Source organism: Trichosurus vulpecula, chromosome 3 (assembly GCF_011100635.1).
Source record: "Trichosurus vulpecula isolate mTriVul1 chromosome 3, mTriVul1.pri, whole genome shotgun sequence".
NCBI lineage: Eukaryota > Metazoa > Chordata > Mammalia > Diprotodontia > Phalangeridae > Trichosurus > Trichosurus vulpecula.
The window spans coordinates 168719125-168791213 of record NC_050575.1 but is presented as its reverse complement, the minus strand read 5'-3'; the positions used below and the strand labels follow the sequence as shown (position 1 = coordinate 168791213).

Below are 72089 nucleotides of genomic sequence, written 5' to 3'. Positions count from 1 at the left end.
CCTTTGTTTGGTGTGGGCCTAGATGAGAAAAATTCACCTTAGTTCCTAAGGCTCATAGTCCATTTGTGCTGGTGATGGGGCTGGCTCAGTGAGTTGAACTGAAGGAAGGTTTTTGGAAGTACACCAGTGTTCAACTGAGGGCAACCTGCTGTTTTTCAGTAGTCTAGGGGAAAGGTCACTGGATGGGGGAAAAAAGGATCCTTAGGCTGGGCTCTGTTCTAACTAGTTGGATAACATGAAAAAGTCCTTAACCCTCCTCTTGTGGCTTCAGTTTCCTCATGCATAAAAGGGGTATTAGATTGGAAGATGGTCTGTAGTCCAGTTCTGTCTGGAGAGGAATAATGGTGGTATTATGGAAAGAAAACAAGGCATGGAGTCAAGAGACACCTGAATTCATAGCTGCACTTCTACCTTCATTAGCTATGGGACCATGGGAAACCCATTTAACCTCTTTGAAACTCAGTTTCCACAGTAAAATGAGGATAATGACCCCTGCCTACCCCTACCAACACCAATACTACTGTCATCACCACTATCATCGCCACTGTCATCATCATCAGTACCATTTATATAGCACCTCCTATGTGCCAGGCACTGTGCTAAGCACTCTACAAATATTACTTCATCTGATCCTTACAAAATCAATTTTTGGAATTCAATGGCTCCCAATTAATTTTCACAAATCATCCTGGAGGACCTACTACAGTCAGGAAGGGAAGGAAACAAGCATTTATTAGTGCCTACCAGATGCCAGGCATTATGCTAACGGTTATACAAACATGATCTCATTTGATCCTCACAACAATTGCTATCCTCCCTTTTCAGTGGAGTAAACTGAAGCAAACAGGAGTTAAGCAACTTGCCCAGGGAAACATAGCTAGTAAGTGTCTGAGGCTGGTTTTGAATTCAAATCTTCCTGCCTCTAGACCCACATCTCTAACTACTGTGTCCCTTAGGTAGGACAACAACCTCACCAGGTTGATGTTAAAATGCTATGGAATGTGAGTGACGATAATAATAGCGAGCATTTACGCACCACTTTAAGGTTTGCCAAGCACTTTATATATGTTATTTCATATGATCTTCACAATGATCCTAGGAGATTGATGCTCTTATTATCCCCCTTTGACAGATGGGGAAACTGAGGCTGAGAATGTTAAGTGACTTGCCCAGAGTCACACAGCTAATAAATGTCTATGGCAGGATTAGAACCCAGGTCTTTCAGATTCCAAGTCCAGCACTCTGTCCATTATACCACCTAGTCATGTTACTAGTTATTTATCTTTGAGGTCCTTTATAACTCTAAAGTTCAATAATATTGAAGACTACTTGCCTTCATTTTAGATTCCCTCTTATTTCCATGTGGCTGTATGATCTAAGTTCCTGCTGTAGGTTTTTGATGTGTTCTACTTTGAAGTCTGGTTACAGTAAGGGGTTTTTAGCCAGTTGTTGAGCCTGTTTTTTCCACATATGGTTCAGACTCCTTGGCCAAAGGTCCTTGGCATATGTCCTCTCTCCCTAGCATAAGGGTAAGCCCTGAGTCCCTTTATTCCAGCATTTACAGAATCTGCTCGATTGGGATTTCTGCACATTTTAAGACTAATAGTTCTGTTCAATGTTTAAGAAAGCGGCCCTATTGGTGTGTGTAATGAATGGAATGATTGATTCATTAGCTGTGTTCTTGCTGCCAAGGTACTTTCTCAGGATTTAGATGGTGGTTTTGCTTTTATTCCATGATCCAAAGTGGGAAGTTTGTGCCTGGTAGGCACCAACAAAGGCAGGCCCATCAATTGGGGAATAGCTGAACAAACTGCATATGGTAAATTACTATAAATGAAATGGATAGCTAGGTGGTGTGGTGAGTAGAGCACTGGGCCTAGAATCAGGAAGACCTAAGTTCAAATCTGACCTTAGACACTAACTAACTAGATGTGTGACCCTGGGCAAGTCACCTAACCCTATTTGCCTCATTTTCCTCATCTGTAAAATGAGCTGGAGAAGGAAATGGCAAACCACTCCAGTATCTTTGACAATAAAACTCCAAATAGGGTCACACATAGGGTCAAACATTGCTAAAATGACTGAACAATGACAAATTGTATTATAGGAAAGGATGAATTTGGAGAATTCAGAAAAATAAGGGAAGATTTGTACGAATTAAATGAAGATTTGTATGAATCTCATTCAGAGATGAAAAAAGTGCTTTTCCTCTTTCTTTGGAGAGGTAGGAGAATGCATTATCAAAACAGAAATATTGTATACACTATCAGATGTGGTCATTTTGGGAGCTGGTTTTGCTTAACTGTTTTTCTTTTTAGCTATATGAGGGAGCAGGGTATGTATATGTTGAAGTAACTGTGCTAATTATTTATTAAAATGAATCTTTTTAAGAGAAATCAAATGAACCAAGTTGTTCCTACCTAGTTTGGTACTTTCAAATATCTTTCTCAGAACTGTAAGGTTGCAAAGGACCTCAGGGATGATGCAGTCCAACTGATACTTTAAAAAGCATCCCCTCTACTGCTACCTAACAACTACTCAGTCATTCAACCTTTGCTTGGAGACTTCCCTCAGGGGGAACACACCCCATCCCATGGCAGTCCACTCCACTTCGAGAGCTCTGGTTATCAAGAAGTTCCTAAGCCTCAACTTGTCTGTTTGCAATGTCCACACGGTGTTCCTAGGTTTGTCCTTTCAGACCAAGCAGCACAAATTAATTTCTCTTCTACAAAACAGCTCTTTGCATCATTTGGAAAAGAATTATCGTGTTCCTCTTAGTCTTCTCTTCTCCAGGCTAAACATCTATAATTCCTCCAGCTGATCTTCATATGCATAAACTTGAGGCCCTTCACCATCCTGGTTGGCTTCTTCCAGAGACTCTCCTACTTCTCAGCATCCTTCCTAAAATGCAGCACTCAGAAGTAAACCCGGTATTCTACATGTGGTCTGCCTAGGGTAGAGTGCAGCATGTTTTTTTTAATGCTCCCATATCACATTATTAACTCATTATTAAGCTTGCAAACCATAGAAATCCTCAGATTTTTTTCAAGCAAACTACTAACCATGCCTGTCTCATCTTTAACTTGTGAATCATATATTTTGAAACCAACTGTAAGATTTATTAAGTTTTTTTTAAAAAAAGAACCCATTTAACCATTTCTGCTTTTCTTCCTCCCTGCCCCCTGCCCCTACCGAAGTTTTATACAATGTGGAAATGACTAAATCCACACCTGGTACTTGATGGGTCTAGCGTCCCATCACTTTTTTTTTCTTGGAAATGAGAAATTTCATTTTCCTGGAGTAAGGAATGTCAAAAATGCCAAAAGGCTCACATTTGATTTGAAGCTCTGAACTAATACATTTGGCATAGTTTCTATACTTGGCAAAAATACTCCCTCTCTTTTTGTCATAAACACTCTTTAGTCTTCTCATCACCAACAGGAAAGGATGTTGACTCTGTTGGGAGTATTTCAAATTCCTAATCAATTTCACCCTTGCATCTACTTCCTGGCCTACTTTCCTAAGCCTTCAACTATACATGCCCCGCCCCCCCAACTCCCCTTAGGTTGCTATGGTCTCTAAAACTCCTTTCATCCCATGTGTTCTCACAGGTCTTCATAGAGATGGGTTCACTCATGACAACAGAGATCTGCTTACTCAGCGTTGAACAGGATATTATTAGTTAAGAAGAGGCAGTGTGCTATGATGGGAAGAATATTGGTTCTGAGCTTAGAGAACCTGGGTTCAAATCCTACCTCTACCTGTGGCCTTGGGCAAGTCACTTAGCTTCCTGGGGCTTTATTTTCTTCATCTTGAAAATGAGGGGGTTGGAATCTATGGCCTCTGAGGTCCTTTCTGGATCTACATCTATGATTATAAGACCTGAAGGTCCTCTTTCTCAGTCTATATTGTGCAAGAGTAGAAAAAACAAGACTTAAAAATTTTAAATCTAAATGCTTCCTATCTCTTAAAGATCTCTGAGTATCCTATATCAACCCAAGTATCCTAGAAAAATACCAAAAAGGAGAAATGATTCATGTCTCCAGTGGAACGCCACTGAAGGAACTGCCACTGAAATTATTCCCTCCCCCTTCAGATTTCGGTGACGTAGAGGCTGAAAGGAGCCAGGAAGGCTTAACATAGAAATTATCATATAAGAATGTCACTCCCCACTTAATATAAGCAATACAAACTCAAGAAGGGACAAACTAGAACATGGTGAGACATCTGAGAAGAAAGAAAAAAATATCCTATTTGGAATGATTGAAGTACAACTAGGGATATTTCCCATGGAGAAGAGAAGCATTGGGGGAGGGAGAAAGGAGAAAAGGGAACACAAAATGGCTATTTGTCATGTGGACAATTTGTTAATTAGACAAATTTGAAATAAATATCTACAATTAAATGTGTGCAATGTACTGAGGTGGAATCAAGGACAAATAAAATGTAGTCCCTGCCTCCAATGAGCTTACAGTCTAGTAGGAAGAAAAGGGATATGAACAGATAAATAGAATAGAAAACAAAATATTAGGTCACTAGAGATACACAAAATCCTATGACAGTTTAGAGGAGGGGAAAATGGAAGTAGGAATCAGAAAAGGTTTTACAAAAGAAGTGGTATTGGAGCTGGGCTTTGAAGCATGAGAGGGATAGCAATATTTAAACAGGTGAGGGAAGGCTATTCCTACCCAGGGCTTCTTAAACTTTTTCCACTTGTGATACCTTCAGCATTTCTTAAACTGTGGGTCATGACCAGTCCAGACAAGGTAAGGAGGTAGAAAAAATGCAAGATGTTCAGGTAAAAGCAAGGAATCTGATTTGGTTGAAGCATCATACGTTCTTTGGGAAGAAGGGACAGACCTTCTATGTGGGCCAAGAGGACATCACCAGGACCAGTGGGATGTAATTTCCAGAGAAGCAGATTCTAGCTCAGTATAAGGAGGGAATTCCTAATAGTGAGAGCTGTCCAACAATGAAATAAGATGTCTCAGGGGTATTATCCCTACCACTCACCAGAAATGTTCCAGCACTGGCTGGATTGCTACCTGTCAGGGAGGTTAGTGAAGGTTAGTGAAAATCTCCCTCAGAAGGGAGATTTATAAGAAGATTTCTAAGGTACCATCTAGGTCTAAAAATAAACAATTCTACAACTAATCACTCCTCTGATTTTTTCCATTCTAGAAATGGCCTACTGTCATAAATTAGGCTCTCTGAAATGAACATATGTGTCAAAAATGAATAATTTATGCATATATGACAAATGTACTACATACATAGATGGCATGTATGTATACATGTATACATACAGACACATATACATAATACACATGTGTATGTGTACACACACACCCAATGCTGAGGATGAAAATATATAAGAAAAATGAGAGGCATATGAAGACCAAACTTACAACTAAGTGTTCACTGTGTATTTGTACATGATCTATTCCCACTCTTTTTTTTTTGTCAACTGGTATACCAACACTTTGTAATAATTTAAGACAACATGGAGAATTGCTCTTCTCCCTAACCAAAATTACAGAGGGCTGTAGCAGAGTGAGAAATTCTGAGGCCCTAGGCAATAATTTCCAGAAAGAGGCCCCTTCTCCTTTTCTAACTGGAAAATAAATGGCTACCAACCCCCCTACAATGCACAGGCTATTTTGGCCCATTTTACATCCATGAGGGCAGGAAAAGGAGGTAGTGGGCAGATGTTGTATGTCTGATCCTAGTACTTGCTTACACGTTATTGCCTTTGGTCCCTTAGTCATTCAGACTAGAGCCAAATGTGGAATAAAGTTTCAGCAATCTACAGAATCTGTTTTCATCAAGAAGTTCCCTTCTATAAGCTCATCAAAATTAGTGGGTAATGAATCCTATAGGTTAATTGCAGTATTTTCTGGAAACTTGCAATCTCTTGGATCCATTGGGAAGGAAAGATAGATATCTTTACACATGTATAAGTATGTGTATCTATACATACATACATGCATACACACACACCACACACACATACACACACACACACACACACAAGTATTCATAAAGATAAATACTGGACCTGTAATTTCACTGGTATCAAAAACTTTCAGATGAGGAAATTTGCTCTACTAATGCGATATGTGCTATTTATGTGCTATTTAAGTAGTCTTGGAGAGTTGTCAAGAGCACTGAGAAATGACTTGCCCAGGGTCACACAGCCAGTATGTACCAGAGGTAGGACTCTGAACCCAGCTCTGTCTCTCTTTGCTCTGCCATGCTGCCTCTCATAGAATCATAGGCTACAGGGAAAGCTGGAATACATAGGAGAGACATCTCACGAAGTGATTAGTAATAGAATGCATAAAAGGTTAGAGCTAGAAGGGACCTTAGAAATCATCACAACCTCCTTGAATTTATAGATGGGGAAACTCAAGTAACAGAAAAGTTAAGTGACTTCCCTAAGGTCACACAGTTATTCCCATTACAAAAGATTCACCACAGATTTCCTATCCTCTTTGAGCTCCCTTAGCGCATTTAAAATGTGATTTGATTTGCAAAAACTCATTTGCATTGATTCCTTCTCATTATGCCAATTAGGAAAAGGAGCATTCTGCTTGCTATTATACCCAATATGCCCACACACTTTTAATTCCAAGTCAAATTCCATTAAAAAGAAAATCATTGTAGAACAGAGAATTTCCAAGTTCTACCCAATGATTCCTTTATTTCAAATGAAAATCAATGCAACAAAATTCTAATTTAACAAAAGAACTTGAAAAACTATCTTGGAATTATAGAATTCGGAGATAGAATAGACTCAGGGAGTCTAACCATCCCCCCCCCCCATTTTTACACATTAAAAGCCTGAGAATGTAAGTGACTTACCAAAGTAATGTAGCTAGGATTTGGTAGGACCAGAATTCAAACCCAAAGTTTCTGACACTGAATTCATTGCTCTTCCATTAGGCCATGCTTGTCTGGCCTAGGATGCTCCAAATATCGTAGAAAACAGCATAGATGTGTAAGGATGCTCAATGTATCCCTGTACAAGTTTATTTGAAGGTAGGGATACAGTAGTGTCATGAATGATTCATTGCAATGGATTTAGCCCTTTTATACTTAAACAAATTTTATACATACATACATAGTCTTCTTTTAAGATTTTGGCTCATCTGAGCACTAACTCCCCACATAGCAGCAAGGACAGAACACCTGAGGCGTTTCCCCAGCGTTCAGACATCTGTGGGATGTGTTTTCTGCCTTGAGACTGGGATGCTTCTTCCTTGCAGTGGTCACCATCCTTCATGGTTGTCTTTTGAACTGTGCCAAATGGCATGACCCTGGGCCACTACCACTCAAGACTCATTGCCATGATGCCCATCTCCCAGGACCCTCCTTTTTCTCCAGTCCCTGTGGGGACATAGGTCAGACTTTTGGAGAGACAGGCTGCCCCATCTCCTAATACTAAGGAACCCTCCCTAGATCCCCTTCACCCTTGTCAGTCTGTCCTTTATAATTCTACCATCTATCTCTTCCTACCACAAACTCTTTTTGTACCAGATGAAAGAATTCTTAGTCATACCTCTGACACAACATAATTAAGTGTAATAGTTTAAGCTAAGGTTTGGTGTTTGGAATTACTAGAATCCTTGTCTGTTACTCAGCTGATTCATTTATCTTTGATCAGTTAGTTTGTCACATTTTCCATCTGCAAAATGACGAAAATATTTGCTCACCAGGAGTCTCCACATTCATTCAGTTAATTGGCCAATCAATAAACACTTATTTGCAAAGATGACTTTTATATGGCTACATCATAAAAATGGCTTCTTCAAATGAAATTCTAAATAGTGTGCTAGCAATATTGCTTGAATACTATTTCTTATAAAATTCCTTTTGGTACTATAAGCAAACCTTAACAATGTGGACAAAGTAGAGTTTAAATGAACAATATATGACTTAGAGAATTAAAAGAAATCATTTTATTACTTTCAAGATTAATTCCATTGGGTTCCAATTGCACCTATCCTTTGATCCTACTCAAGTTATATATATCAACTGACACAGAATCAGAAAATCTTAGCATTATGAAGGCCTACAGGGTTCATTTAATCTTATCCATCATTGGACAGGAATATCTGCTTCACAATCATATCATCATCTAACTCCAGGGATGGAGAATTCATTACCTATTGAGCCAACTCTAATTGTTAGGAAGTTTTTCATATTGGAGCTCTGCCACTCACTGTGTGACCTTGGGCAAGTCAATCTGCCAGTCTGGGACTCATTTTCCTCATGTGTAAAATGAGAGAGCTGGTTATCTCTAAATAATAACTAAGATTCTTTCTAATCACACAAAATTATGAATTTAAGTAGGTTCAAAATCAACATTAACAAATGACAAGGTATTAACTAATAAGTGTTCTGCTGGACCTTCTAGTAGACAAAAGATGATTTGTAATTAATACAATAGTTATTGGTTCCTTTCATAGGGGCCACCCATAGCAAGAATAGCCTAAATTATGTTGGGGGGGGTGTTTCCCACTTCACTTGGCTACAGCTTCCACCTGGGGATATCTCTCTGCTAGATATTCCAGAAGACTGACATTTGACATTAGTTTCCCAGCTGGAAGGATGATAGGAAGAGAGGAAAAAATCCACGAATAACTTATAGAACACTCCCTCCCCTCACAAGGTTCAAAATATCCTAGGATGGTATTTTTCTTTAAGGCCAATTACAGTCCTTCATATAGCAGATTTTTTGAGCCAATCCCTACTAACATTTCCTGCTGATCTCATTCCTATACTGTTCTCTGTGGCAGCTCAAGTGGCATGGGTTTCTCCGATGTCCTCTAGGCATCTCTCTCAACTGATTCTCTGATCTCCTTATACAAAGTATCACGGAGAACAGAATGGTGTTATTTTTTAAAATTATTTTATTTTTAAAATTAACAAACATTTATTTTTCTCTCCCATTTACCTTCTCCCCCAATGGAAAAAAAGAAAAAGAAAAAACCTTTGAAACACATATGCATAGCCAAGCAAACCAAATTCCCACACTGGCTATGTCTAAAAATGCATGTCTCATTTTGCACATTGAGTCTACCACCTGACATCTCTGTCAGGAGCTGCGCAGTGTGCTTCTTCAGTCCTCTGGGAATGATGATTATTTATTGCAGTGATCAGAATTCTTAAGTCTTTCAAAGTTTTTTGCTTTTATAATGTCGTTCTTATATAGATTGCTTTCCTGGTTCTAACCCTGTCTATGTATCTTCTCAGGTTTCTCTGAAACTGTACTTTTCATCATTTATTATAGCATAATATTATTCCATTCCAATAGTATTCAAACGCCATAACTCTTTAAGCCATTAGCCAACGGATAGGCATTCCTCTAGTTTCCAATTCTTTGCTTCTAGCTACAAAAAGAGCTGTTATAAATATTTTTGTACAGATGGATCCTTTTCCTCTTTCTTTTAGCTCTTTGGGGTACAGGTCTAATAGTTCTATTGATAGGTTAAAAGGGTATACAGTTTATTAACTTTTTGGCTGTGATTCCAAATACTTTCCAGAATGGCCAGATGGACTCACAGCTCCACCAATAGTGCATTAATGTGCCCGTTTTTCTGCAGTCCCTCCAACATTTGTCTTTAATCTTTTTTGTCAACTTTACCATCTTGATGGGATGGTATGTCTGTCTTAAAGACAGGGGGAACAGCACAGAATTCTAGAATTTCTGAGTCAGATAGGGCTGCAGGGACCATCTAATCCAACCCATATTTGAAAAAGAAAGACTAGTACAATATTCCTCAGAAACAGCCATCCAGTCTTTGTTCAAAGGCCTCTATTATGGCCTTTATTGAAGGCCAACTACTCTTTAGGCCTTTTTATTACTTACACAAAATGACACACCCACTTTCTTTGGGGTTTCTTCTCCAGTGAGATTTTCCTTCCATGACACTGAGGGACATGGGCTCCAGTGACTTATAGCTCATCCCCACCTGGTGCTCCTTCCAATCCTGCTAGGAAGGAAGTAGTATGCCCTTCCCCAGAAGACAACACCCTGGCTCACCTTGGGCTGCCAGGTCATTTTCCTTGGGCCTTAGTTTACTTCCATTAAGTACATTATGCAAATATAATATAGGGAAACTAAGTCACAACATCCAGCACAAGTTAGATTATATATGCTTCCACCTAAAAGGGTTTCAACAATTTAGTCACTTAGGTTAAACAAGGCCCCTAGCACTTTATTAATATTATTAATTAGCTAAGGAGGCCTCCTTTTCGATTGATAGGTAAATTTCATTCCTAGACCACACTGGGATGATAACCAATTCCAAATTAGTGCCTCTAATTACTGGACAGAGAATGCCTTTGTAAAAATTCACATTTCCTTCACACACAGACTACTTCATGCTTTCGCTTTTCAGAAGTGACTTCCTGCTAAGGTGGAATAAAGCTGCCCTCTGCTTTATGGAGCTGATCGGTTTCAGGAAGTCCGGGCTTAAGGGTAAGAGAGTGGAGAGAGCCAACTGTTTAGGAGGGAGATGGGCAGTTACAAGCTTCCAAAACAGGGTTCTCTGGTTTTTTCTTTTCTTTTCCTTCTTTCTTTCTTTTCTTTTTTGTGATTCTGAATCTAGAGGAATGTATAAGTAGAAAATTCTCCAGAAATCAACTTTTGGTGTTTCTTTGGGAGACAGAGGAGAAAAAGGAAGATAGGGGTTAGAGTTTAGCAAGATAAAATAGGAAATGGCCTCTTCATCAAAGGCATGGGAAAGAAAGATCTGATACCTTTATCTTTTAAAACCATCCAAGCTCCAAGAACACCATGGTCCACTTGTAGTTTGAGTAAGGAACATTAGGCAGAGGAGAAATTATTAAAATATGTAATGCATTTTATTTTGTGGTGACTTACTTTCTTTCCTTCTTTTCCTCCATCCTCCTCTTCTCCTCTCTGAATTTATTTGGCCAGATCTTTGTCTCCCAAGCTTTTTCAGGTTAACCAATATACAGGGAAATGCACAGGAATGATTGGGGGTGATTACAGCCAAGTAGAGTTAGTCAAGGAAGGTTTCATGGAAGTGAGTCTTAAACTGAGTTTTGGAGATAGGGATTTGATAGAGACTCTAGACTGAAGATGGAAGTGGGATACAGCAGTAGTTACGTGTGTGATGGTAAGGAGATTTTCCTGATTGGAGCAGAATATGCATGGTGAGATTGTGAAAGACAAAAGAGGGCAATCAGCTAAGGGCAGCTTGGCTAGCAATTGGTAGAAAGTTTGGATGCCCATGATTACCAGCTTGAATTCAGAGGGATAATTGGCTTAATAAGCATTTACAGAGTGGTTACTATGTGCAGAGTACTGTGTTAGAGGATAAGAAGGAAATGAAAGAACATTGACCCTGTCTTCAAATATCTTATGATCTAAGCTGCTGAGAAGCAGTGGCATGTCACATAAATGATGGAATGGTGCCTACATGATCTGGAAGGGACCTGAAAGATCCTCTAGTCCAATTCCCTCATTTCATAAGAGGAAACAGACTCTGAAAAGTGAAGGCATCATCCGAGGATCATAGATCTAAAGATGGAAGGGACCTGAGCGGCCTTCTGGTCTGATACCCACATTTTATGAATGAAGAAATTGAAGCCCAGAGAGGTCAGTAATCTGTGGTGAACCCAGGTTCTCTTTATTCCAAAGTCAGTGCTATTTACACTGTGAACCACACTGCCTTCCCAAGCTCATTCAGGGAATAAGTGACTACACCTGGAATCTGAACCTAGCTCTGACTCCAACTTCTGGGCTCTCTCTACTTTTTTAGGGCATCCTCATGACCTTTGTGGATGATTATTTGGGCAACTTTAGGACAGCCCTCTTTTTTATCTTCTGGGACTTTTAAAGAGAAATCAAGAAATATTGCCTGGAAAAAAAAGTACCATTGCATTAATTATATAGATGTAATTCTCCAGAGACTCCTCCAGGCATGAAGAATTGAAAGATTAGACCTGAGGTCTGTCCTTAAGAACGATGGTCAGTTGAGCACTTTTGGAGTGAATAGAAAGAAAGGTTGCAAGAGAAGACTCATGTTCCTTATTTTAAAGCTCCCTCTCCATGTGGGTTGGCCTAGTTTCTGTACAGGACAGAGGTCACCAGAGCTGAGACAAGGCATTTGTAGGTTCTAGGCAAGGTTTGAGAACTACATCTCTATGTTGCTGTTTGTGTTACCTTTCACTGTATCACATGAAATGACTTCTTAAAATGAGAGCAGTTTTTTTTATAATTAAAAAATGTACATTAAAAACCAAATTTAAGAGCATCCCTTATTTTTATTTTGCTCCTTTTCACACTGCACCTTTGTTGGGTGCCCAACTTCCCTGTTACTGATTTTGGCTCTGGAAGCCATAGTTATCCTCAGATAATTTATTAAAAAGTGCCGTGTTTTGTGTATTATGTGGCAGGAACCTCTATGGGAAATACTGCTTGAGTTTGGGATCTATTGACCATGCAGCAGTGCCTGGATTTCAAGGAAAGAATGAGCTTTACAATGGCAAATGACTTGTCAACAGTGTGGACTAGCTATACTGCTAGTAACCGACTGGTTCCAAATCATTTTGCTGCAGTCAGGTTAGACAAAAGTAGTCAGGAAACCAATGATGATGTGGACAGAGTGCTGGATATAGAATTTAGTGGACCTGCATTCAATTCCTAGCTCTAGTGTCTTCTTCCTACCTGTGTAACAATATGCATTATTTCATCTCATTGGAATTCAGTTTCTCTATCCACAAAATGAAGGTATTGAGATAAGATGGGTCTCTAAAGTCCCATATAATGCTAAGCCTATGGTTCTAAAATCCAGCTTAATACACATCTGCAAAAAGACCTGTATGGATTAATCATTTGCGAGGTTTTCATTTTCAAGGGACTTTTGAAGACTAGTGGTTACTAGATGCTTTAAAATGGTCTGAAAGAACACAGAATATCATAGCTGGAAAGGACCTTAGAGACTTTCTAATCCAACCCTCTCATTCTCTAGAACGGGAGTGGGAAACCTATGGCCTCAAGGCCACATGTGACCCTCTAGGTCCTCAAGTGTGGCCCTTTGACTGAATACAGAAATGAAGTTTGTATTCAAAGGTCTGCTCTTGAGGGCCTAGAGGGTCACATGTGGCCTTCAGGCCACAGGTTTCCCACCCCTGCTCTAGTGGAAGAAACCGAAATCCAGGGATGTTTGGTGGTCAGTCACACTGCTTTGTGGCAGAGAAGGGACACCTGACTTCCTGTCCTTTTCCAGTATGTCATTTCCTTATGCATAGAAAGGTGGGCAAACCTTCCTCCTCCCTCATCAACCAAACCAGGGCACTGAGTCTTGACTAATATAAGTTTATATGAAAAGATTCATTTTAATTAAGGCTGCCTCTTAAAATCAGAAATAATGTAGAATTCTAGACAATTAGAACTGAAAGGGGCTTCAGAACTTGGAAAATTAGAACACAGAATATCAGATCTGGAATATGGAATGTTAGAACATACACTGTCAGAGCTGTTAAGAGACCATCCAATCCAACCCTTTCATTAGACAGATGCATCCTCAGTTAAACAATATCTAGTGTTAACTCCACTTCCCATCCCCCACTGCCAAGGATGGAGAATGGAGCAGGTTACATTTCGGTTTATTGGAGCGGTAGGAGGAATTACAGGTGAGCGGTGGGATTCTTTGGTTCGGGAAGCCTCTTCTCTCCTTCGTGGTTACCAAATTAATATGTTAATTAACACATGTTTGTTTATAAACACTGGCGGCCTCTACAGGTATGTGCATCCCCAAATGATTCACCCAGCTGTTTTGTGTTGAAGTTCAAGGGTTATTTCGGCTTCACCTGCAGGGCAATTGTTACTGGCTCCTTTCCTGGGGGATCGGCAATGTTTTCAGCTGCTTACTCTAGCTGCTCCAGTGGTCCAGTACTCTCCCCTCCTCTCCTCCCGCGCTTCCTCTCCGTCCTCACGGTGGTGGCAGGAAATTCACAAACAACGCCAACTTTCCCAGCCAGCTCACCGCAGCTGCCCACAGCTCAGGGGGCGTGTTGTCTCGGCGAGTGAGGGGGAAAATATGTGAGTCTCTGGGTATGTGGTTTCCAGTTTGTAGATTCGACTTCGCTTCCAAGAGTGAGGGGGCCTGGGAGTGGGATGGAAACGCCTTGACCAACACACGCGCGCACACACACACACACACACACATATATACACACACACTCGCTCACTCTCTCTCTCTCTCCCTCTCTCCCTCCCCCCCCCTCGCCTCTTACACACACGCGCACGCAGACACACACACACACACACACACTCACACTCACTCACTCACTCAACAAAAAAGGGCCGCTGGGCGCCTCTCTCCACCCTAGCCTCTTCGAGCAATGCCTGTAGGAGCCAGAACGGGGCTCGGGGTTGGGGGGTTAGGGGCTGGGGGCCTGGGCGGGATGGGGACGAGTTCCACAGCTGGAGATTTATACTAACACTTTGAAAGGGGTCCCAGGCTCATTTTACCTTAGGAGAACGAGGGAAGGGAGAACACCAAGGGGAAGCCGGGATTTTCTCAAGGCGCGATACTCTCCTTTAGTGGGTTTCCCCAGGGCCCACCGCCACGGCTGCCTCCAGCATCCCACCACCCCAGTCCCCTAGTCCTAGCCCACTTGCCAAGGGCCGGGGGCCAAGGGCCAGCTTAGATGCCTGACTCACGCGCTGACCTGGGGGTAACCCCCCTACCGTTCCCCTATTCCCCCCTGGTCAGGAGAAGGGGGGGCGGGGTGGAGGAAGGTGGGGGGAGGGCGGGGGAGAGAAAAAGGCGGCGCCGGCTCAGCTGGGACATGTAGTTTGACGGGTCTCGGCCTCCCTTTGGCTGCCCCGGCGCGGGGTCCGGCTCCAAACTACGACTCCCGCCAGGCCATGCGCGGTAGCGCATGAGCCCTACATAGCTCTAGCGCATCTATTATGCTGCCTTGCCGAGGATAAAAAGAAGAGCAACCGGAGGGACTATAAGGCAAACGTTGCTGAAGCTGCCGGGGCAAAGTAATCTATTTAATCTTACCCTTATATTCGTTTGGTGCTGCGGTTGCATTGCTATCTCCAATCCGTCTTTTCTGGCGGGGTGTGTGTTGGTGGGTTAAGGGGGGGGGGGCGAGGTGGGGGCGAAGGAGAAGCCTGTTCAGAAAGGCCAGTGCCTGGTGGAAAGAGTAAAACGCTCCCTGGGTTCTGCAGCCTTTGTGCATTGCAACAATGTAACAAAGCCAGCTTGGGGAACCGAGGACACCGCAGCTGGCTGGGGTTGTGTATCTGTGTGTATGTATGTGTGTGTGTGTCTTTGTGTGTGTGTGGTGTGTGAGTGTGTATGTGTGTGTGTGTTTTCCACCTCCCCTCCTCTCCTCCTCCGGATCGGGGCGCCCAAGGAGGAGCCCCGGCGGACGGCTGCATCGCGATCGCTTGCCTCCTTGGTCGCCCCCTCCCCTTCCCCCGCCGCCTCCCGGGGCGCCTTCTTGCCTCCTCCTCGATCTGCCTCCCCGTGCCCGCCAGCCGCCCTCCTTGTACCCCGGGCGCCCCAACTCCCGACCTGGGAGCTGGCGGGGCTGGAACACAGGGAGCCCCAGCCGGCCGCACAGAGCCAGCCTCGTCCATCGCTCGCTCACGGAAGGGAATTTTTTTTTTCTTCCCTGTGCCCGCCATCTTTTGAAGGGGGAAAATAAGGGGGAGAAGGGAAAGGTGAGCCGAGGAACCCTCCCCAGCTGCCCCAGAGGCGAGGTCGCTCCAGCCGGACACTGCCTTGGCGGCTCTCCCGAGGCTCCTGCGAGCAAATGGCTCTTCAGTTTCGATCCGCGGCGAGTTTCCCGGCTGGAGAAAGCCGCCTCCACCCTCCGCCTTTCCCTCCTTCACCTCCTCCCTCCCTCTCTCCTCTCTCCTCTCTCTTCGGCCGTCCCTCCCGGCTCCGTCCAGTTTGAGTTGGGGCTGGGGGAAAAGGGGGCTGGAACCGGAGCAGTGGGGAAGTGTGTGGTAAACGCCCGGGAACTAAGGCCCGGGGAGGGGGCCACGGGGCGGGGGCAAGCAAGGCGGGCGGGCGGGAGGGTGGCTCGTCCTGGCCTGGGTTACCCGCTCTTCGAGGTGCTCCCGAGGCGGGCTCCAGGTGGGCTTCCATCTGATCGGTTTCTTTGACCTTTTCTCCCAAAAGTTCCGTGGTCAGGGACGAGGGAAGGAGATAGAGAGAAGTGAATTTTTGGGCCCCAGAAAGGGGCTGAAGCTCAAATTCAAACCCAGACTGAACAGTGTGTTCAAGCAAATTTAAGTCTAGGACACTCGGGTCTTGTGGGGTGTGTTATGGGTTTCTTACCCCAATTTGGCTCACGATGACATCTTCCAGGATTGTGCCAAAGTGAGGTTATAAGGGTAACTCTCCCAACTCACATGGGAATGAATATTCATTTCAAAATCCCCTCTTGCTCCTACTTGGCAAAGGAGACTGTTCTTTTTTCCCCACTTGTGTTCACGAGGAATTGAAATGAGACTCCAGCAGAAGGCACGATTTCCTTTCTCTTTGTAAAGTTTTCAAGGAGAAGGGATGATGGTAACTCCCAGTCTGAGTTTTGCCTCTTTTCTCCTAGATGCCATTGATTTGGAAGGATGAAGGCATTGAAAGTGAATGGGATGCTCATAATCTATGGATCACTGATTTGATGGGCCTTAGCTACTCTAGAGCAGCTATAATAGTCCATCTTGTTAACTCACACTTTTAGAGACCTTTAAATAATGGGTCACAAAGGCTTCTGTTGTAGTTTATCATTTCAATGGGACGTTGAATTTTTGGCTAAAAGCCTTCTGTTTCACAGTGTCTGTCATCACCACCGCTTGCATTTGAAATTCAAGTCCCCCTAGCATGCTTGCAAAGTTAGAATGGGGGGTGAGCCAGGTGATGGATAGGCCAAGTATCCAAAACAAATGAGAGATTTCCATAGGATAAATTTAAACAAAGATAAGAGAACCTTTGGGCAGTCTCGCCATCCTCTAAGAAAATTCCGAGAAAAATGCTTGTCTGGGACTGTTGTTTTTGAATACTCTCCCCCCCCCCCCCCGCCAAAATGTTTTCCTTTTAATGGAAGTACCACCCAATCAATCAGTCAACAATTATTTATTCAGTATCTATCTAGTGCTTAACATCATTACATCTTGAGCTCAGAAGTATGACCTGTTGGACCTGGTTGATACTGAAGCAGTGAAGCATCATATTTTGCAAATAAAGTGACTGATTAGCAAGGCTGCCTTCAGAACCTGAAGAGGCCCAGTGATTCCAGATGGTGAAATAATAGGGTACATAGTGTCATAGGGACATCAGGATCATTTTCTGACCTCATTGGTAATGTTGAAACCAAATTCCATTTGCATAGTTGGGTTTTTTTAAAAGGTCTTTCTAGACTCTAAGTAACTTTAAAAATTAAGTCTTGCTGAAGTCGTGATACAGACTCAGTCATAGATGGAGTATAGATTTCAAGGTTTTCAGATATTAAAAAGTAACCTTTGAAATGTGAATACTACTGTATTGACTTCCTTTGAAATCAGCTTGCACATGCTTAGGAAGCAAACTTGTAAATAAGTTTCAGTATTAGTAAACATTCTATTCTCTTCCTGAAACCCACTAAAGCCTGAATAACAGAAAGTGAAACTCCCAGAGGAAAAGAAAAAAAGTGAAACTGACCTTCCTAGACTCTTAAAATGCCCTCTAACTTTTGAGTAAATCGTTCCAGTCCTCTCACTTCAGCAGTGAGGAAAATTCTGTAGTAACCCAAGACACTGGGTGCCTCCTCATGATGCCAGTTAGTGGAGGAGTCCAGTGAAAATAAGCAGTTGGCCCATAATAAGATGCATAACATTTTCAGTTTGTGATCTTAGACATTTCGTTTACTTTGTTTATGGAAGCTAAACTAAGATCATATAATTATTGATTAAGCACATCTTTAAAAATTGAGATAACTTAATGACCAGATTAATTCTAATGAAAATATCTGGCTTTATGTTACATCACTTGTATGCCAAGGTTCATGTTGGAAAGAATTGTTGTGCTACTTCTAAGATCCATTCCCAGGAGGGTTTATGTTTATTTAAATATATATATATATATACACACACATATATATAATGCGTGTAACATATACATACATATGTGTGTATCTTTGTATTAATACAAACTCTAACTTCACAGATGTAGCTATTACAGTGAACTAAATTATAGCCACTATCTATTTGCTCCTTTCCAGAGTGTATAAGATGATTGAATTTTCAATATTGATCAGTTAGTGGGCACCAGTCCTTTCTGCCCCTTTGACTTATAAGCTTGCAATTTTTATTCATTCTTAAAAATATATTATGATGAAGTCAGAAACCTTGTGGTTTTTGTGACCCTGATATAGATTCCAGAGTATGAAAAACCATCTTACATTGAGTAAAATCTTTTTTTTTTTTTTAGGAGAGGGCAGGGAAAAGAATGAGGAATATGCCCTCCATGGGTATGTGAGGAAGGAATCACAAAAGGGAGGGGGATGATCTCCTTTACACTGTCCACACTAAAACCATTATTTCAAGAAATACTTTTAAGACTATTGCTACTAACCTCCCTCCTAAACCACCTTGTATTTAACTACTTTGTATTTATTTGTGTTCACTTTATGTTGTATATATATATATGTGCTTGTCTCCCAAAGTAGATTGTGAGCTCCTTGTGAGTAGGAATTGTTTTAATCTTTGTACTTACATCCCCATCCAGAACCTAGCATAGCGCCTGATTGGCATTTAATAAATACTTGTTGATTGATTGAAAATGAGTGGGATGAATAATAAACGTTTTTTCTGGACCTTAAGAGGATGAGTGCTACAGGAACATGTGGCTTATTTTCATGGATGCTTTTTTCTACCCTTGCTCCTTAGGGAGGCTGGATATGACAGCTTAAAGATCACTTGTATTGTTTCTTGACTGCCTCCCCTCCACAGCCAAGGCAGCATTGGGTACAGAAAGATAAAACAGGAATCCTAGTGACATTCATGTGTTTCACAAATTTGGGTCAAGTTTTTACTAAGAAGAATTGATTTGGTTTTATGCACTGTTCTGCAATGTGATCTTGTATCTCCCTTGTACCCACAGTTGTTCTAGGATAAACACAGTGACCTAAACATCTCTTTCCATTTAATTTTCTAAAATCTATCCCTGGATGCCAACACACACCAATGTAGAATATATATTCCTGTTGTCTCCTATTAGACAGTTGAAAACCATCTTTCGGAAAGAATAAAGGATGGGATAAGGTGGAAAGGGTGGGAAAACCTCACTTAAATGGTATAAACTCTTACATCTTTTGTTCCTGTTGTTAATTCCCCCAGCCCCTTAGAGTTATGACCCTGAGAGGGCAAGGGAATCTTTAGTGGGGAAAAGAATAAGTGGGTGGAAATCATGTTGTCTATTTCTTCAATTCGTGGCCAACCTTTTTTTTTTTTTTTTCTTTAGCAACCAGCCCTCTAGATTTGGTTTTCTGCTTTACTTTGTTTTTAGTGCTCAACTATAACATGGGGTCAGACCCAGGAAAAAGGTGCACCTCAGAGAATGCCTTTTGCCCCCTTGAAGGCCACTGAAAATATTGGTGGACAGAAGTTGATGAAGTGTGTTGGAGATCCAGTAAGTGGCAGATTCTCTGAGTACTGGGTAAAATATAAAGCTCGGAATAAAATTGGATGGCAGGGGGTGGGGGAAACTGTTTTTTTTAAAATAGAATTTATTTGGGGTTTTGATGTTGTCTTTTAAATGCTAATCAACCTTTGTAGGGCATTTAGAAACTGTTAAGTGTAATCTGAAAACGTTAGAGGCAAAACTACCTATGTGCAAATTGTAATTCTTTAAGAAAGCACAAAAATACATCAGAGCGTTACTACTTTGTAACTTATCAACAATTAAATTAAATTGAAGAAAATTTACCATAATTTTAAAATTAAAGAAGTTAAAGAAAACTAAACAAATGAACAAAGAAAAGCAATTTGAGTTCCTACTAGATATGGGCTCAGAATGCTGCGAGTGCCATAGAAGTAGAAACACAGCCACTGCCAGCAGCCCATAGTCCAGTGTGAAAAGTCATGGAAATGGAAACATTATAATTTTTGAAATAATAATACAAAATTTAAATAACCACGTAAGACATTTAGCCTGGTAGGTGCATCTCTTGTATAATCAGGTGACAGCAATATTCCATAGTTACCAAGGGACACTGCCCCCTGGAAATCTTGAAATCCTCTAGGAAAATGGCACAAAGCCCTGTCTTTTCCATCATTATGACTATTTTGTTCCTCAGTTTTCATGATTCTGAATTATCTGTTGCATCAAGACTGAGTTTCTGTCCAGGAATATAAGCTTTTCAGGTGGAGGGAGGGAAAGGAAACACTATTACTATATGGGAAGTAGACACATTTAAGTCTCCTAATAAAAAGAGTGTGTGGTTTGGGGGGGAGGGGCGAACAGAACATGGTGAAATCTGATAAAGGCCTCAATTGAGAGAGAAATTGAGCCATCCAAATTGTCTCCTTCCAAACTTTTTTTGCAAGTTGATGAGCACTCCTAAGTTATTACTTTAAAGAGTAGCTCTAATGTAAATTTCATGCAGTCATCCCATTAGGAGTTACGGAAATATTTGCTGGAGCTGTTGTCTTCAGCTGTACTTGACGTACACAAATGTTTCTATTCTGTGTGTTTCTACTGGGATTTGGACTCTTTCCATGGCCATTTAAAAAAAATGCAAATATGTTTTTCCAGACTGAAATGTGTGGGGCTATTTCCTGGGGCTGGCTTGGATTAAAATGCAACATATTCTGCCGTTGCATAGTGTTGTTGCTTTATCCTTTTTTGGTGTTACCAAAGTCTGAGGAGGACATGAATTAGAACTTGTCATTTGGGTTGTTTCAGAGAAACTAAGAGATAAAACAAAGCCGGGTGGCATTCTGGAGGAGAGATGCAAGCACAGGTAGTCTTTTTTGGGGAGCTATAGATTCGAGGTGCTTTGCCACTTCCCCTACCACCATCCCCACCCCAAATCTGGGGCCGTTCCCATTTCACAATCATAGTGGTTGTGGATGTGTGTGGCTCATGCTAGGTCTCTATTGCTTTTGAGTTGACAACTTCATTTTAAGTAGAATGGGTTGTCTGTATATAATTCCATTAGGAGATTTTTCATTCCTTTGAGTTGGTACTAATTTTCTGACTCCACAATAAGCAGCATTAGTTGGTGCTTTGGAAGTCACTTTTTACCACTCTTTGCAAGTTACTTTTCCTGCTCTTTCTTGTATGATTGATCTGATTATAACATACGTTTTCATAGACTCTAGAGCTGGAAGGGACCTTAGAGATCATCTAGTCCAACTGACTCATTTTACAGGTGAGGAAATGGAGGCCTAGAGAATGTAAGTGACTTGCCCAAGGTCACACAGGTGGTAAAAAGCAGAGCAGGAATTCAAACTCAGGTCCTTTCTTTGACTCCAAACCCAGTTCTCTTTACCCAGGACCTCTGGCATATGCACACAGCCATAGGGGGATGAGGCCTCAGCCTGGAGCCTTCCAATTATATATTCCTTGGTATCCAAGTAGTGGGAGGGCTATAGGCTAAGATTCTTATATTATGTCCATTGTTAAATCTCCTTGGATGAAAGCTAATGGAGATAAAATTTATATCAAGCAAGTCACTTACCCACTATGGGTCCCATGTCCCCTGTCTGTAATCAATCAGTCAGTCATTGAGCATTTATTAAGCACCTCCTAGGTACCAGGTACTGTGCTAAGTGTTGGCGATATGAAGACAAAAAATGAAACACTCCCCATTCTCTTACACATTCTGTCACTGTGTTTACAGAGAAAGGGTAGACCACATCATTGCCAGGGAACCTTTGATTCTGTGAGTCTGAAGCAAATCATGGCATACGGAGTTTTTAGTTTGTAATCCCTCCGTAAGTCACAGTTTTCTCCCAAATTATCAACTGCATTCATCAGTAAGTAGACATGTTAGGCATTCTCCAGGTCCTCTTTATATAATTCCACTTAAAGATTTTTATTTTCTTTGTCCTTAAAACTCATTCTCAGGCCCCTAAATAAATTGGTTGAGTTAGATCTCTTTGACAGTCACTTTTCCCACTGTCCTGGAGAGTAGTGGACTTTGGCCGAGTTTTAGAAATACTTGTATTTTTTTTTAACCAAATTGTTCAGGGTGAGGCTTCCTGCTCCTGTGAAAGTCTTTAACTGCAATTGGCTCTTACAAGGTGGATGGTTGTGGCTGGGGTAGAGAAAGCTGCATGCAAGTGACTTGCTTACCAATTAATTGAGTTTTTTGCATGATCACTTCAATGATCTCTAAGGCCCTTCCAGCTCAGATACTTCCTTTATTTTCTAAAATCCCATTTAGTTCTATCATGCTATGCTCTGAGATGCCTTCCAACTATGAAATTTTTTTATTCAATGAACTGATGGGTGGTGCATACTTGAAAAAAAAAATGTAAGTGCTTAGTTTAAACCCCTCCTCTCCATTAAAAAAAAGTAAAATCTTTTAAAAAGTAACACCTGTGGTTAGCACACCTCTCACCCTGTTTTATCTTTTTGTAGACTGTTGGTCAGTAGTAGCCTGTCCTCCCCCCTGCCTCCATCCCTCGCTCCCTGCAAAGAGAAGAAATAGAAATGGAAGCAAATTAAATCCAATAATCTAGGTCTCTCTAAAAGGAGGAGGAAATTAGTTGAGAGGAATAAAGAAAAGCCAGAAGGCGAAGGGTTTCTGAAGAAAACATGAAGCATTTAGAAAAACTGAATTGAGAAAGCATGAGGAAACTTCAAAGCAAGAGTCAATGAGTAAGTGTTAACATTTGGCTGTTAAGGGCTAAAACTGCATCATGTCAGGATCTGGGTACCCAGGATACTGGGAGTCTGGTTCAGTGAAATTCTGCACGCGATTCAAAGAAATTCCTGAATGGGGATGTAGGGTGGGGGTGGTGTGAGGAAACAGCAAGGAGGGTGATTTTATCCTGGAATTCAGCCCAACCAAAAGAAAAAAAAATAGACCTTAGTTGTTGGAGAGGTAGTGTGGTATAGCATAAAGATAGCTGGATTTTTCACCAAGAGAAACTTGGATTCAAATCTTGTTTTCAGCTGTATGACCATGGCCAGGTAAGGCACTTAGGGTCTTTCTGAACCTCAGTTTCCTCATTTGTAAAATGAGGACAATAATACCTCTGCTGCTTTACCTCAAAGGATCAAATGAAATAATGTATCCAAATTATCGTGCAAATCATGAATTGTTATAGAAGCATCTGCCATGGGGGTGGTACTGTTGCTAGAATTGAAGAGCTATGAGAAGCTCTACTGAGGCTGGGCTTAAAAATAAAGGAGGATTTGGGAGCAAACCTCTAGATTTACTCTAAGGGCCCAATTTATGTATTAACCTGCCCCAAGTTGGAATAAAGAAAGGAGATTTCTTTGAAAAAAAAAATTTTAACTGGATTTCAAATTTCCTTTGTCCAGACTTTATATGCCCCAAGATCTCCTTATGTTGTGGTAAATTAAGCTTTTCGCTCTACTTAGCTAACTGTGTGCATGCTGAAACTTCAGGGAAGGGAGACTGTGAATGAAGAGCCAAGATTTTAGAGGCCTGAGCTCTGGCAGAGAAGTCCCCCAAGGGAGGGAAATGGGGGGTGGGGAGCCTTGTGGTGGGGCCTGCCTTGGGCCAGTGGCTTTTACTCCCAGATGCATCTCGTTGCATGATGATTGCCTGCATTCCATTGGAATGCACTGGTTTATTTCATTCAGGAAACAGTTGTCTCAGTCCGTCACAGGGGCCAGGCACCAAGACTCTCTCAGGAGCAAGGATTTGCCTTCTTTGGATCCAGTTTCATGTGCGTTAGAATGGCAGCTCCTTAGCAGCCAGGAGCATATTCTATGTATGCTCTGGGCTGCACCTAGCACACCATGGGCTTTCAGTAATTATTAAATAGCTGTTGTGATAACTTCAATTCAGTGTCCCTTAGTGCATACCTTGTCCTCTTTTCCCCACATTTCAAATGGGGAATAACAACCTTAACCCTTGTTTATGTGAACTGCTTAGGATAGTACAGAGAGCTCAGTAGACCTGTAACAGTGGTGATGGTGGTGTCAAACAGTAGGGTATCAAGGTGGGCAAAACCCTGGCCTTGGAGTCACAAGACTTGGCCCCAAGTTCTGGTTCTGCTGCTATAAGTCGTATTGACCTTAGGTGAATGAATCACTCCTCTCTGAGCCTCAGTGTCCTTATCTGAAAACATGAGCATGATAACATCAGCTCTACTTCCTTCACAGAGTGGTTAGTGGTAGAGATGAATGAGGTAATGTATTTAAAAGTGCTTTTATAAACTCTAAAGCACTACACATGGATTTGGTGCTGATGCTGGTAGTTAATAGTAAAGATCTGTCCACAAGATACAAACAAGAGAGGCAGCCCTTTAATGCCATGTTGCTTTACTCCGTGGGAGAATTTATTATAAGAAGGCTTGTAGAGCTGTTAATTAGGTTGGCACTATTTCTACAAATGGCCGAATTTGTCTCTAAAAATGAAGCTGATTTTCATTATGCCCCCTTGCAACCAAATGAGCCAGAGGGTGGGCTTTTGGCTCAATGTTTTTCGATGCTAGTAAAAATGCACAAGCCCTAAAGCTTCCATTTCTCATTTTCCCCAAGTCAGTCCTCTTTCAATTGTTTTTCTGCTTTTGGATGAGTTATACTTCATTTGTGGTGTTTGAGTCTGTCATGTGGTTAAATACCCAGGTTTGCAGGTTGAGAGACACTAATGAAATTCATTTCCTCCATCCTCAGTCCCTTGTGCATGGTGCTTGTCATACTCCCAAAGAGTTATTGAGTGGTCAAGAAAAATTGTTCTTTGAATCATAAAATGTTAAAGCAAGAATTATGTTATAATAACATAGAATGTAGTTTAAACTAGGAGGGTTGTAAAATGTAGAATATATTAAAAAAAATGTAGAACATATACTTGAAAGGGACTGTGTATCAGTCGACTCTCATTTGACAGAGGAGGAAACTGAGGCCTGGGGTTACTCATTTGGAGACGGTGCCAGAAATGGAGCCCAGGTGTCCTAATGCCTAGCTCAGTGCTCTTTCTACCACTCCACACTGCCTGTTTCATAGATATTCTGAGGAGGTTCCCCTTAAGGGAAGAAACTCCTTGTCTCCCGTGGCTTCAGAAACTCTTCCATCTCCAAACTCTAGAGCTCAGCTGATAAAATCGAGATTCTTCCAATCCTAAGGAGACAGTTTTAGGTTGTCAGAGTTTGCTCAAGTTTATTGCATAGGGGCGAGTAGTTTTTTGGGTCAGTGAACTTTTTTAGCATCTCAATGTATCTTTATCTCAGATCATTTGTTCCTGCAACCCAACTTCACAACTTGCCAGTTTCGCAAGGTCCTGCTACAAGTTATCTAATTTCTGAATTTTTTTTTTCCTTCATATCTAGTACTCTGTGGCTTGTTTCAAAGTTTCATTTCTCAGCAGTCCTCAGATTGTCTTGTCCCCATATGCATTGCCTTTTCAGATTGCCTCTCTAGCCCAGCTTCATATTTGGTGTTTCGTTAACTACTACTATACTTTTAAAAAGGGAAAGCAAAACCTAAGGAAGAGGAACCTCAGGCAGATTTGGAAAGGGGCACAGAGCAAATGTATTCCTTGATTGTTTGTTTTCTATTAATTTTCTATTAATTAATTAAATTAATTTCTATTAATTCTATGGATTTTCTGTAAGGTTCTGTTTCTATTTCTTATTTTGCATATTTGTTTTTGTTAGTGGTAATTAAGGTCATATAGACACATATTTTAAAATTAAGATTAATTAATTTATACATATTTTTAAATATACCATGTTTAAGGGAAGTGGTAAAGTCTCAATGCTATCTGAATTACTCTGAATGGGAAGAGACTTTAAAACCTGCATTTGAGGTCAATTAAGATAGTTTTACAAACAGAACTAGAAAGTGCAGTATCTGCTGAGTAAGACTACTCTGCTGTTGTACAAACATTCAGAACACAAAGCCTCATGAGTGAATGGGAGGCTTGTCCTATTTTATTTCAATAAGATTTTTGTCTCTGCAATAAATAGCTTTTGGAATAAAGTGGTTGCTGGGGTGTGTTGTGTGGTGAATGCCATACAGCTGACAGCTTGGGGAACAGATTTTTAAATGCTCCTTTACTATGAGAGGTTTAAGTAGGAAAATTAATTGGTGCTACATTATATGTATCAAAAAACCTTTAGACTCCCATCATAGAAAATGGTTTCCAGTCCTAATGGGCTTAAAACTGCTGTGTTGACTATAATGAATGGGCAATGCTGAGCAACCAGTTCAAAACCTCTTTTTCCACACCTAGGCTTACTCTAAATAGTGAAGCCTGAAAGGAAAGACCAGAAGTACCAAATGAGGCTCATTTCTTTGAGGGGAAAGGGGAAAGGCTCCTAAGGGTGTTTTGTGAGTGGAGGATAAACTCTTGATTTGGAGGATTCCTTTTTCTGTTGTTTTATTTCTAGTAGTTGTAGGGTGGGGGATTTTTTTCCTGGCCGCTCTAGGGAGAGGTGCTCTTTCCCCACCCCACCAGATTGCTTGAGATACTAGCTCTTAGTCTGACTCCCCGCCCTTCCCCCAGTGCCCTCTTACTGGAGTGCGTCTCCAGGAGACCGAGCTTCCTATAGCTGTGGCTGGATACAGTAGAGGGGCTCCTCCTGCTGCCAAACTCAGCCAGGAGAATCCTGCTATTATGGAGCCCCCTTTATTTCCCTCATTTGAAAGAGGAGTAAAGAGAAGATCCTTCACTGGGAAAGGATCTTGGGATCACAGAATTTAGTGCTAGAAGGACCTTGGATATCATCTAGTCCAAATACCTCGTTTCAGACATTTATACTTGAGAAAATGGAGTCCTCAAATTGTTGTCACATAGGTAATAAGTAGCATGGCTAGAAATAGAGCCCAGTTGTGTGGACTTTAAATCTAGTGTTTTCCCTCAAATCAGGCCAACTGAGAAACTGGCCCTGAAGACTGTTCTGAGTCCTCTCCAGGAATTTTGGAGGCATCCCACATCTCTCCAATTTGTCTTTCTGGCTCTTATTTCTGGTTGATGATGAGTGTACAATCTAGCACAGTTTTCCTAACTTCCCCCTTCATTAGAAAGAGTATTGAATTTGGAGTCAGAGGGTGTAGTCAAGAATCCCAGCTCTGATATTTAGCTGCGAAGCGGTGTAAGTCTGGGCAAATCTCTTAACCTCCTGGATGCTCAGTTTTCCTCATCTGTAAAATGGGAATAAATAGTGCTTGTTTTCTATTCCTGCCCCAGAGGAGGAGCAGAGTGGTCCAAGAGGAATGTTGGATTTGGAGACAAAGCCGTGAGTTCAAAACTCAGCACTGCTATGTACTGTCTGTTGGTCACCTTGCACCGATAACTATTTCTCTAGGCTTCATTCCTCACCTATAAAATAAATTAAGTTAGGAAACCTTTCCATCTTTCAACTTACGATCCTGTGAGGAAAGCACGTTATAAACCTTAAAGTACTACAGAAATGTGACTGATTATCATCATCTTCCCCTTATAATTTAGGAGAATATCCTCCATATTAGGATGTTATTATGACAGTGTTGGAATCACACCAACACTGTAGGCTTTCTAAATAATTGCAGGATGAGAATTTAGCCATTAGTATAACCAATAGATCAAGCATTTATTAATACCTACTGTGTACCAGGCATTGAAGAAGGGATGTAGAGACAAAAATGAAACATCCTTGATATGCTTATATGCTGTAAGGGAAAAACAACATTTAGACATAGAATATAAACACACTATATAGATGATATTTGGGTGGGTGGGTGAGGCAGGGAGGCACCAACATCTGGTAGCTAGGAAGAAGAGATCAGGAGAGACCTCAAATAGGAGGTAGTATTTAATCTGTGCTTGGAAGGAACTTCGGGATTTTAAGAGGTAGAGGTTAAGAGGGATGCCTGTGCAAAGGCAAGAAGATGGGAAAATAGAATGTTTTATGTGAGGAACAGCCAGCAGGCTAGTTTGTATGTATAGAGTACCTGAATGGAAGGAATGTATAATAAGGCTGGAATGGTAGGAAGTAGCCAAGTTGCAAAGGACTTTAAATGCAAAACAGAGGACATTTTATTTGATGTTAGATATAAAAGGGAGCCATTGGAGTTTATTGAGCAGGGTAGTGGCATGGTCAGACCTGTGCTTTAGCAAACTCACTTTGGAACCCGTGTGAGGGATAGATTAGAGAGAAGAGAAACTGAAGGCACAGAAACCAATTGCAAGAGTCCAAACCCATAGTATAATAGAGCAAGATACTCTATAATAACTGGTGGTTTTCACCAGCTGTGTTCTATACACAGGTGAGAGACTTTGTGTTGCCCACCAGAGTCACCTTTGGAAAAGACTGTAGCAGCAGGCACAGCTTGGCTGGCCCACAGAAACAGATGGGAAGCAAAGTAAAGCTGAGTGGCATTCTGGCGAAGTAGCATTGAGTTTATGAGAAAACACAGCATAATCTTAATGACCACAAGTAGCTGAGGCTTGAATTTCATATGTGTTCATCGCCTTTGTGGTCTTGTTGCAAATCAACTCTAAGTGAGGTTTTTTCCCAGCTTATAATTTGTATTGCTAAGAGGCAACCCTGGATAGGTCAAGAAATGACCAGAGTGACCCAGTAGGTGCTTGTTAAGTGTGCCATGGTCTTTGAGGGAGGAAGGTGTGAAGTGGTTTGAAATCACTAAGATCTTAATTTTGTTTGGAAACACCAGTACAGTTTTCAGGTTCCTTTCTTTTTGCCTCTTTCCTGCCTACTCAGGAATCCATTCCCCTCCCACCCCCCACCCCACTTTGACCAGTGGAAGACATGGATGACAAATGACTGGTGTTGTCCAATTGGGGCTTCTGTCTTGTGGCAGATTGCTTTTGTTAAGCTGCAGGAATCTACAATGGGTGACTCACTCAGTTTTTCTCTCCTGGCCTGTTCTGTCACTGGATTTGGAGGCAATAACTTCTCCTGTGTCTATTTAACTCAACAGTATAAGGATTTTTATATATTTCTAAATTATTATTATCTGTTTTACTCCCAAGAACTCTACTTTCAAAGGGACTGCCAGCAAAGTAACCAATGTCTGGTGTAGAGTGAGCACGACTTAGATTTTTAAAAAAATGTCCAGTTCCTGACCTGGTAGAGCCATTTGATGGGTCAGTACTTCTCAGCATTAAACTAAGGGAAGGGGAAAGTGTGAGTCTGCCCATTGATTGGGAAGACCCCCTCAGCCTGGATGGATCGATATCTTTTGAAAAGCTGGCTCTGTTGTGTAACATCATTGTCCATAGCCCTTGTGTTCCTGGCTTTTAAATTGGCCCCACTGTAGTATAAAATGCCCAGTTTCTAAGACTGTCACCATAATTAACACTCTCATGAATTAGATTGGGGGTCCACAGATGCAGCTGGCTGTTCATTCATTTTTTTCAGCTAACTTTTGTGACATGCATACTATATGGAATGCACTGTGCTAGTGGCTGGAGGAGATAATACAGATAAATTACCTTCTCTTGAAGGGCTTACAGTCTAGTAGGAGAGTTTAAGGCATGCACACAGATAAATATAATATAAATTGGAATATAATTGGTTGTTATAACCCTTTACTCAACCAGTAAGGATTGGAATTGATTTTCATTTCCCTAGAGAGGCTTAGTGGGTTTAACCATCACCTCTAGATATGCCCCATGTTAATATTTTTATGATCCATTGGTGTGAAGTCTTGTGAATATATAAAAGATTCACAAGCTCTAGGAAACCTTCTGGACTTTATTGTAAGAACACTGAATTTGAAGTCAAAAGGCCTAGGTTGGAATCCCAAGTCTTCCACTTAACTACCTGTGTTACTTGACTATGCACAATACTGCCCCTTTTTGGGCCTCAGAAAAATGAGGGGTTTAAGTTATATGTCTTTTTAAGGTTCCTTTCAACTCTAAAATCCTATCTCTTGTTCCTAGGAATTTTTTGCCTTGCTCCCAAAAGCCTGCTCTCATTTCCTTCTCTCCTCTAAATGTTTCCCTCTATTTGGCTTGGTGAAACTGTCCAGGGTTTCCTTTGGTCATTTTAGCAATATAGGAGAAGCCAAGAGGATTTTTAAAAATATATATTTTGGGTATTCAGTGCTTAGATACTTATGAGAGCTTCCCTCTTCTATTAGATCTTACCAGGGAGGGGCTGGGAGGTGGTGGTGAGGGGATCTGGGCACTTGGGCATCTGTCCCTGGCAGTGCAGGTGTATGCCAGTGACAAAGATAGCTTTTGTGTCTGACTTGTGGATTTTGTTACAACTCTCTCCTCACATGCACATCCTGAATGTAGTATGTCCTGAGCATGTAATAAGACCCTGGATAGTCCCAGAGGAGTTGATGTTGGGCTAATTCCATGATAAACATTATTTTTGAAACAGACACTAACTTGTATTAGCTAGCATTGCGTCCATTTCTGGCAAATGTACAACACAAAACTGAACTGCTTCAATGCATTCTGTCTGTCCTTGGTAATTTTTTTTTTTTCTTAGAACAGTACTGATCTCCCAGGCTTCAAAGGCGAATTGAACAACAGCAGCAAAATCAGCAAAGCAGCATGGAGTGTGTCTGTAGTTGAATCTTCCTGTTAGGAGACTTGCACTCCATTCCTGCCCTTCCCCCTCCTCTGGCCTCCCATTGAGCCTGCAGCTCTACTCTGGGGCCTGAATTTCTTGGATTAACAGGAAGTCAGACTTCAATTACTTTGTGCACATCTGTTCTTTTGTGTCATTGATAGAAAGTATGTTGTAGTTTTTGTTTGTTTGTGTTTGGCAAAGGTCAGAGAGGGCTTTTTTCTCCCCTTTGTCCTATTTGCAACATATCTTTAATCAAACCCATATGAAGGGAAGCAGCTACTCTTTAATTTCTTCTCTTTGTGGGAGTCAAGGATACCTCTTAATTTTAGGGGCCAGGGTTTCCTCCTCAGGCCTCATCAATGAGTCGTGAATACTGGTTTCAGTAATTTTGACTGCCTGGTGTAGACTGCACAGTGGTCCCCCCATCAACCTCCCAAAAAGTAACAAGCCTGTTGAAGGACTCCCTAGAGAGTGGGAGATGGACAAAATGGCTTAGGGCCCTGTCCTATCCAAGAGTTCTGTGATTTGCATGCAGCCTGTGAGGACTAGCACTTCACTTTTAGAGCCATCACAAGGTGTGGTAAGAGGTGTTGCATGGATGGAGAAGCTGATGTTAAAAGATGTTAAATGATTGACCCAAGGCAGCATCATGAATGGGAGAATAGGGCTGGGAGGTAGGCTGACCAGAAAGGTCTGGGCTGCATTGATCAGTAGGGCCAGCATTGTTAATTTGGGGGGTGGAAAGAGGTAGAGCATGGGGAGAAAGTGAGAAAGGAAAAGAGAAAGCTGCAGGTCTTGGTTGTGGTGGTCCTTTGGGGAAAGCGGTGGCCTCTCTGCCTCCATTGGTTTCTATTACAAGATCCCAATTCTTATTTAAGTCTCCCTTGCTTGAGGGGAGAGCCCCATGAATAATGATTGCAGATTGCAGAATAAATATGCCTCTGAGGACTTTCACTTTTTCTCTTCCTTTCCTTACTCTTTAGTTCCTTTCTTCTTCCAGTTTGACACTCTTGTTTTAACCTCCAGGCACCAAGTAGGTGGGTTGTTTCCCTTAGGGTGCTTACACCTGGTTATCACACAATCAGTCTCTTCCCCTACCCTTGACTGGTATTTAGTCAAGCTGCAAATCTCTGTGCTGCTCCTTTTTTTCTTAGTTTATCAACCCACCCAGGGTTTGTACTTTCCAAGTCTTTTAGCCTGAAGTCTGGGGAAGAGACCATGGGTATTCACACCTCTCTCCTTTGACTGGCAAGTTGCTCAGGGAAGCTGACTCCCTATAATAGCCAAGGCCACAGAAGGAGACTCAGTATCCAACTGTGGTCCTAAACATCTGTAGGAATACTTAGCCGTTGTCAGCCTGGAAGAAAGACTGGAGTTAGTGATGGTGGAAAATTCATCTCAGGGGTAGCTGTGGTAATAATTCCCTATCAGGGAAACCTTTGGGAGGTGGGCCAGTCTGTGTTCTCTTCAGTCTGGATTGACTCTATTTAATAATAATAAAAAAACAGTAGGAAACACTGGCAGTGTTGAGAGTTGAGAGAGATGAGGTCCAGGAACCCCAAGACTGGAGTTCCTAGATGAGGTTGTTGAGGGGGAGTGCCCCTCAAGGACCCAAGTACTGGAGAGGGTCAGGGCCATCTGGAATGAATTCACGATCTCAAGCATTCTTTAAGTCAAGGTGGCAAAGATTTATTACGCTTTACAGTGGGCAAGAGTTCTTAGGGAACCTGCAACCTTAGAGGGGTGCAGGGAGAGGTTTTATAAGAGATTTAGGGGTGAAACATGTGAATTAGGTGTTTTGGGGTGGGATTAGGGAGTGGTTAAGGGGTGATCAGTTCTTAAAGGAACATACACTTTTTGTGTCTACTGTGTAGGCATGTTACCCAGAGTTCACTGGGAAATGGTAGGGGGGCTGACCTGGAGGTGTGGTTTTGACTGTGAAACTAAGTTAACTAGTGGTCAGGGCTGACTGTGAATATCTAAGTGGCTTTCATCAAATTTCTTGTTAGACAAAATAAATGTAAGAGAGTATACATTTGACTATATCTAGGATACATATCAATAAGGTCAGTCATGACCTAGTGCACAGTCAATTATCAGTACATAGGGAGTCAGTCACAGCTGCCTACTGTGAAAGGAGTAGAGATAAGTGCATTGCTGGGGCATGGTGCTCTTGAGCTGGAGAGATAGTATTTTGAGGCTAGGGAGAGATGTGATTTTAGAACTGGATGTGGTTTTGAAATTGGGGTTCAGGCACAGGCATCCAAGCAGAGGCTGTTAGAAATAGGGTCTAAGCACAAGCACCCTATCAGCAGGAGGGGGTGGAGATAGATGGTTTATAGGAGCTGAGGAAGGGCCAGTAAATGTGGGAGTGGTAGATTGGGGAAGAAATGTTGGTCTTGGAGTTTAGACGTGGCTTTGGCTCTAAGCCCTGCTATTGTTATTAACAAATTGGGTGACATAGGACAAAACAAACAAAAACCCTCTCTGAGCCTCTCTTTCCTCATTTGGGAATAAGAATACTTACAGTTGCTGTGAAGAAAATAATTTGTAAATGTGGTATAATGAAGAGCCTTGGATTTGGAGTCAGACAACCAGGGTTTCAGTCTTTACTCTGCTCCCTACTACTCATGTGACTTTGGACAAGATGCTTCACCTTTCTGGGTGTCTATTTCCTCATCTATAAGACTGGGGGGTAAGGGGTGGGTTTAGGCTACCACTATATGACTTTTAAAACCTCTTTCTAGTTCTAGATGCCAGAACCTAAAGTGCTACAGAAATGTAAGGAGTTGGTATTATTACAATGAATAATAAAGTGGTTTTCTTCTTCCCACTGATGACTTTGTAACCAGGCAGAGAATTTAGTTCCCTTTTGTCTGCCTCCCAATCCTCAAATTAGGTGATGTCTATAGGCCTGATACAAAGCTTGGGAAATCTGTGCCTGTATTGTTTCCTTAATTTTAAAGAAGCAAACCAGGCACAGGGCAGTTAGTTACATCAGTCCAGAAGTAGGAGTCCACTAGGGGGGTGAATGAGCCAGGCAGACCCATTGATTACAGTTCATTTGGGAACTGGGGAGACTTTTTAGTTGCACTTTGTTTGAAATAAAGCAAGGGCCCAGATAGTCGTGAAAGCAGTCTATGACCACTGGAACCAACTCAGACACACTGGACATTGAACCAAGAGAACGTTTCTGTTGCTTAATATTTATCTAAACTATACATAGCAAACCAAAGCTTAGTCCTTGCTTCTCTTAACATATTTACGTGGACATGTATAATTTTCCCTTATGTGTGCTTTTTGGAGGTGGGGAGAGGAGAGGATTTATTTGAGTGGAAGAGTTGTATAATGAATCTCAAGATTTGGGAAAATGAGGAGTGTGCCTCAGAGAAGATTTTTATTCTAATTCTACTAAGCTTTATTGGAGTGATTGGAATTGAAAGTCCCTTGAAAAAGATGAAAGAGGTAAAAGGTTATTTTGGGTAGATTTTAACCAGGTTTACTGGCTGTCCACATAATAGAGCTGATTACTGATGAGCCTGCCCTTTGGCTTAGAGGTTGACGAGTGGTGAATGAAACAGTTTTTCTTAATAGAATCTCCCAGAAATGGAAGAAATGTGTCTGGTCCAGTATTTTTCCCATAAGTTCTTTGGACGGTATGGAGAGAAGAAAGTGAACTTGCAGATAGGAGAATGTCATGTGGTCTCCTTTTAAAATACAGTTATTCATTCAAAACAGAGATGGAAAACCTTCAAGTTGAGACTCAGGGTAGGTGAACCTGCATGGGACCAATGGAGAGACAAAAATCTAAGTTCAGAGTCATGTCCATGGGCCACATGAGAGAAGACAGTCCAGAGGGACTCCTTGGAATAGCTGCCCTGATTTCTTTCCCAGCCCCCCACAGAGATGGTCCAGGCTCTAGGCCAGAAGCAAGCTCTGAGATTCCTTGCCCTCCAGGGAGCCAGTTTCCCAACCCTGCGACTAACACTCGGGGTACTGGCTGACTAGTTTTGTTTTTCCCTCAAATCCTGCTTGAATTAGTCAATTGACTTTGTCCTGTGGAAGAGCACCCTGGCCTTTATCAGACCCCCTGCGCTTTCAGGATATGATGGCATTGTTCATAGAAATATAGACTTTCAAGGGCTATGTAGGTCCATGGGCTCCTAGTTACTTGATGTTCAAATTTCCATTTAAGAAATGAATAATTATCTGTGCAAAAGATGTGAAACTGAGATGGACAGGATGAACAGGCATCAGGTATCTCTCTGCCTTCTCTAGGCCTCTCTCTGAGTGGATTCCCTTCCTAAAGTCTGATTGGCTGAGTGTTCACTCATGTCACAATCTCTTTTCCATCACAAACCCCTTCTCCTTGGTTCTCGTGGTTACATTAGAATCCCAGTATATAAGGGAGGTGAAGCTCAGCTAGTCAGTTTCCTGTGTAGTACTGTGAATGTCTATATTTCTACTATAGCTTTGCCTGTATTTCATTGACTATGTAGATTGATTTTTAAATTTTCTACCTGTAAAAATTTTTAAAAATTGCTACAATCAAGAAAGGTTTAGATTTCAGTGGAAACCAATCATCTTCCAACAAGTACGTAGCTTGGTGTCTAAGTGAGCATTAGTTAGAATGCACCAGGTAACAATATCTCCCAGAATGCTTTTCTACCACCTGCTGCCTAATCACTTGAATGCTGTTGCATTTTCACACACACTCTCTCTCAATATCAGTGAGACACGTGACCTGGGAATGTTTTATCTTTCATAAACACTTGTATCTCTTTGCACTCCTAATTTTCTTTTTAAGACACCTTTTAAGAGAGGTTGCCACATGACAGATAAGGGTGGGGAAAAAAAAAACCCAAACTTTACAGGCAAATGGCGACTGGAATGTGCTCTAAGGTAACAGAGTTGCCAGGAAGTTGGGATTTTTTTGCGTAGGGTTTTTTTTCCCCTCTTCTAGCCTATCACGTTGGTGAATTGACAGAGTCAGGCCCTTGAATGGACATGCTTACTGTCCACTCCCAGGTCACATGGAGAATAATGGCAGAGCCTCTCAAGTCTTTAGAGATGTTAGCACTCAGCGTCTTCAGGTCATTTCTTTGTCCTTTTTCCTGTTGGTATAGGTTGCATGGTTGGGCCCTGGAAATGGGATGTCAATCCTATTCGGGGAGCATAAAGAAAGAAAGAGAATCTCCTAGCTGCTGCTGTGACAGTAAGTGAGATAGAGACTTCAGAAAATGTCGACGGTAACATCAGCGATTCCGGCTCCTCAGGGCCCTGTGAATCCGCCCCCCCCAGAAGTCACCAACCCCAACAAGCCTGGGAGGAAGACCAACCAGCTGCAGTACATGCAGAATGTTGTGGTGAAAACTTTGTGGAAGCACCAGTTTGCTTGGCCCTTCTATCAACCAGTAGATGCAATTAAATTGAATTTACCTGTGAGTATGCTCTTCTTTATGCTTTGAGCCTACACCCTTCCAGAATTTCTCCTCCTTTTGCTAGCCTGTTCAGGGGTCACTAGATCTGGAATTGGTAGAAGTGAGTTCAAGGCCTAGCTGTGTATGATCCTAGAGGAAAGTCATCTCACTTACACATTTCCTCACCTTTAAAATGGGGATAATCCCTGCTTTCCCTGTTATTGTGAGGATCGGATGAGATAAGGAAACTATATAAAACCCTGAATTTAAAGGCCAGCTAATGTTCCCCCTCCGCTAAAGCCTTCTGATGCCTCACTGTGGTGTGGAGGTGACCTTGGACTTCCAAGGGCCGTGCTTGTAACTCTGTAGGCCCTGGCATGTCCTGTGGAGCTAGAAAGGATTCTAGCGATGGCAACTCTTGCCCTTAGAGTTTGCCTGTGGCTCTGAGAACTGTCCCAGAGAATTTTGTGGGCCATAGAAATGCTAAGACTACATACTAAGTGTATAGAGACATTGCAGTCTCTATCAGTGGAGGGAATACTCATACCAAAGAAAAGTCCAGATGCTAGAAATATTGAAGTAATATGACTTCATCTTCTCATAGATGGTGCTTTGTTTCATATTTCATTTTGATCAACAAACTTCTCCTGAGGCTTTAACTCTCAGCATCCATTAAAAGCTGAGCATTAAGGCTCTCTTAAATAGGGGCATCCCCAGTTGTGGCATTTGCAGATCCTCATACTATTTCTGATTTTATCGTATACCATGAGAGGTATCTTTTTCTGGCACTTGTATGAATTAGGGTTCATTTTGTGAAGTGAGACAGCCTGTCTCCCCAGTCTTGGTGGTTTTTTTTTTAATAGGCTCTCTGCCTTGGCCTCACCTGTGACCAAAGAAAGCTGCTTCTTTCTGTGTAGGGATAAAAAAAGCATGAAACCTTTTCCCTGAAGTCAGGAGTTTTCAGGCCTCTTTAGCATAATAGCTAGAGATAGGAGAAGTGGACAGATGTTTCCACCTTCCCCTTAGTTTACTCAAAATCTCTGCCTTGGTCTAGACTTAATCTACCTAGTGATACAAGTCACAAACGTTCTTGGATGTTTTCTTGTGTTGGAGACTAGTAAACTGCCAAAAGAGAGAGCACAATGGATTTTACATTGTTTAAAGGTCTTACGAAGGACTGACACCTTTAAAATCTCTCCCACAGGATTATCATAAAATAATTAAAAATCCAATGGACATGGGGACTATTAAGAAGAGACTGGAAAACAATTATTATTGGAGTGCGAGTGAATGTATGCAGGATTTCAACACAATGTTTACAAATTGTTATATTTATAACAAGGTAAAAGACTGGCCTTTTTTTTTTTTAAGTGGCAGCCCTATGTGAGGAATACCAAGCTTTTGGCTTTTATCTTTTGATGAGGGATAATTTACCCTTCCAAAGTGTCCTTTTGAAATGACATGAAATACCACTTAGGAGTAACCACATTGCTTTATTCTGCTCCAATTTCTTGGTCTGAAGCTTTTTTGGTGTGGAAAGAGCAAATGTTTGGGTAAAATGATATATCCCAGTGTTGCTAGTGAGTCAGACCCAGATCAGAGAATAACCCCTTTAATTCTAGCTCTTCAGGACTTGATCTGGTAATAGCCAATGCCATTACCTCCTTAGACTCATCCTCTCAGGGTCGCTCTGGATACCCCACGGCTCTGTTTGCTATAAGCAGAGCGTACCCTCCCTTGGTCTGCTTGGGCTCTTGCTATTTTGTTTTTCCAGTTCAGTTCTAGCACCATTACCTTAGTTTTTCCACTCATCTGAGCCCACCAAATTCTAGCTTTCAAAAATCATTGTGTTTCAGCATTGGTCTTCCTTCCAACCACTGATACCAGGCCTTGTTCTGTTTCTCTAGCCCACAGATGATATAGTCCTCATGGCCCAAGCCCTAGAGAAAATTTTTCTGCAGAAGGTAGCCCAGATGCCCCAAGAGGAAGTGGAATTATTACCACCAGCTCCTAAGGGCAAAGGTCGAAAACCAGCAGCGGGAGCACAGAGTGCAGGTAACTATGGGATGTGGAGTTGATAACACCTGGCTTTTTTTTTTTTTAAGGTTGTGACAAAGAAATTAACGTATCCGACTGTTTCTGAAGTGGTCGCACAAGGACAATGATCCTGTTTTTTTTAATATGTTCTTTTTGGCCTCATGCTACCTATTTGTGGAATAGCTCATGGCTTCTGCAGAACAAGCAAAACCCCCTATACACATACCATCAGCAAAAACATCCTGGTACCCAGCACAGTGCCATGTCTGTCTATACTTGGCAAATAGTGAATGAAAAGGAATGAATGTATGAATGAGTTTGTCCCATAAAATGTCTTAGTGATTCAGGCTTCCCTCTCATATAGGGCTATGTTTTTTTTTTTTACAGGTATTTTGATGAATGGAATACCTCATCCCCCAGGGTCCTGGGAAAGAGAGGGGGAATGTGAGCAGTAGCATGGCACAGTGCAGTGATTCTAAAACTTTTTAGTGTTAGAATTCATTTACATTTAAAAATTAAGGATACTCCTCCCCCCCACCAAGAATTTTTGTTTTGGTGGGTTATGTCTATCAATATTTATTGTATTAGAAATTACAGTGTCTTAGTATTATTATGAAAATGGTTTTGACCTTGCCGACCCTCTGAAAGGGTCTCAGAGATTCCCAGGAGCCCTAGGACCACGCTTGGAGAACCACGGATATGGTTGAAAGAATACTGGACTTGTAGTTAGGAAGACCTGGGTCTGAATCCTATGATGCTTAATAGCCATGTGGATCATGGACAGGTCAGCTTCTCGAAGCCTCAGCTTCTTCATCTGAAAAGAGGAATGATAAGAGGACCCACCTCACAAAGTTGTCGTGAGGATCAAATGGCATATTTTATGCAAATGGTTTTGTTAACTGCAAAGCACTTTAAAAAAACCCAAAACCAGTATTCCGAAGAATTTGGTGTTAGATGTGAAAGGTACTGCTTCTCCTCAGTCATCCTCTGCTGGCCAACAGGGTTGAAGGGAGGAGGGAGGGAGGGAGGGAAGGGCAGAAACTACATTAACCAGATGAACCTTGGGCAGTGTTGTGAGCCTTGGCAGCTGTGGGGGATTTACAAACCGAGATACCCACCAAGTGAATTGGCACTGAGAAGGGGGCCCTGCTTGGTAAGAGTTTGACTGTGCCACTGTCCTCCAGCTCATGGCAGGGCTCACCAGCTTAGGATGTTCATGAACTAGTGATTTCATTGAAAAGATGCATAGAGAATTCACTCCTTCTTATCTGTTGTGAAGATTATAACCATGCTCATTCATTTGCTCGGCATGTCATTGAGTACCTTCTGCATGCAAAGAAAGGCACTATGTTGGCTGGAGTGTAAGACTGTCCTTTTCTCTATGAGCTGACAGACTACGAAGAAATCAAAGAGCACAGTCATTTCAATAAAAGGCAATGTATATGGCCATGTAAGTAGTACAGGCACAAATATTCTAAAAATTCAGAGGAGGGGACAATTCACATCTGGCTAGGGTGATCCAGAAAGTTTCACGGAGGATGTCAGGTTTTGAATGAGCAAGTTCAGCTTGACTCCTAATTTGATTTGGTTGTGGGAGGCAACAGATATCAGATGTATTTATCTTTCTTCATCTTACTTTCAAGGAGCACAGCAAGCGGCAGCCGTGTCCTCTGTTTCCCCACCGACTCCCTTTCAGAATGTCCCTCCCGCTGTCTCCCAGACGCCAGTGATTGCAGCAACTCCAGTGCCAACCATCACTGCAAATGTCCCATCTGTCACGGTCCCTCCCACTGTGGCCCCACCTCCTCCTGCCACTCCCATCATGCCTGTGGTTCCACCAACACCACCCGTAGTGAAGGTAAGCAAAAACTACTCCTTCCCACATCCCCAGGCAGTAGGTTGTGGATAGACCTTGAGTAGATTCCATAGTGCTGCACCCTGAAGGCATGTGAGGGTGGCCAGGCTAGGCAGGAAAAAATTACCACTTGGTATCTGGCTACAGACTTGAATGCCTTGGGTGATCGCACATGAGTCGCTAATATTGCCTGTTTTTTTCTCTCTGCCTGAAAAAATGTGCCATTGATATCAGTATCTTCTGTCAGGGTAGGAGGATTGATTAATTCAGACTCCCAGATAAGATCAACTCACTGAAATTTCCTCTGGCATGGACCTGTTTGCCAGCCCTTCCCCCCACACTTAATGAGTGTTATAGAATGTCATATCAGTGGCGATGAGGAGCAACAGCCTGAAGAATCATTTTGGACTGGACCTGTGATTTCATCTATTTAGGGAACTCCTGGTGAGGAAATTCCCTTCACTGACATGTATTGATATATTGGTACCTTCTTTGCAACATATAGAATTCTTATAGAATTGGCCAAGGTGCTGAGAGACGAAATGCCTTTGTCAGGGTCACAGAACCAGTATAGGCTGAAGTTGGTTTTTACTTCTAGGTTAGCTCTTTAACCATGCTATCATAGCTGCAAGCATTGTTACAACCCTTTTTATGGATGCGAAAACTGAGCCTCGGAATGAAATGCCTTGACCAGAAGCTGCCCTGCTACTGAGTGTGAGCATCAGGACTCAACCCCGTGGCTGCTGACTCCAGATCCAACAGTCTTTCTCTCCTACGCCATTTTTCTAATAATAATAATAACAGTAATACATTTGCTACCTCCCTCATGGGGTTGTTATGACATGATGATACCTTGTAAACTGTACGGCATTACGGAAGGGTGAACAAATCTCCTCCTCCTCATCATCAATATTATTATAATTGCTCGTAGTGATAATGCAACTCAGTTCAACAGTCATTTATTAACACCTAGTTGTCTTGGCTTACAACTTAATAAAACCACTTGGTTCACTCCAAAGTGAATATGCTGGCATGGTGCCAAATGGTATAGGTACTCTGAAGAAACAGAAGGGAATCATTAGCCTTGGGGAGCTTACCAAGGTAGTGGAAAGATGCTTATCATAGAACTTGCAGGCCAACTGGAGACATGATTAGGAAACAGTTATATGATGGTCATCCTTCTGGCCTCCTCCTTCACCCACTGACACTCAGAATTCCAAAGTAAATACAAACCTATTTAAGCAGAGAAAGAAGTAGTTGTCATGGTTTATCCTGTAGAAGGGGAAGGCAGCTACCTTTAGCCATTAACCATCAATATGCTAAAATTCATCTGTGTACCACATGTAGACCAAATGTTGGGGATTTTGTAAGTTTAGTTATCTGCCACCTTCAATGAGAAGTTAGCAAATTTCAGTTCATAGTGCTCAGAGCACTTGAAATCTTAAATACTGCTTTTTAGCAACCTATCTCTTAACTGTAATCTGCAGACATTTGGGGACTGTTGGACCATTTTGGCAGAACAACAGATCTCACAGGCCCCCGGTTTTACCTATTGATACTTTTTGCTGCAAAGAAAAAACAAAAACACCTCACCCAAATGAATAAGGACTTTTAATTTTTGCAATTTGGGTTAAGAAACCAGTGAGGGAGGTAAGAAGGAAATTATTAATGTACTGTATACATGGTTACATAGTATAAGAGACTTGCCTAGAAGCATCTTAAGGACTCTAGAAGACCTCAGCTCGTCCATAGACCATCCTTGGAGAACCACTACAGGGTGGGTCTTCTCTGAGCTCCCAGCCTGAGACAAAAGAACTGTTTTCATTGTTCATTGCTGTTATTGTTTAGGGCTTCCCATGATCTGGTCTCTCCCAAATTGTCCCTCCTTACCTTCTGCTGCTTCCTCCCATAATTCCTCCACTCCAAACAGTCCAGTCTGTTCATTGTTATGTACTCATCCTGTATATATGCCTCCTCCCCTCCCCTGGCCATTGCCCATCCCGTTCTGTTTCCTCCAGTCCTCCCCATCTATCAAATGCTCAGTTCAAATCCTGCCTCCTCCCTGAAGCTTTCCCCAATGAGGCCAGGGCTTGTGATGGCTTCCTTTGGAGGTATCTATATCATGCATTTGGTACTTAATATAGGCTCTCTTGTATTACTTATCCTTTTATAACAATAATAATATGAAGGAGTTGACATTTCTATAGTGCCAAGTTTCACAAAGTGTTTTACCAACATTGTCTCATCTGAGCATCACAATAACCCTGTGAGGTTGATATCGCAAGCATTGTTATCCCTGTTTTACAGATGAGGAAACGGAGGCGTCAAGTAAAAAAGTGACTTTTTAAAGGATGATATACCTGGTAATTGTTGGAAGTGAGATTCCAACATAGTTCTCTCTGGACCTCAAGTCCAAGATCCGCAGTATTATAGATTTAGAGCTAGAGGGGTCATTAGAGGTCATTTAGTCCAACTTCCCTCCCTTTTACAGGCCCAGAGGCCCAGAGAGGTTAGATGACTGGCTCAAGGTCACAGGTAAGTAGCAGAGTCAGGCACCCAAGTCCTTGGACCCCAGGCTCCTCTATAATGTGCTGCTTCACTTTTTACTTATAGATGTTTCACTTCCCCAACTAAACGAAAAACTCTTTGAGGTCAGAAACTGTTTCTTTATATCTGTAACACAGTATTCTGTAGATGGGAGATGATCATTCATTCAACAAATATGTAAGAAGCATCTCTCTTTATGCATCAGGACCCCAGGCTAAATGCTGTAGGGGGATAATAATGACAGTTATACAATAGCTTTTACATAGTGCTTCAAGGTTTACAGGGCATTCAGTGGATAGAGCAACAGGCTTGAAATTAGGAAGATGAGTATTCATGAGTTCAAATCTGGCCTTAGACACTTAGAAGCTGTGTGACCCTGGGCAAGTCACTTACCTCTGTTTGCCTCAGTTCCTAATCAGTAAAATGAACTGGACAAGGAAATGGCAAACCACTCCAGTATCTTTGCCAAGAAAACCCCAAAAGGTATCTCAAAGAATCAGACATAACTAAAAACGACTGAATATTAAGCTTTACACAACACTTTACATCCGTGAGATAGCTTTTTGGTCCTCATAACAACTAATATGGACTCTGACCTTATGTATTTCATAGTAGAGCTGAGAACCCTGGTGAACACTGATAGCTGTTCAGACATGGGCCCTATTTTCTAGGAGAGTTCCAGGGATTCCAATGGGGCTTTTACAAAGTGGGCTGTTTTCTTGTATTTTTTTGGGATGCTGCATCCTGCATTACTTTTTATCTAGCAAGTGATCATGATCATTTCTGCTGAACTCATTGGGAAAAAAAAGTGGTACAGTGGGAAAAGTGCTGGATTTGGAGTCAGGGGACCCACATTCCAGTCCCAGCTCTGCCTTTAGTACCTTGGGTAGACTTTGGGTAAATCTCTTAATGAATAAAAAAACATTTATCAAGCACTTACTATGTGTACCAAACACCCCACTAAGCACTGAGGGTGCTAATAGAAAAACAGGACAGTCCCAGCTCTCAAGGAGCTCACGTTGTAATTGAGAGAGACAAGACATGTAAGAGGGTACAGATGAAAGATGGGTGGAAAGACCCATCTTCTTAGAAAGCATCTTTTGGGGATGCTGTCATAGTGTTTTAGGTGCTTGGAGAATTTGCCCTTCTCCATGTGCTGGTGGATCAGCCTCTGTGTAAGGTATAAGGGGGAATGAGATTTTCCCTGCCCATCAGTAGGCCTCATGTGGAGTCCATTAAGGGAAGCTTACTTTCTTGAAGGGAGGCTTACACACCTTTTGTTAATTTCTAATTAGGCACTGAGCCTAAAGAGTATGTATTCTGAGAGGTGAGTTTTTGCTTTGGGGGCTTGCTTATGATTCCCTGGTTGAGACTCTGAGTGGCCATATGTTCAGAACTCCCCGACTCCTCAGAAGTAAAGGCTCTCTCAATTCAGTGGTGGATGTAAAGCTATGATTCAGGCAGTAGAGCCCTCTTCTCTTCTCTGTATTTTTTCTGTTTAATTAAAAAATATCATTGACTCCTTTTAAGTTGCTTTCCTAGTAAAGTAGATAAAAGAACCTGCACTGGCAGCCATCCGGGGTGTGCCATTGTGGTTGCCGCTACACTCTGCTCTCTCATCGGGCGACAACGTTGGCCTACTTAGGGTCTGACAGCATGGTGGGAAGGCAGATCTCATAGGAAGCATTGTTGGCAGGTGACTGTCTGCTCCTCCAAGTGGTTTAAGTAGGCATGTCTGCCTTGTAGAGCAGTGGCAGTCAATCCACCAGCATTGAGAGTAGAAGACTATGCTTAAATTTTCACATCTGTAAAATAAGGGGTTTGAATTAGATAACCTAACACTAGTGCCCTGCATCTGTGAACCCTTAGTTTTGTATTATAATTCCTAAGTCAGGTTTAACAACTACTGATGATCAGAGCAAAAAGCTGTTGAAGCAGCTAATTCAGCTGAGATCTCAGGAAGGAAATGGGATTGGACAGTCTTAAAGAACCCTGATGCTGGACACTGTGTCTCAGTTTACCCCCTCATGGGGAAAATGGAGAACAAAAAGCCCTTTGATATCCTGAGCCCACAGGTGCCAAGTTAATGTGAATTGTTATTAGCAACATGTATTAGATAACCTCTAAGATCCCTTCCATCAGTGATCCTATGGCTATTGTCATAGTGATATTTGTTGTTGCTGCCATTCACAAATCCTTCCCCTCTCTTCTTTGTTTCAGAAAAAGGGAGTGAAGAGAAAAGCAGATACGACTACGCCGACAACCTCAGCAATCACCGCCAGCCGGAGTGAGTCGCCTACCCCGCTGTCAGACCCTAAACAGGCCAAGGTGGTCGCCCGACGAGAGAGCGGAGGCCGACCCATTAAACCACCAAAGAAAGATCTAGAAGATGGGGAGGTCCCCCAGCACGCGGGGAAGAAGGGCAAACTCTCTGAGCACCTCAAGTACTGTGACAGCATCCTCAAAGAGATGCTTTCTAAGAAACATGCTGCCTACGCCTGGCCGTTTTACAAGCCTGTGGATGCAGAGGCTTTGGAACTCCATGATTATCACGATATTATCAAACACCCCATGGATCTCAGTACTGTTAAAGTATGTGCCACGTCTAACGTGTGTCTAGCCCATTGGAGCTTTCTCTGACCTTTTAGGCAGCTCCATGGGGTGGGTCAGTTTTAGGAAAGGGGATCTTGAACCTCCCAGAGATCTCTGCTGAAAGAATTGCCTTAGGCCTTCTGGGGCTGGAAGGGACCACCGACAGTCCATTCCCCTGCACCCAAACCACACCGGGCGGTTGGTTGGTGATCTTGTTCCCCTTCAACCCCATTCTTTGAAACTGTCGAACCCCATTTCCTTCCTGAGACCTCAGCTGCCTTGACAGCTTCTTGCTCTGACCGTCGGCTCTTGTTATACCACATGCCGGCAGGGAAGAATATGGCTTAAGAATTATAATACAAGAGCGAGGATTCAAGGATGTAGGGCACTAGTGTCACTAGTTGGCTGTGTGACATTGAACGCTGTGTCTCAGTTTCCTCCCTTGTAACATGGGAATAATTGAGAACAAAAAGCCCTTTGACATCCTGAGTCCACAGGTGCTAAGTTAATGTGAATCGTTATTAGCAACATGTATTAACCATATATAGTTGCCACTTTCTGCCTAACTTACTGACTTACATCCTCTTGTCAGAGGGTCAGCTGTCTTCAGGCTTCTGGGCGGGGGGAGTCCTTGTCAGAAAGGGTAAGGAATCCAGAGTTTCTTTGTTCTAGGTACACCTACTGTGTTAAATGTCACAGACCTCCTGCTTGTAGCCTCACAGACCTGTCTTTCTGGTCACTGTTGGTGCCCTGAACAAGCCAGTGGTGGTCAGGCTGGGGCAGGGCAGGGAGGTGGAGTCCATCTTCCATTTTTGCGAGGTGAAATGAGGGATCATTTTTTGTTTATTTGTTTTTTCCTTGAAATGAGGGTAGGAGCTGTAAACTCTTTAGGGGTTGAGTAGAGTCTAGGTCTAAGCAGGGAACAGAAGTGAGTCTAGGTAAGCAAGAGTAAAGAAAAAACTGGATAGAAACAGAGGCTAAGGCTTCTTGGCTCAAACTTGGATTTTGAATTTCTGACTTTACTTTTGGTTGATCTTCATGGAGTTCGAGCCATCTGTGACCTTGCTTGTTGACATGAATATTGATTTTTTTTCTTCTTCCTGTGCTTTGGCTAGAACAACATATGAGTTTCTCATTGAGAATTTTTGTCCCCTGCAGCATTTCAGTTCCAGTGGACATCTTTCTAAGCTCCAGCCTAAATCCAACTCTGTTTTTGTTGCTCACATTCTGAAGAATGCCATTGGCAGTCGGAGCACTGAACAGTCTATTTCATGTGACCTTTTGTGAGCAGCCCTGGAGTGGCTGCCTGAGCTCTGCCCTTTACAGAGGGGGAGTCATTGTCTTCCCTTTGCTGACCATAGGGCCTAAATCTTTAATCACAGGCCTTTGTCAAACTTATTTGACGATAACTACAACTTGAACAGTGTTTTGTCTTCCCGATATTGCCTCTCAGTTCCTCAGCATGTACCTTACTTTTGTAAGTTCTGAACATGGCTTCTCCAAAATAGAGAAAAACCATATTTAATGGTTTACTATGCCATTGGGTGGAGTGGGGATATGGAGTAAACAGCTGCTATCTAGGTTGCTTTAGAGTGGGGTTTTACTGTGATAGGGGAATGGCTTCACCTGTGGCATATCAGATTCTACATTTGAACTGCTATATAATGGAGGTCTACCATTTTTTAGGCTCCCTTGTAAGGTTGGTCTTGGTTCCAAAAATATGTTGTAATTATGTGATATTTGTTCATTGTCTTCAGGTCTTGGTTTTGCTTTTCCATAGATGAAGCCCCAGGTTCCTCCCACCCTTCCAACTGAGGGTGGCCAGCTCAGATTTCAGTTAATATTAGAATTTGAACATTTTCAAATCTCTACTCTGATACTGACTTTGTGTAAGCTAGTCAGTTATCTGGGCTCATCTATAAGATGAGGACATTTCCTATCTTTATACATCACAGGGATGTGAAAAGGGTGAATGAAGTGATCACTGGATCAGAGGGATTTAGAGGGTTCATATAGTCTAGACCCTTTATATGACAAATGTTGAGACTAGGGTCCAAGTTTGGGAAGTGACTGGCCCCAGTTCATATAGCTGGTTAATGGTAGAGCAAGGACTGGAACCCCAAATTCTAACTGACTCAGTTTTCAGCTCATGTTACAGTTTTGAGGCCATCAGAAGAGATATACTATGTAAATATAAGACAGCCTTAAGGAAGAACAGATCTTTGGGGTTTGTCAGATGTGTGGAATAGCTTAATCAGTCAACAAGCATTCATTAAATACCTACCATGTATGCCAAGCACTATGCCGTGTCCATGGATTTGGATATCAAGTGGGTGCAATAGTTTCTTCCAAAACATAAGCACAGGTGTGATAGATGCCTGAAGTAACCTGTGAGGCAGGTGCTAATTCACGAAGTCAAGTGTTCTTGGGGGTTTCTGCTCTTAGAGCTACAAAAGACAGTTCATGCTGTTTTTCCTCTTGTCTTTGCTACCAGAGCCCTTCAAAAACTGAAAACCAAACTACTCTGTCATAGGGTAGTTACCCTCAAAATCCTGAGTTAACCTGGCAGGACATTATAGGTTCTTACACTGGCTTTGTCAAAGGCTTTTTTTGTGGCTTTTGCAAACCTCTGCCCCACATGTAAGTTTAGGATCAGATTATTAGATATAATCAACACTCTCAGCTCTGATTGGGATAAAATCAACTCACAGATAGCCCTTTGCTTGCATCTGACTGTGGAGGTGAGAAAAGGGCTTTGGACTTGAAATCAGAGATCTTAGGCTGGAATCCCAGATCTCTCACTTAGTAGCTGTTAAATGACATTAGGCAAGTTCCTTTCCGCAAAATGAGAGAAGTTGGACTAGCTGGCCTTTAGGTCCCTTTTAGCTATAAAACCCTGATCCTCTGATCTCTCAGTCCCAATTCTGTTGACTTAATGCCTGGTAGAGAAAGAAATATTACTAGATGAGTTAGCATCCATCCTGCCTTGCCCTTGAAACCTGTTGCCTGGGGCAGTTCAAATCTGGTCTCAGACACTTGACACACTTACTGGCTGTGTGACCTTGGGCATGTCACTTAACCCCAACTGCCCTGCCTTTCCTCCTCCCAAAAAGAAAAAAAGAAAAAGAAACCTATTGCCTTTGGACATGTATGCATGTATATAGAGAGTCCTTTCAATTCTGGTCCTTGAGGTCAGAGCTGAAGTGTTTTGAAAGAGTTGAGGTGGTTTAGTTTTGCAATTCCATTTTGCATTACTTAGGCAAAAAAGATTGACATGCCAGCTAATCCTCATAATTCTTCATCACTCAACACGTGTATTTAATGTTTAAGGTCTTTGTTCCTAAGCCACAAAACTGCGGAGGATGGTCAGGTTGTGACAAGAAACTATGAATTCCAAGGATGCCATGAACATTTTCAAATCCTGTTACAAGTATCATAGTAACATTTGTCATGACCATCTTTGTCCAGGTGGACAATCACAGGTGGATACTAGAAAAATCACCAAATTAGCTTTAGGAAGAGGTTGATTTCTATTCCCCACCCCCACCCCCCATCCCTCCTTTATAGCCTTTTGTTGTACGAATTTTCCTGGGCACTTGTTATTGCACTGACTTCACATTATCAGTGGGGTAATAAAGTGGGTATTGAGTTTGGGCCAAAGCAAAATGTCATTTACTGTAACTTAGTCTAGGGATTTGATTTGCCCCGGAAGCAAGGATAAGAAAATATTGGAAAGTAAATTTAGTTTTCCATTTTAATTGGTTTTTCAGAGCTTTAGATCCTTAGTTATGATGTAAGATAATGCACTAGCACATATCCTTTGCCGCCCCTCTCCCCCAACCAAGGAAACCAAATGAAACGATGCCTAAGTCACATTTATTAACTATGGCCTCAAAACCACAAAGGCCCAAAGAAGAAAATCTTTTCTTTGTTTAGTGATTTGATGATTTAAAAAAAAATTTGGGATAATCACAGTTTCAAAACAGAAATTTATAAGCTAAGAGGGGAAACTCAGTATGTGGCTATTGTCTAGGTTTGAGTTTAAGCTCTAAAAGACTTTTTGTCCGGCTTGTGAAATCCATGAAAGCTTCACAGGAAGGTGCTGCTCTGAGACTTTTGCGAACATCAACTCTGAAGGGACATATTTTCAAGTGGCACCTGAAATCATAGGTGCATTTTTCTTAACCAGACTATGGCACAAGTCCAAAATTTTTGCCCATATTAGAGCAATATGTCAACACACAACCCAGTTATATCTGCTATATTGCCTTTTAAACCATATAATCCCAAATTTGGAAGGGATCTTAGAGATCATTTGGCAAATTCTCTACCTAGCCTAGGGGTCTATTCTAGTATCCATGACAAGTGGACATCCAGCCTCTTCTTAAATACTTCTAGCGACTAGGAGCATGAAGGCTCCCAAGGCAGCCTGTTCCATTGTTGGACAGCTCTATATTGTCAGGAAGTTCTCCCTTATATTGATCCAAAATATGCCTGGTTGTAACTTCTAGCAGGTTCTAGTCTGCCCTGAGAAGCCACAAAAATAAACCTAATCCATTTCTCACATGACAACACTTTAGTCATTTAAAGATAGCAATCATACTCTACATAAATTTGTCTAGCTCTCTCTGAGTTTTGTTTTACATGAACTTTTGCCCTATAGTCTGCTCTGGATTATCTTGTATTCAATCTGCTTTGTGGATTATTGGTAGCATGTTTTTAATCCCAATCCAGTTTATCCCTTACTGTTGTAGTTCCTCCCATCATTGGGTGCTCAGAGAGTACAGACTCACTTTAATAGTCATCTAAACCAAGTGTAAAGTTATTTTCGCTAAAGACTGATCATCCCAACAAAATAAGCATAATTTTTTTGGTGGGGAGAGGGGAGGGAACGATCTATACTAACTGCCATTCCTGTAGTAGTACAGAGAACCGAGAGCTGAGGACTGTATTGACAGGTTGTTTTTGAAGTCTTCAAAAATTTGTCTTTAGTTAATCAGAAAGTTCAATTTTCCTATGAGTACTATAGAAATCAGTGTCATTTGGATTCAGTATCTGTTCTGTCAGTATCCCTCACTGACTGGATGGACTCCCTAAAAGTCGACAGTAAGATGGATTTCCAACAAACAACCCCTGTTTGCCTATTGACTTCACAACAACAGGCAAAATCACAATTTAGAGAGCTGAACACTTCGGTGGAGGAAGAGATTCCAATTAAGGCCACCCTAGCAGCATTCTAGGAGTGCTCCTGCACTCTTTGCAGTACTTGGCCCTGGCCATTCCCTTCATCCCACCTTCAGATTCAGGAATTTTTCCTAAATCTGAAATTCTCAACCCTGCTCTTAATTTTCCAGGACTTGGATCTCCATTTCTTCTTTCTTTGGTATGTGTATGTGGAGGGGGTGACAGGGAGTGTATTTATAATGTCTAATAGAACTGTGCCACAACACCCTACTTTGGCCATAGGTGCTGCCATCTAACACATGACATAATAAGATTTTCTTAAGTCTGAGGATTCCAATTCTGTAAACAGTGAATTAGTGCCTAACTTTATTAAGCCTTCTGCAAAAGTAGTTGAGTCAAAGAAGATATATTTCTTAATTTGTTCACTAATTCAAGCTAAAACAGATTTATCACATCATTATGTCAATTGAAAAAAGCAATCTTGTGATACACAAATTCTGCTGTGAAATTACAGAGAAAACTGCCGTTCTGAGTTCTTCTTCAGAATCACAGCAGACCATATCAGGGTAGCATCTCTGGCATATTTCCTATTTGTAAGTCTATAATCTTAGCAAATTCAATTTAGGGAAGAATTCATTTCTTGCTGTTTTACTTCGAATTAAATCTTTGTTTATTTTGAGACAATCTAGAGAGGATAGCCTACCAATCTTCCTTTTGAAACACTGAAATACATTGTCTGGGAACAAGACGTTCAGGTTTAAAATAAAATTCTCCTTTCATTTCTTTGGGAAGTCATTTAATGAATTGATCAGTGACCTAGGGTAGGGAGTTAGGAGATGTGCGGTCTAGTCCTGGTTCTAACCTTGAATAACTGTTTCATTTTATTGACTTTGAGCAAGATCTTTAACTTCTCTGAGCCTCGGTTTCCCCATTGCAAACTGAAGATAGTATTTAGTCCTTCCTTATGCCCCTGGAACGTGTGACAAGTATGAACTTACAGTTATGTAATTGTTTCTATGTGTGTTAACTTGGATACATTATTCTTGGATACAGATACGTAGCTAGCTATACTAATACATATACACATCTAATACTGCAATCTCGGAACACCCTCATATGAGAGATTATAAAATCAAGACATGATCAGTTAGTTGCACACATTTACCCCATTTTGATTATGTGTTTGCAGAAGAAAATGGACAGCCGAGAGTACCAGGATGCACAAGGCTTTGCAGCCGACATACGGTTAATGTTCTCGAATTGCTACAAGTACAATCCTCCGGACCATGAGGTGGTGGCCATGGCCAGGAAACTTCAGGTAAAGCCATCAATAAAGACATTTGTTTCCTTGAAGTATGGAACAAAAGCACCCCTCTCTCCCTCCCCACTCTCTAGGCTGAAGAAGAATGTGTGCATGATGCATCCATAGATCTAAACTTTGAGAGACATTTAATCTGCTGAATAGCTAAGCAAAACTGAGGAAAGGCTGAAGAAAAATGCCATAAAATTTAGTTTTTGTTAAATGTATCAATAGGTATTTTAAGCAACCTAGCTTTGCCCTGCACCTGATGTTAAGGGAGATAACTAAAAAATTGCTATTTAAGGTAGGGCTGTTGACCTCAGGAAGCTTACAGTCTAGTTGTGAAGAAATAGAAAAAGAGACTCTATGATGTGGAGGAGAGCCTTCGCTCACTACAGGGATAAATCTTCGGCTCTTGGCGGGTCATTTGTCCTTTCTGACTCTCATTTTGCCTGTCTATAAAAGACTAATGGTGGGGCAGCTAGGTTGGCACAGTGAGTAGAGCACCAGCCCTGGAGTCAGGAGGACCTGCGTTCAAATCCGGCCTCAGACACTTCACACATGTATTAGCTGTGTGACCTTGGGCAAGTCATTTAACCCCAATTGCACTGCCAAAAAAAAAAGGCAAAAAAAAAAAAGACTAATGTTGCTGGCCCTACCCATCTCATTGGGTTGTTTTAGGGAAAGCACTTTGTAAACTTTAAAGTGCTGTATAAATGTGTTGTTACTTTGGTTCATGGAAAATTTCACCACTGCCAAGGACCAAGACCAAAAGGGCAGCACCAGTATTTTAAGTGACACCTTATTAAAGAATACTTTGGTAAGTTTTAAAGGAATTTGAATCTTTGCGGGGTAGCAGTGGGGGAAAATAGTCTTGGTTTTTCTTCCCTTGCCCTCTTAACTAGTCTGTGCAGTATTCGAATATCCTCTCTTTAGGACCTTCTGCCAAGTTCTGAATGGAAACCAACTGAGATATTGGCAAGAATCAATCAGACATTTGGAAATTGAGATGCTATACTTCATGTACCACCTCTTTATGGACAGAGGAAATTAGAAGACATTGTTAGGCAAGGGACATGTGATGCCTGGAGTACTTTCCATGTTTTCCCTAAATTTGGTCATAACTTTCTTACATTAGATACCAACCTTTTATCTGCTTAATTGGGTGGGAAAATCGGCAGCACAGATAACACTCTTACTTAATACCTGGCACTGCCCGGAAGGGCATAGCCAACACTGCCCTTTTTTCATAACTATACTCTCCCATTAGTGGATTTTCTGTCCTAAGTACTTCATTAATGCAGTAGTGTTTGGCTTTAAGGAAGGAAAACACATCTTGGGGAATTTACCACTATTATATACCAGGTATGAGCAGGAAGAGACTGAGATACTGGGTGCATGGAAGGCTTTCAGCCAGTAGTTGTGGGTCAGTTGATTGATCCTCAAGGAAGAGAGACAGCAGTTTGGTTGTATGACTCACATAGATTAAATGACATTTTGGGGGTGTTGGAAAGGTAGTTGAAATAATCAGGTCAAATTTTAATTCTATGAAAAGTGCTCATTAGTAATAGGCCTTAAGATGCAATTAATTGTAGTTACTAATGACTATAATTAGTTGTTACAATGGCTAGTTATAAAAATTGAATGATAAAAATCAGATTCCCATGCTTTAGCAAAGGAAATGTCTTCAATGTGTTTTAAGGGGTAGGAATAGCATGTTTTTTTTTTCATTTAGAAATGATTGGGTGACTGTAGAAGTCCCAAAGCCAGTACCCAAGTTAAACAGTGAGAACTGGTAGTGATAGATGTTTGTATTCTGAATATAGGTTTTCTCATCAGATAGCCCTCTCACTGAATTTTCTCTCATCATCATTTTCTCCTCAAATAGCCCCCAGGGATCTCAGTGCTGCCTTAAAGGCATAGACTATAAACACTTCTTCCACTTGGAAGGAGGAAAGCTGAAATTGGGATACGATTAAAATATCTGAAATGATAAAGGACGTGGAGAGGAGATGAACGCACACTTGGGTCACCAAACCCGGTATTGTGGAATCCCATTCAAACTAAAAGGACAGAGCTGTAAAACAGGCAGAAATGTGTCCTCTTTGATACATCAGGATGATGAGAAACTGTATAGCTCTTTACTGAACTAGAGAGAATGTTCAAGCTGAAAAATGTAAATTAGTTTCAGAAGGTTTCAGTTGCTTTCATGGATGATCAATTTTTTGTAGCAGGTTATTGAGGGTAGATGGATTGTAAGGTCATTGAGGCTGGGGAGCATTTCTAATCTCACAGGGCCCTGCCATGATGGGTCCCTAAGTATTTGCTGAAGTCATGAATAAATGGTTTTAGCACCTCCTAACCCTTGAGGTGACATTGTTTAAGGCAATTTTTGGACTCCCTATAACCATCCTTTGGTGTCTCTCTCAGAGACGGGATCCTGAGCTGGAAGGACCTTGGTTCTGACACAGAGAACACTTGTTGATTTTAAGAGATATCAAGATAAGTTATCTAGCCAACCACAGGGAGGATGTTATCAGGTTGGGTTGTTCAGTGTGCTAGAGAAATGGTTCAGAGAAAGCTGAAGAGGAGTAACAAGAACACCAACTCTAAAGTGGGGTCATGGTAGTGCTTCAGTACCTTTTGAAACAATCCTTTTGCTAATCCTGCAGGATGTGTTTGAGATGAGGTTTGCAAAAATGCCTGATGAACCTGTGGAGGCCCCACCTCCAGCACCCCCAGCTGCACCTGTGGTCAGTAAAAGCACGGAGAGCAGCCACAGCAGTGAGGAGAGTTCGTCTGACTCGGACAGCTCAGATTCGGAAGAAGAACGAGCAACCAGACTGGCAGAACTCCAGGAACAGGTGGGATGTGTGTCACTTAAAAAGCTCAGTGAGGGGGATGTGTGTGTATATGTGTAGTTCAGGAGATGTTCAGTGTACAATTGGAAATAAGGGTTTTTTAAAAAAGCAATACCATTGTATGCTCATTTGGCAACTTGACAGAATCTAAGTTGTTTGAGAGAAGGGATGCTTTCACTTTTTGGCTTCCTTTCCCAAGCACCTAGCCCTGTGCCTGGTACACACTTAACAAATTCTTACAAATTGATATTTTGTAGAAGGTCTGAACATCTTCCTTATTCAGTATGGAACCTTTTCTAGGAAAACAGAAGAGCATCCCACTAAGATGATCTGATTGAAGAGTTTACTGAATAATTTACAATCTTACATGGACATACTAACTCATGTGGGAAGGGTACAAGAAAATACACAAATCTTGGAGACCACTTCACTGTCACTCATTGGATCCCAAGCTTTGGATCCCAAGCCTTAGGGCAATATCTGGAGAGGACGTATTTTCAGATATTATTTAGAGAAATGTAGTCTGCATATCTTACCGAGGTGAAAGCATGGTGTAGTAAATAGAATGGAATTGGAATTAGGAAGACTGGGATTCAAATTCTACCTCCAGCACTTACTAGCTGTGTGACTAGAAGCAAATTGCTTAATCTCTCTGAACTTTACTTTTTTCATCTGTAAAAAGGGAATAACAATACCCATGGTACCTACTTCACAGGATTGTCGTGAAACAGTGTATGCAAAATGCTTTGCAAACATTAAACTGCTGTGTAATATCAGTTGTGGGGTGCCTGGTCTGGAGTCAGGAAGACTCCTCATCCTGAGTTCAAATCTGGCCTCAGATACTTCCTAGCTGTGTGACCCTGGGCAAGTCCCTTAACCCTGTTTGCCTCAGTTTCTCCATCTGTAAAATGAGCTAGAGATGGAAATGTCAAACCACTCTAGTATCTTTGCCAAGGAAACCCCAAATGGGGGGGGCATGAAAAGTTGGGCATAACAGAAATGACTGAACAACAGTGTCCATTATTGTTTATGGGTTTTTTTGGGTTATAAAACAAATAAGTTGCTGGCGTTAGTCTTCCACCAGCAATTTTTCCTCTGATAGTTAACAATATTAGCTAAGAAGGACCATGCAGACTCTAAGCAGCCACCCCCAGTCCAGTCAGCTGTGCCAGTAGTCCTCAGCCATTTGCCAGTTTGATTCAATTAAATAATCATTTATTAAGCACCAACTATATGCAAGGCACTGTTGCTAGATGCTGAATATGCAAAGACATGAATGAAACAGTCTCTACCCTCACAGAACTTAAAGTCTACTCAGGCGACGTGATGCAGAGATAAATAAATGAAAAGTGGTTTGTAGGGAGGGGAGACAGAGTGCTAATGACTTGGAGGGATCAGGAAAGGGACTCCAATAGATGGAAATGAAGAGAAGGAATATTCTGGGCATGGGAGCACCTTGTGTTGTTTCTCCCCCTCCTCCAAATTGAATCAGTAAAATTCATATATTCTCCACCATTAGTCCAGCATAGTCCAGTCCCTTGACCAGGGGCTATTCTCTAGCCTGTGCTAATAAGCCCACTGTGGTCTCTCTACTGGCAGGGTGTGAATCAATAACCACAAGTTACATCTTTGAAATATGTTTGGGAGGTGGGGAAACCCTAATAATTGTTATCAGTAGCAGTCATTACATGGGTCACCATAGGGGATGGGCCCAAAGAGTGCTTAATCAGCAGCCACAGAGGCATGCATGCCCACCCTCCTACAAACCACATTCAGAAGGGGCACGGGAAGCTGACTCAAGGTCTTGGTTATATTTAGTTGCTTATATTTCTGACCAGCGATAGATGGTTTGCAGTTCTTTCCTTACAACTCGGCAAGTTGGCCTTTGCAGAGTAACTTTCCTTACTGTGCTTTTGTAAACCATTCAGTGCTATGTAAATGTGAGCTATTAGTTTGATTATATTGAGCAATTATTGGACACACTTGTCTCCTATTTCACGGGCTATTTAAAACCAAGGAACGGCTAGGTGCTACAGAGGATAGGGCACCAGGCCTGGAGGCAGAAAGACTCATTTTCCTGAGTTCGCATCTGACCTCAGATACTTAATAGCTGTGTGACCCTGGGTAAGTCACTTAACCCTGTTGCCTCAGTTTCTTCATCTGTAAAATGAACTGGAAAAGGAAATGCCAAACCATTCTAGTATCTTTGCCAAGAAAACCCTCAAATGGGAAGTCATAGAGAGTCAGATATAACTGAAAAATGCCTGAACACACATACATTTAAAGCAAGTTGTAGAGAGATCTTTGCTTTCAGTTATGAACAGAAGGGATATGGGTTATGCCTCAGGCAGATCTTCCTGATGGGAAGGGCATTTGATAGCTAGGTTCCTAAAACCAGCATTTGAACCAGCTTCCTCTTGCTGATGTGTAAGGCTAAGGGGGAGTCTACATGCACATCTGCCTCAGGCTGGCGAACCACAACAATAATAAAAGAAACTTATTTATTTGGTACCTCAAGGTTTGTAAAACATTTTCCTCACAATAACTCTTTGTTAGTTACCTCATACAGTCTCATCATCTTTTTACAGCTGAGGAAACTGAGGTTCTAACAGTTAAGCTGTTTAATCTGTAGGTGACACAAATAACAAGCAGGGAACCAGGATTTGAAGCCAGGTCTCCCACTCTTTCCACTACCCCAGTCTGGTTGAAGGGGCCTTTGAAAGGGGTTTCTAGCCTTAGAATTCTCAAAAGTCACAATGCAAGTTCCCATTTGTCTTCCTCTTCCCCATAGACTTTTGCTAGTAGTTGTCCTATAAATGCCTTCTCCCTGTTCTCATTTCTCCTGGGTGTTGTCTTTCAGCTGAAGGCGGTGCATGAGCAGCTAGCTGCTCTGTCACAGGCGCCTGTGAATAAACCAAAGAAAAAAAAAGAGAAAAAAGAGAAAGAGAAGAAAAAGAAGGACAAAGAGAAAGAGAAGGAGAAAGAGAAGCACAAGGTGAAGGCCGATGAGGAGAAAAAAGCAAAGGTGGCTCAGCCAACCAAACAAACCCAGCAGAAGAAAGCACCAGCTAAAAAGGCCAACAGTACAACGACAGCAAGCAGGTATGCTCCCGGAAGCTCGGCTTCTCCAACATGGGACTGGAGTGTGGGCCGGTGGCATTTCTCTCTCTCTGCCGAGGTCATCTTGAGGGGCTCAGCCTTTGGAGCCGGAAGAAGCTGCTAAACTTCCTTGTGACTGCTTGTCCGTAAACAGTTGGCTTTAGGAGTCAAGTTCAGCTGAGCAAGCATTTATTAAGTGACTACTGTATATAAAGAATCAATGGGATTTTAAAAATGGGATAGACAAAACAGTTGCCATTCTCGAGCTTATCTTCTAATGAAGACGGCGGGATCTAATTTTTAAACAGATAAGTAAATGCTAGAGAGAACACCAACAACTAGAGGGAGTCAGGAAAGGCTTCCCATGTGCCTGAATTGAACCTTGAAAGAAGCAGAGGATTCTGAGAGGCTGAGGTGAAGATGAGGCAGTGCATTCTAGGCAAGACTTAGGGGTCCAGGAGAGACCAGCTCAGTCCAGTTTAATTCTAACATTGTGTGTGGGGAAGAATAATATTTTCAAACCAGGGATATGACAAAGTCAGATCTATGCCTTCAGAAGATGATTTTGGAAGCTCTGTGAAGGATGCAGAGGCATAGGGAGAGACTGGGAAAAGAGACCGATTAAGAGGTCTAGTTGAGACGATGTGGCCCTGAACCAGAGTGGTTGCCATGTGGGTGGAGAAAAGGGAATGGATGTGAGTTTGTAGAGGAAGAATCAACAAGACTTAACAACCCATTGGATATGGAGAGTGAGGGAGAGAGAAGAGTCGAAGACAACTCCCAAGATTTTGAATCTAGGCGATCAGGAGGATGGCGTGTCTTTGACAGAGATAGGGGAAATTTGGAAGAAGATCACATTTAGGGAGGAAGATGATGAGAGTGTTCTTTTTGGACATGTTGAGTTTGAGATGCCCTTGGGCTAGGCTGAAATGGCTAGTAGGCAGTCGGAGAACCAGGTCCAAAGTTGAGATGTGAGATTATAGCTGGATATATAGATTTGGAAGTTATCTAAATAGAAATGATAAATGAACACAAGGGCAGAGATGAGGCTACCAAAGAAGAGAATATAGAGAATTAATAGAAGAGAGCCTGGGATAGATGCTTGGGGGAAAGCTGTGCTTATGGAGCAGGACAAGGAGGATGATCCATCAAAGACAACTGGGAAATGGGGAAGAGAGAACCGAGAGAGATCTTGTATCAAGGAGGCCAAGGGAGGAGAGAAAGTCCAGGAGGAGAGAGGTTAGTTAATTATATCAGAAGCTGAAAAACAGTGGAGGAGGAAAATTAATAAACCCATCAGATCATTTGACACAGCAGTTTAAGTTGAGTGATAGCTGGATAGCAAGGAGTAGAGAAGTTAGTGGGTGGTGAGGAAGTAGAGGTAGCAAACATAGATGATTTTCTAGGAAGTTAATAATGAAAATGGAGAGAGATATAGAATGATAGGTTGAGGGGATAACAGTCAAATGAAGGGGCCTTTTATTATGGGGATCAACACATAAGCAGCAGAGAAGATTGAGAGATTGAGATTGAGTAAGGGGGAGGGAGGGAGAGAGAGAGAGGAAAGGGATGAGTTCAACAACTCAAGTGTAGGGAGTTGGCCTTGGCAAAGAGAAAGGTCACTTCCTCCTCTGAGACCAAAGGAGGGGAAGAGAGGATGGGTGATGAAGTTAGGTTTTGAGGTGTAGAATAAATGAGTCAAGGGAACTCATGATGCTGGCCTTGTAGGAAGTGAAGTTCATCTGATTAGAGAGATGGCAGTGAGGGAGTTGGGGACTTGAGTAAAGAGTAAAGGTTTTCAAACATTCATTTCGGGGACTGTTATAGAAAATAAGTTAGAAAAGATGAATGGATTACTGCGTAGTAGTGAGAGCCTAGAGTAATATGACCAGAGAAATACCATGAATTTGTATTGGACCCAGTTGGCATGGTCGCATACTTTCCTGAAGCAACATTTAGCAACTCCAGGGTAGTTGCAGGGAAAGTGGGTGGTGGGGTGACTCTCAGGGTTGACTATTAGCAGGGCTTGAGTAGTGGTCATTCAGGAGGTCAGAGGATTCAAGGATGGAGGATAGTATACAGTTGAACTGGTTAACTGGTCAACTGGCCAAAACAATGAAGGGAGGAAAAAGAGGTCTGGAAAGAGGCTGGAGATTGGGGTGAGGAGAGATTGAGGCTCAGAGAGGGGAAAATAATTGCCCAGTATCACACAAGTTAATAAGTAGCAGAGCCAGATTGAAAATGGGAGCTTGGTTGTTTCCAAATCCAGTGTTTTTTTCATTGTACAGCAGATGCCTCCCTGTAACCTGACTGTTTATTGACACAACTCTGGTCATGGGGACTGCCAACCTATAGGAACTGACAGAGACCTAGGTAGTTTAGAAGTTTCAGGGAAATGTGTTTTTTTGTTTGTTTATTTTAATGTTTCGGGCTCTTTTCCAGAGTTGGGTCAAGGATTAGGGTAAAGAAGGAAGGGCAATGGTCGTTTTCTTTTGATTCAGGCAACATTACAGCATGGTATATTTTCACCCAAGCAGCTGGGTCTTATAAATATCTCTATGTAGAGAGGCAGTGTGGTTTGATGGATGAAAAGCTATGCTTGAATCTAGGAAGCCCTGGGTTCAAGACCTTCTTCTGGCATATAGTGGTCATATTACTCTGGGAGAGTCACTTAACCCTCTCAGCACTCTTAAGGTGCTCTCTTAAAATGATAAATTAAAGACAAAGTGCTAGCTAGGAAACTAGAGAGACTTTCTTCAGGTGGGAATTTCATATCCCAGAGAAATCACAGGTGTAGTCCCTCTCCATGTGAAATAATTATAAATACTTCTACAGATAGGTGTATGTGTATATAAACATATACACATACAATATGTGTGCTGATATGTATAAATATATGTATATATGTATATGTATGTGGCTACATACACCCACACCTATCCCCATGTAGGGAAACCCATTCTCTTCCTGACCATCTGTCCCTGAGGGTGATGACCCTGTTGTTCTCAGCCTTTCCTCCAATCTAGACTTTTAAGTTTCCTGGTTCTTTCTTCCTACAGTGCTGGGGATCTCCTGGTAGCCACACAGAGGACTCTACCACATAGTACGGGAGCTTATAGGCGGTGGGGTTTAGGAGAAAGAGTAATAGAGTTCAGTCACAGGACTGCTACTTATTTGGGCTCTGACTACTCACTTGCCACCTCTCCTTTCTGAGACTCATCAATAAAATGAAGGGATTGGCTTTGAGGATCTCCTAAAGTCTCTTTCAGCTTAAATCCTTTGACTCATGATCGATCATGCTTGTTTGTTCCCCTCCATCCACTGACACATAGTTTCAGAGCCATCAGTTCAATGAAGTGAGTTGAAAGAGGAGCTAGGATGGTGGGAGTATGGGTGAAGGCAGAGAGCTTCCTTCATTCTCCAATTTCTCCTCATGCCAGGATATCATTTACCCACGTGACTGAGACCTTCTAACTTATAGTACAGAAGACCTTGTTTCTTAATAATGATTAACCTACATTTAAACCAAATCCTTATTCCCTTTGGGAGGTCCTCTCAAAGTAGAAGTTTTGGTGCCTCTTGTGACATTTTAGTATGACTGTGTTGTACATATTGCTCTCTCACATAGTCCTTGGTTTTTTATTTTGGGGACTATTCCAAGGGATCAGCATCTGCTAAGAGACCACTATAGTTGGGCAGCAAATAGATGTGTTCCAGGACCAAGAGAACCAGATTGAATAATAGGATTTAAAGTTAGAAGAAATCCCTGAGATCTAGTCTAACTTCCTAAGTTAGAGAAGGAAAATCATTCAGTCCATTTGCCTTCTCTGTACTATGCACCATGCTAAGGGCTGAGGACACAGAGAAAGGCAAAACAGTAACAAGTATCCAGGGGCTCACAGTCTAATGCAGACAACTAGGTCCAAACAAGATGTAGACCGGATAAATTGGAGACAGTCAACAGAGAGAAGGCACTAGCACTAAAGGGGATTGGGAAAAGCTTCTTACAGAAGTTAGTATTTTAGCTGGTATTTGAAGGAGGCCAGGAGGTAAGAGATGAGAGGAAAATAATTGACCAAAGCCGCACAGGTAAAAAAAAATAGCACAGCAAAGAGTCTCACTCAAGAATTTTGATTCCAAATCCAGTGCTTCCCTTTGCACTACACCGTTGACCATTAGTAGGAGGGTGTGCTCCAGCCAGAGGCATACTACATCAGGATCTTGGTTAAGACTTACATCATGAGGCATAAAAAAAAAACACGGCAAAGGTTAAGGCACAAGTAGTTAACAGCAGGGATGGAAAGATTAGAGAAGTCTTTCAAAGAGACCAACAATCAGAACACTGTGAAGGTGAGCTTGATACTCAGACTAGCCAGAGGTTCATCTATTCTTATATGTTTTGTGTAGGGGTAGAACTAGTACCTGGGTTCATATCTGGCCGGAAGGTGTCATAAGGTAGGTGCTAATGATCCCTGACTCTTGGACCTTGTACATTCTCAAGATAAAATGATAAAACAAGGAACTCTGGGAGCATTGGATCCTAGCCCTGCAAATCTGTGAAAGATGTATTGTGTTTTGTCTACCTCCAGGCAACCTAAGAAAGGTGGAAAGCAGGCATCTGCCTCTTACGACTCAGATGAGGAGGAAGAGGGTTTGCCAATGACCTATGATGAGAAGCGGCAGCTCAGCCTAGACATCAATCGGCTGCCCGGGGAGAAACTGGGCCGAGTGGTCCATATCATTCAGTCCCGGGAGCCTTCCCTCAGGGACTCCAATCCTGATGAGATAGAAATTGATTTTGAAACTCTGAAACCCACCACTTTGCGAGAACTGGAGAGATATGTCAAGTCATGTTTACAGAAAAAACAAAGAAAACCATTTTGTAAGTGATTGAATCCCTACTAATCCTCTTTCCCTCTCTTACCCATCTGCCCAGATACCCCCGATGGCCCTTACTCTGCTTTGTTTCAAGAGAAACTGAGCAAGTGGTTATGTACCCTGTTCTTCCCACAACCTACCCTAGCCCTGTTTAAAAATCCCATCTCCTTCACTTTATTCTTTCTCTTTGCCTCCTCATTTATACCGCCAGCTACAGGTGCTGGCAGGAACCATTCCTGGCAGACCATTGGGGTTAATTTAAAATGTTAGTCAAGTGTTTCTTATTCATACTGATCCCGATACTGCCTATGAAAGCCTGTCTAGCTACTGGAGCTGAGAGGAATTTCAGCCCCTGCCAGGTTACTCTGCTACTAGCCAACCAGTGAGCCAGTGCTTTTGAATAAAAATTAGGCATACTTTTGGGTGCCAGAACTCAGACCTTTCTTAATACGTGGCAAGAAGCAGGGCTGCTATTTAAGTGGGTAGATCCTCTGTGACCTTAGCAGGTGAAGATTCCCTCCCTTTTCCCTCATTTAGGACTTAAAGTTTGTCTGCCTGCATCTGGGCACCTTGAAGAATCCTTACACTGTACCTCCCTTCCCAGCTCCATGACTGTTGACCATGCTGGACTTGCAGAAGCAGTGGCACAATCTGGGTTTTGGCTTTTTGTTGTATTGAGTATTTCATAACTACTTCCTCGTGGAGGCCAGACCAGTTTTCCGTCTAGTTCAAGATCCTGCTTTTGACTGGGGCCCCAACCAGATGTTTCAAAGGAAGGTCCCCCATGCTACTCCATGTCGTTCTTCTCCCCTGCTCCCTTTTTCCCTTCCTCTCATGGGAGTCATTGCTTCTTGATCTTGGCTGATGATCAGTGAATGAACGGTCTGGATCACAAGGACTGATGGAGCCTTAGTGGTCCTGGGGAGTGTGAGTACATATTCAACCCATATTGTGTCTGTCTGCTAAGACAAAAGGTGAACCCATAGAGAGCCTGGGTTATAGTTCCATTTCAGAGGTGGGGAGAAAAAACAGCAGGCTGTGTTCTCGTGTGTGTAGGCATAGTTGTGTGTCCTCACAAATAAATTCACAAAGTATATAAAATAACTTAAGGCTTGGGGGCAATTGGAGGTTTCTGAACATGTTAGTGGGATAGCTTATTTTTACCAGAGCAGAAAAGTTGAATCAAAATTCTGAAACCACAATACAACTATTGACCATTTAACTGTATGGTAAGTTGCCTTTTTAACTATGTGGTTAATTACTATGTGGATATTTTTATTTTTCAAGACGCTAAACCCTGATGTTAGAACAAAAGCTACAGAGGAAAGTGAGTTTATCCCAAAGCCCAAACTCTTCCTGGGAGTCAGTTTAAGGACTCTTTGGTTATCCAAGCATCCAGAGAGCCCCATAATGACCATGTAGTAACATAGCAGTGATCAAGTAACTACAGCAGAGTTGCATGGCTCTGGGTCCCATAAAATGAATACTATCCTTGCCAGGCTTCTGCTTTGCATCGCCCCCTCCATTGTACAGTCTCAGACATTGTATATTCCTTCACAGCTGCAACTGGGAAAAAGCAAGCAGCAAAATCTAAAGAAGAGTTAGCTCAGGAAAAGAAGAAAGAGTTAGAAAAGAGACTACAGGATGTGAGTGGGCAGCTAAATAACAACAAGAAACCTGCTAAAAAAGGTATTTGGGCATTTTCTTTTCTTCAATAGAGAACTGCATCTCTACTGGAGAGGGCTGTATGGGTGAGGGCAGGGTGGAGACAGTGATGGTTGGTTGGACCATAGGTATCAGATGTCAAGGCTCAAACCCTCTCCTCTCCATTACTCTTCAGAATTTAAACTGGTGATAGTGACAGCAGAAAGGGGTTTGGGGCGAATTGCCAAGGGGTAAGGGCTTTACAAGCCTGGATTTCTTATAAGCTTAGTTATATCAGATACCCACTTCTGATTACCAAGAAGACTAAATTTTATTCAGTTATGATTTGGGAAGGTAAGGTATATATTAAGATCCATTGTGGTGGTTCTGTTTGTCAGATAGTGGGATCTATAAGAGACTGTAAGACTTGTGTCATAAAGACACAAGAAAAATGCTCTTATTTTTAAGTCCTCAGAGGAGATTCCTCACTTAGTGCCAGGGAATGGCTCTTTTTATCTAATTCCTGAAGGGTGTGGCTTATTCCCACACCCTTCTTACCTTCATCTTTAAGGTAAGTAGATGAGCTCCTCAGCCATTCCTTATTTTATTTTTTCAACTTTTTAGTGATCTTTTTTTTTACGTGATTAGATTTACTAAATAAATCATCCCCTAACCTAGGTTTTTATTTCCTTCAGATTATGGAAATTAGCTTTGAACAGTGTCCTAGAAAGAGCCTGACAAGTTCTGTTGACCATTCCTACTAACTCTATTCTTGTGTAATCTTTTTTCTCCAAAAAAATTAGATTGCCAGAATGTGGCTTATTGTCCACTATGTCTCAGTGGTTCTCCTATCTTGCATCCTGTGTACAGGTTTTTGTGTGTACGTGTATTTTTTTAAACTAATTTTTTTAACCATGAGGTCAATAAATTTGAGCATGCTAACATATGATAATGGTGCTCTGGATCCAAAAGGCACTTGAATAAGTGAATGAATGGGTGGGTAAATAAATAAATGGCTGAATGAATGAATGAATTCTAACCCACTGCATATTCCCATCAGAAAAATCTGGTTCTGCCCCTTCTGGAGGTCCCTCTCGTCTTAGCAGCAGCAGCTCCTCAGAATCTGGAAGCAGCAGTTCAAGTGGATCCAGCTCTGACAGCAGTGACTCAGAATAAACTCTGGACTTTTGAAAAGAAAAAATGGACATCGCACACAACAGTAACTCTGCAGTGTTCCCTTCTATGGTTAATATACTACTTTTGTTCCATGGTGTGCAGGTTTTCTTTTTTTAATTCAGTGTTATAAATGATATCTTCCAATTTTTGCTTTAATAGGTCAAAGATCTTTTTTTGTGTGTGTGTATTAGACTTTATGAAAAAGAAGTTGACTCTGCATAAAGTCTTTTTAATCTTGTCTGAAGCTGATTGCTTGGAGATAGCAAGAACTTCATACTAATGATATATACCCATAGAAGAATCTTCAAGATGTGGTCTAAAAGTTCTTGCAAAAATCCCTTTTCTTACACCCAACCTGGTCTTCAACCCCAGAAGGAATTTTTAAGAAAACTTCTGTAAAATGGTACTGTATCCAAAAGATGTTAGCTTTGGAAATAGTTGTCGTATTTGTTATTAGCACTAGTATTCTTAACCTCAAGTCTACAGTGTAATGAAAATATCCAATGCTATCATCTTTTTTTTTTTCCCATAAGCACGCTCATGCGGTGGATGATGACAGTGTACCTGTTTTGTGAGAACCAGGGCTGGATTTAAGCAAAGGGGAAAGAGCTACAGCTCCAAACCTGAGAATTGAGTGGGTGTGGGGGTGGGAGGATGGGGAAAGGGGTGTGGGTATTGAATTTTTCAATCCTTGTGACTACGGGAGCTCCTAGGAGGGAACGCCACTGCTGTGTCATGCACAGTGCAGGTTTCCAAACACTGAAACTTTTACCTCAACACAGAAAAAAAAAAAAAAGAAAAGAAAAAAAGGAGACTTTTTTTTGTAAGGCTCAGCAATTTTCTATGACAGTCCAGCCTAATGCGTAACCTGCACTGCTGCAGCGCACTCCATAACCATTCTCCCTGATTTCATGTATATATAAATACTTTATTTATTAACATCATTGGTCATTTTTAAAAAAAATAACAACAAAGAAACTGCATAAAAATAACAGCAGAAATGCAGACCTTTTTAAATGATTTAAACAAAAGATAAGACCCTATTTAAATATGTTGGACTTTTAACCTACAGGTGCTACAGTTTCCTGTTGCCTGTGTTGGTGCTCAATCATGTTTATGTACTCTTCTTCTTCTTCATCTTATTCCTCCTCTTCTTCTTCCTCTTCTCCCTACTACTACTACTACTTTTTTTGGGTTCTTTTTGTACAGAGTTTAGAGACTTACAGGTATAGGTAACTTCCAGCTGCAGCACATTTTTTTTAAAAAATTTTTTGTTATTTCGTTTTGTTTTTCCTTTTTTTTTTCCTTTTTTTTGGTATTTGCCACAGGTCTCTTTAGGGCAGTTTTAAAATAAATCAATTTAGGGAACCCCCAGTTATATAATATAAACTTTGTAATCTGAGAAAAAAAATGTATAGTAAATCGAAGTCTTGATTTTTAACTTTTTATTGTAAAAAATAATAATAATAATAATATACAGAGTTTAACAGAAGGTTATGTTTTGTTTTTGTCTTTCCAGCAGGCTGCCACACAGCCTTTAGCACAGGGATGCCCCAAATTGCCCAGATGAGGGTCAGGCATTGGCAATGGGCTAAGAATGAAAGGGTAATGCCCAGCTTGTATAAAAGTTGTAGTCCCTGGCCTTTGGCATGATGGTATGGCCCCCAGAGGCAACAAAGATCAGGCTTCTAGCAATGAAGGCAGGACAGTCCTGGGCCCCTTCACGTTGCCTCTTCAGGCCCCACTTTGGCTCCCTGCTCCAGTGTTTTCGCTTTAGCGCAAAAGTTACTGTATCAAAGCCTCATTTTCACGTAGCTTCATGTAATAAAATCAATGAATTGAGTATTAGATGGGAACTGACATATGCCATTCAGTGGTTGGACTATTTTTTCATGGATCTCTAGATGATATCCACCAGCATTTCAGTGGAATCTTCATATGATATGCTAATTTAGTAAGGAAAACTTTTTTAAAAATCTCCTCTGACTCTACCATCTACCCTTAAGTTTTGTCATACTGTGATGAGGAAATGGATGAAGGAATATCAGTTGCTAACTACTGGGTTTTTGGTTTGTTTTGATGATGTTTTTTAAATTAACATGCAAAAGGGAGTACTGAGCCAGTTGACTAAAACTTTTATTCACCTTTGTTCTACTAGAAATAACTTGTTAGTTTACCGTTTTACAATTTTGCCCTGATTTTAAAAGATATTTTATAAAAAGATTTAAAGTATATATTTAAACTATTACTTTGAGGGAATGGATAGGAAACTAAATAAGTCTTAAATATGGTATGATTTGTAACATCTATTAAATACAGAACAAATCACACATTCTAGTGTGAAATATATACTGCAAAAAATACCAAGAGATGTTGAGCATAGTGGCTTCTTATGAGCCCTCCTTTTGTGGCCATAGTCACTAATGAACAACAAATGAAAAAAAGTTTCACTTGTGTGAAGAAGATGAGAGGGGGGAAAATCTACACAATCCTGAAGATTAGTGCAGGTGAAAAATTTCATGGCATTTCATTATCAATTTGTTTTAAAAAGGGCAGGGATCTCTCCTAAGCTAATAAAATTTACTCCTTTATCCAGAAAGAATCTGTTGACTTTGTATTTGACTCATGGCATAGTCAACACAAACAATTGAATTTTCATGGTGCTATAGTTTTAAAACTTTATGTCTTTGCTGTTGCAAACTGCAAAACTGATTTCACTTTTTTTTTTCTTGGTGAGGAGAGGAGGGAACCTCCCAACAAACCCAGTATCAGGTTGTGGGTTATTTACCATTTCCTCTGTGGTAAGGAAAACTGCAGTTATCAAACTGAATCATTCTAGTACTGAAAACTGTAGACCAATTTTAAATTTTCACTTTTGGGGAAAGAATATTTTTAAAAGCAGGATGGGGTCAGGGAGGCACTACAAAAAAAGCTTTTTAATAGGGGGTCGAAAAAGGACGTAAAAGCTATTCTAAAATATAAATAAAACCATAGAGGCTGTGGGGCAGGCCTTATATAGAATTCATAATTTACTTAGAGAAAATTTCTCACACTGGGCAGCATTATCTTGCTTTTAAACTGTAAAGATACATTTTTACAGCATTTACATCTTTTACAATTGTTTGGAGAAAAAAGACACAAAACCAACAATGTAGGATTTGACAAGTACAGTTTTAGCGCTATTCCGTGATACTGGCATAACACTTCCAGAAAGTTTTTCTTTTTTATATTTAAAATGTTACTTTTCTGTATGATGTGCATGCAAGTTTACCGTAACTCTTTTCTTAAACTTTTTAGTGCCGTTTCTAGTATATTCCTGTAAATGTCAGTTACTGAAAATGAGTCAATGTAAAGTAGTTTTAGCTTGTTTATTGCAATGCTGGCCTCAACACAACTGAATAAAAAAAGGTAGCAAGTACTCTTTGATGTTACTGGTAATCATGGACCCTTCTCCTGGGGCATTTGTTTTGTTTTCATAATAAACAGCAACAAAAAAAGTGTTCTCATGTGCTTCTTCCTATATTGTGTCCTTCAGCTTCACATGCTCCTGACTTCAATACTTCAGGGATCTGTAACATTGTTAGTGTGAATACTCCCTTCACCAGTGCAGATCACCACTCTTTTGTGTCTTCTCAAATAGTCATAGTGAATTCCTATGGTTGAAAAGTTCACCTGAATTTCAGCCTCTTTGAACTTCACTAGGATGGTCCTTGGACAAGAGGCAGAAAGTCTATTTGCCAGGCCCCTAAAGTTGTTTTTTTTTTTTTTTACTTGGATCTGCTCCTGTCAGAGCTTGGACTCTGATGACATAAATGCTAAGCACACAGGGTCACTTCCCCACCATAATGAAACAACAAAAGAAAAGGACGTTTAACAGCACATTTTATCCATTTCACTCAATGCTAAAATCATAGTCGATAATTATATGAGTGCAGACAGTGGGTATTTCATTAATGTTGTTCATACCCTTAAGATCTTTCTACTTAAGGCCAGATTCTACTATATTCTCTATACGAGATTAACAAAAGATTTTTTTCCCCTCTTAAAATAATATACATTTTGTTTTAGCACAAGAGATGCAAAAACTATTTCAATTAACATGCATTTTTCTCCCACCTCCCCCTTCCACTGGGGGGAAAAACCCCTTTTAATAAATATGCATAGTGAAGCAAAACAAACTCCCACATTGACCAAAAATATCTCATTCTGCATCTTGAATCTGTCAGGAGGCGGATAGCATGCTTTTTCATAGGTCTGCTGGAATTACTGCTGGTCATTACATTAAATCTTTCAATGATACAATGTTACAGTAAAAACTGTTCTGGTTCTGTTCATTTCACTGTATCAGTTCCTATGTCTTCCCAGTTTTCTCTGAATGTTGACTTTATTTGCTTTATTGTAGTTTTGCATAATGTTCTTTGGGTTCTGCTGTCTACTCTGCATCACTTCATACCAATATTTTCATTTTTCTCTATTTTATTCCCTATAACAAAGTGATACTTTCATTACACTTATACCCCTATATTTATCTTTTTTGCAGTAGAGGATTTTAAAACAAGCTTTTCTCAAACCCTTTCTTAATAGAATGTTTACCTTTGATGTTAAAAGGGAAATATATGTGTATATGGGTGTGGGTGTGTGTACACACAATCACATATATTTCAGTACTTCCTATCGGTCACACTGAGGTAGCAAGCAAAATTGTTTAAACAATGCTGCATTTACTTCATGAAGTAGACAAAAAATTCCCATTTATCTTCAGAATTAAACTAACATTTGCTTTTCTATAAAAGTTGCTTTATTATCACATGGGTAATAAAAGGTATATGTATGTTAAGATCAGACCTAAAAAAAAATCTTTGACAGATAAATTCAAGTTCAAGTGCTAACATAAACTAGCTATATGATTATTGGTAAGTTACTTGATCCCTCTGGGCCATTTTTTTTTTCTGTAAAATGAGTGGGTTTTGACCAAATGATCTATAAGGCCCCTTTTCAGCTCAGTGAAATAGTACCTGATGGCAACATTTGTTTTTAAAGTCAGGTCTCTATTTAAGAACTTTGGTCAGTGCAATGACCAACCATGATTCCAGAGGATGAGGACATTCTACATGCTGCAGAATGAGATCTATTTTTTGTTGTTTGGTCATTTCAGTTGTGTCAGACTCTTTGTGATCCTATTTGGGGTTTTTTTGGTACTAGAGTGATTGTCCATTTCCTTTTCCAGCTGATTTTACAGATGAGGAAACTGAGGCAAACAGGGTTAAATGACTTGACTAGGGTCACACAGTCAGTGTCCGAGACTGAATTTGAACTCTGGAAAATACCTTTCTGACTCCAGGCCTGGCACTCTACACTGCGCCACCTAGCTGCCCTACAAAAATAAACCTATGTTCAGTTGTGCCTGTTGGGGTATTCTTGGCCAAGATGCTGGAACAGTTTGCCGTTTTCTCCTCCAGCTCATTCTGTTGATGAAGAAACTGAAGCAAACAGGGTTCAGTGACTTACCCAGCATCACATAGCTAGTAAGTGTCTGAGGCTCCATTTGAACTCATGAAGATAAGGCTTCCTGAGTCTAAACTCTGGGCTCTATCCATGGCATCGCTGAGCTTCACCCTCCCCTCCCCCCGACGAGATATTCTGAGATGTTTGTTCAGTCATAGTTTGACTCTTCATGACCCTATGGACCATAGCACGCCATTACTCTCTATGGAGTTTTGTGGCCTGCCATTTCCTTCTGTAGTGAGTTAAGGCAAACAGGTTAAGCGACTTGCCCAGGGTCACACTGCTAGTAAGTGTCTGAGGCTGGATATGAACTCGGGTCTTCTTGACTCCAGGCCCAGCACAATACACACCTAGCTGTCTTATATTTTTAGACAAGGCCAATGAAGGAATTAGTTTTGCTGGTATAAGGGGTTTTTTTTTTCCTCCTCAGGAGAGGGAGGGGAAGAAAACAAAATTTTATTCATTAAAAAAATTAAATTTCAAAAATTAAGTCAGGTCTTTAGACAGATGTATGAATTAAAATTAATCTAACCTGAAAATAAGGGAGTACATACAGTTGGGGGTAAGACCACGATGTCAAAACTAACAAAGCTTTGAAGAGCCCTCTGTTTTGCCAGGCACCAAAAGGAAGCAAATTGTAGATGGCCTTAATGTTCATGTTTCACCTATAATTGAATTGTGGGGACTGGAAGTTGCAACACTATGGTTCACTTTGGCCATCTTGAAGTATGGGAGGCAAGAGTTTGTCAATGCCATATAAGTTACTGTCCAGCAGCTATGTGGAACAGCGGATTAGAGGGGTGGGCCTGGAGTCAGGAAGACCCATCTTTCTGAGTTCAAATCAGGCCTCAGACGCTTGCTAGCTGTGTGACCCAGGGTAAGTCACTTAATCCTGTTTGCCTTAGTTTCCTCATCTGTAAAGTGAGCTAGAGAAGGAAATGGCAAACCACTCCAGTATCTTGTCCAAGAAAACCCCAAATGGGGTCACAAAGAGTAGGACACAACTGAAAATGACTGAATAACAAATAAGTCACTGTTACTGCCCATCAGTGTCCTATGGGACATACTGACTGTGTTCTGCAGGCAAATCTGGATTTCAATGAACTAAGCAAGTAGTACCGTCCTACCATAGAGTAGCACAATTGAGCTGCACAGTCATATAAAAGCCAATGACAAAGCCTATAAATTGACTTTGCCACAGTCTGGACAAGGGTAGGGTTTATAAGAGAGGACAAGCCTTAAAGGCAGCATCTGTCAATCTGGTGGATGTTTGAGA

The 72089-nt window shown here is 41.4% G+C and overlaps 1 protein-coding gene across 6 annotated transcripts; it reads left to right on the top strand.

Annotated features, from left to right (window-relative positions):
• The first annotated feature begins 13985 nt into the window (after positions 1–13985).
• Positions 13986–68810, top strand: BRD3 (bromodomain containing 3). Of its 6 annotated transcripts, none has more exons than XM_036748570.1 (14): positions 13986–14080; positions 19548–19670; positions 22629–22868; positions 35842–36156; positions 37340–37477; positions 38043–38190; positions 39816–40030; positions 44795–45166; positions 51540–51668; positions 54323–54514; positions 57372–57613; positions 62200–62492; positions 64049–64177; positions 65193–65404. In XM_036748570.1, exons 4-14 carry the CDS (start codon positions 35956–35958, stop codon positions 65306–65308), a joined length of 2175 nt encoding a protein of 724 aa, XP_036604465.1. In that variant the 5' UTR covers positions 13986–14080; positions 19548–19670; positions 22629–22868; positions 35842–35955; the 3' UTR covers positions 65309–65404. The 6 variants fall into 6 exon arrangements, with proteins under 6 accessions (XP_036604465.1, XP_036604466.1, XP_036604463.1 ...); XM_036748571.1 differs by having other exon boundaries at positions 13999–14092; XM_036748567.1 differs by lacking the exon at positions 13986–14080 and adding an exon at positions 14954–15034 and having other exon boundaries at positions 65193–68810.
• Positions 68811–72089: the final 3279 nt, after the last annotated feature.

Excerpts from the sequence above, each read along its gene's own strand:
- BRD3 (XM_036748567.1), top strand. The coding sequence starts at position 35,956 with ATGTCGACGGTAACATCAGCGATTCCGGCTCCTCAGGGCCCTGTGAAT. Across the intron at positions 37,478-38,042 it reads ATTGTTATATTTATAACAAG|CCCACAGATGATATAGTCCT; the intron begins GTAAAAGACTGG and ends CTGTTTCTCTAG. Across the intron at positions 45,167-51,539 it reads TGGATCTCAGTACTGTTAAA|AAGAAAATGGACAGCCGAGA; the intron begins GTATGTGCCACG and ends ATGTGTTTGCAG.